The 72,089-nt window shown below is 41.3% G+C and overlaps 1 protein-coding gene across 1 annotated transcript; it reads right to left on the minus strand.

The window, feature by feature from the left end:
• Positions 1-6,042: 6,042 nt before the first annotated feature.
• Positions 6,043-38,837, minus strand: SLAMF1 (signaling lymphocytic activation molecule family member 1; the record flags this gene model as incomplete). The annotated part of the gene is made up of 7 exons (XM_079728498.1): positions 38,744-38,837; positions 30,268-30,609; positions 28,038-28,322; positions 17,185-17,283; positions 12,389-12,462; positions 7,494-7,586; positions 6,043-6,093 (listed from the first exon to the last, which is right to left on the minus strand). The coding sequence occupies exons 1-7, from the start codon at positions 38,817-38,819 to the stop codon at positions 6,043-6,045; spliced, it is 1,020 nt and encodes a 339-aa protein (XP_079584624.1). The 5' UTR covers positions 38,820-38,837.
• Between the last annotated feature and the right edge of the window lie 33,252 nt (positions 38,838-72,089).

The raw sequence follows: 72,089 nt of genomic DNA on the forward strand, positions 1-72,089 counted from the left end.
CAATTCATAAAAGTGGAAACTAGATCAGCAAACAAGTATATGGAGAGATGCAATACCCCTCAATAGGGATCAGAGGAGTGAAAGTTAAAACAACTATGCTATATCACATACTTGAGTGGCCAAAACAAACAAACAAACAAAACAGATAATATCAAGTGCTGTTGAGGAAGGGGGAAAGGAGAAACTCTAATGAACTCTCAGCGAGAGTATAAATTTTGCAGAACAATTGCACATATCTAGAGAGCTGAGTATTTGCATAATTTATTACCCAGCAATTCCATCCCTGTTACTACCCAGAAAATCACTTATATGGGTGGCAAAAGAGATATAAAATGATGGATATATGGTCGTTCATCATAGCATGGTTTGAAATAATAAAGAGTTAGAAAAACTTCAATGTCTATCAATAGGGAAATGGATAGATGAAAATGTAGCATGTCTGGAGGATGTAATACTATATAGTATTGAAAAAGGTTGATGTAAAGCTACATGTTTCAGCCTAGAAAGATCTAAAAATCACAACATTGAGCAACAAAACCAAAATGAAGCTGAGAAGCAGAATGAGGTGTCTATATACATAACTTGAAAACAATTCTAGATATTCACTTATACTTATAAACACACACATAAATAAATATATAGATAATGAACTAAAAGGTCACACATTAGATAAATTCTATTCAAGGACATGGAGGAGGGAAAGAGAACAGAGATGTGGTATGAAGGGGGAAAATAAGGATAAAATTAAAATGAGATAAAAGAGGTGCGGTACATGGGCCAGTGATGATCATATACCATGAATTGAGGAATATGCTTAAATGTATTCATCCATTTCTGTAGACCTGAGTCCAACTTAAAAACCAAAATGACTGTATATTGCTCATATCATGGAAGATAACAGTTCCATTCTTGTCTGCATTGGTACATCTGAAACAGGGTTCAGTCTTGAGCAGTAAATTTTAAGAGGCATTGACGAGCTGGACTGTGTTCAGAGGAGAGTAGTCAGGACAGGAGGGAAATGTAAGGGGCGTGTGTCATGTAACAGATAATTGAAGAAAAAAGAGACTTAGACACAATAGAATCTTAGTAGAAGGAGGTCTTCATTTCCACTGTTACTTAAAACATTTTAACTTTAATAAGCTTACTCTTCTCACTCTTGAAGTCTGAATTTTGTGCACCTCCTCTGTGCTTACTGAATATCCCTTACCCTCTATGTCATTAGGGGGACTACACATTCTGATTTGCCCAGCCATTGCCACAGTATAATTATTAACAGCACCTCCTTTTACTTTCAAGCAGTCCCAGTAGAGCATATGGTTGTCTACCTACTGTAGTATTTTATTTATTTATTTATTTTAATTTTACTGGAGTATAGTTGATTTACAATGTTGTGTTAGTTTCAGGTGTACAGCAAAGTGATTCAGTTATACATATATTCATTCTTTTTTTAGATTCTTTTCTTATATAGGTTATCACAGAATATTGAGTAGAGCTCACTGTGCTATACAGTAGGTCCTTGTTGGTTATCTATCTTATATATAGTAGTGTGTGTGTGTTCATCCCAAGCTTCCGATTTATCCCTCCCCCCACATTTCCCATTTAGTAACCATAGTTTGCTTTTGATATCTTTAAGTCTGTTTCTATTTTGTAAATAAGTTCATTTGTATCTTTTTTAAAATTAGATTCTACATATGAGTGATATCATATGACATTTGTCATTCTCTGTCTGACTTACTTCACTTAGTATGATAATCTCTAGGTCCATCCATGTTTCTGTAAATGACAGTATTTTGTTCATTTTTATGGTTGAGTAGTATTCCATTGTATATATGTGCCACATCTTCTTTATCCATTCCTCTGTTGCTGGACATTTAGTTGCTTCCCTGTCCTGGCTATTGTAAATAGTGCTGCAATGAACATTGGGATGCATGTATCTTTTTGGATTATGGTTTCCTCCAGATATTGGATATTGTAGTATTTTAATTGCCTGTATTTTTTGTATCTCCTACTGGATGACAACCCCTAATGCTTAGTGGGAACTTAATAACTATTTGTTAAAGGAGTGAAGCACTGAGCAGAATTAGGAGTCTTCTGTGAAAGAAACTTATTGCAGTTAACTTTGATTACAGTCTGTTATCAACTCACATTGGGCCTCCTTATCTCTAGGGGGAGGGGTCAACGCTCCTTCCAGCCTGTAAGTCCTGTGAACTAGTGAGAATCCAGCCACCATTTCAGCAAGTCTATGACTAAGTCCACATCCTTCAGATGCAAGCGAAGTGGTGTTGGAGATGCTGGTGTGGGGTGGACTATATTGCTACATCTCCCTCTTGTGGTTGTTGTGTGGAACTCTTCACAAAATCCTCTGGTTACAACCATAGCCTCTAAGTTGGTGGTTCTATAGATCGGGGTCCACAACCCCCGGTCCACCTACTGGTTCTGGTCCGCAGCCTGTTAGGAACTAGGTCGCACAGCAGGCAGTGAGCAGCAGGCCAGTGAGTGAAGCTTCATCTGCCGCTCCCCATCGCTCGCATTACCACCTGAACCCCTCCCCCCTCCTACCTCCCACCCCTCCCACCCCGGGACCACAAAAATGGTCCCTGGTGCCAAAAACGTTGGGGACTGCTGCTGTAGATCTTCACCCAGATTTTATTTGTGTTTGAGGTAGGGTTTGGGCAGGGAGCTCTAATATTTAGATAACCTTGGTAATATTGGCAGATGTGGGTCATGCTTAAGTGACTAGGTGACCACTTTCAAAGTATGATTTTTGATAGATCTACTACTTGGTATATTGACGTATATTTAGTCTATGCAAAGATGACTAGGGAGCCAGTATGTTTCTAGATCAGCAGCTCTCAATTTAGGGGTTCTCAATCAGTGGGAAGATTTTGCCCAGTAAGGAATATCCGTCAATGCCAGGAAGCATTTTTGATTGTACTGACCAGGGACAGGGGGTGTGCTACTGGCATCTAGTGGGCAGAGGCCAGGGATGCTGATAAACATCATATGATGTACAGAACAGCCCCCATGTCAAACAATTATCTGGACCAAAATGTCAATAGTGCTGCAGTTGAGAAACGCAGTCTAGATTTGCTCCACAAGGGGAATTTGGAGAAATTCAGGGAAGACAATTACCCTGGCAGTGACAAAAATTAAACAATCCTTTAAAAACAAGTTATCTTCTCCATGTGGAGTATGACTTCTGACCTTCCCCCTAAGATAAGGACAACTTCATACTTCATCAAATCAAATCAGCCACCTTCAGTGCTTCACACCATAGCTATAGAGATACAAGGTCATGAAAAATGTTTTGCCACACTGCTATGCTATGCATTCTCTGGGCAACACAAAGACAAAAGTGCAATTTCTTGGATGGACTGTCCATATTTTACTCATTTACAGGAGGTAGAAAGAAAATCTTGAGGAAGAGAAGTAACTTACTGTAATCAATGGTTTCTTGGTCAGCGTATGGACTCTTTACCAATCACATCTTGGTCGTGTAACTAGAGTTAGTGTCCTAAGGAAGCTCAAGGTTATGCCCAGCTGTATTTCAGAACCCCAGCCACTTAAAACTGAGAATGGGCCTGTTCCTCCTGAGTTCTCCAGAGTTCAGATATGCTCAGTCAAAAGAAAACATTAGAGAAGAAACACGGGGAAACCAGAAATTGAAGTATCAGTTTTATTTTAAGCCCGAGGAAGAAGAAAACTTCAGCTCATGCCTTAGGGGAAAATTGGAGAATGGTAAGAGAATAATCTGAGGGGTTCTCTGCTTTCCCACTTGAACCTGGGACCTGGTGATGCAGGACATACTCAAATATTGTTTGAAGAATGGCTCCAAAGACTCCTAATCACAGCCATCCTCCCAGTGAGCTATTGAGTTTTGTCAGGGAATTTTGAGGGGATAGCCTCTTCTTTCCCCCTTTGTTTCTGCCCTTCCATCAGGTAGAATTCAGCCACAGGAAAAACCCAAATGTTGGGAACTGAGCTGTTAAAACAATCTGAGTTATAGTAAAAGAATGATTGCTCATAACCCCAGGGTTTACAAATCCTGGTTAGTAGCTCCTTGGTTTTTTAGTATAGACAGCTAATGAGCCTAAGATTATACAAGGGTGGTATAGTGGACATTGTGTGTGTGTGTGTGTGTGTGTGTGTGTGTGTGTGTGTGTGTGACTGTCCAGCATGGAATCTCACTGCTTGTGTTTGGGGAATTCCCTAATTCATAAGAGACAGATCCCACCACCACCGCTATGAACATGGAAATTGTCAGGTATTCAATTCCCAACCTCCCTTGGAGGTAGAACATGGATGTGTGACCTAGGTTTGGCCGCTTGGTCCTGGACTCTGATTTAGAAACTAGAGATGAAAAGCTGAAGAATGGACCCTGGAGAAGTCACTTTGGTACAGATAGTACAACAGCAATTTGGAGTTTTCAAGTCCAGCTGAGGCAGGGAGGGAATGATGGGGTCTGGGTCTAGTGCTGGGAGGACAATAGCAAAACAACTGGTGCCCAGCATTGTCATCCCTGGGCTGTTTTTTTAATTTGGGCTGTGGCCCTAGTCACAGTCCAAGTCTCCCCTTGCTTGCTCATTTTCAAACCATCATTTTACAGAACCTCCTAGCAGTTATCTGAACCAACCAGTATCTTTTCCATAGATTCCTTTTATACATAGAAGAATGCAGAGTCAGTTTCTGTTCTTCACAAAAAAGAATACTACTGCATTGGTTCCAGGAAGTGGGATGCTCCAAACACCAGAGCTAAAATGTGAATTGATTGAACAGAGGGGATAAAATACAAGGCTATAAGGAACTCAGAGTTTTGAGCTGGAAAGTTGATGACTCTTATTATATGGGTGTAAGACAGTTGGTGATTTCTTAAAGTGCTCACTAGGGTCATACAAGACCCTATCAGAAAGAAGTGCTTAAATTGAAGAAGGCCTATCTGAAAGCGAGAATAGAAGGGAAATAGGACTTTAATGGAAGAGGCTCTTTCTGTCTGCAGCCAATAACTTAAGTTATTAAGCATTCAATTACTTGAAACTATTGGGCCAATATATATTATTGTCTACTTCAGGATAAATTTAGTGATGGGGAGAGGTATGCAAGGATTAAGAAGTGTCTGGTAGAGACCTTGAGGATGTGAGGCCATGGATGTAAAATGGACTCAGAATCAGTTTGAAGAGTCTTAGTTGAGGCTCCAGGTTTGTTGTTCAATGGAGTAAGCAGAGAACTAGGATTTAAAGATCATTTTGTGGAGTGAAAAATCACTCTGAGACAAGTTCTGATTATCCCAAGTTCCTTTGTAACAGCATCACCAAACACTTACCACTTTTCTTTAAATCTGAACATCATTTGCACAGAACTATACTTTTAAGAATCTTAGATTTTTTTTCATTCCATTATTCAAAGCTCAGAGACCTCAAAGTCATATTTTCAGTTTATTGACTCTTAGCTTCCAGGTTTTACAAATAAAATACATTATTAGCTTCTTTTATGGAATAATCTCAGAGTGTTTATTAATCTCATTGAGACAATAATCTCATTGTCTATTCAGAGAGAGAAACTGAGGCCCGGAGCCTTGATCAAGTCTGCATGGTGATTGGGAGCAGCTCCCAGACTGAGGACAGGCAGCCCAAGTGTAAGCTGTTCCAGATTTTGTGGCTGGTGGTCAGCTGTCTGAGATAGGTACTAGATATCCTGTCCTGGCTTTCTGCCTTTGGCTTTTATTACCCAATTGCACCAAAGAGCGAGACACCTCACTGGACCGGCATTATCCATTTTATCTGCTACACCACAGAGATGGAAAGCTATTCCAAGCAGCTCTCTGTTCTGAGCCTGTGCCTCCCACAGAGCAGGCTAAGTGCTTGGGAAGCCTCACTTCCTTATCCATGTCGCAGGTAGATGTGGGAGAAACATCACCAGGGAGTCGATCCGAGAAGAGTACAGATGTGTAGATGTCACAAGAAACTTGGGACTTGGGACCAAGTTCAGTGTTTATTTTGGCTCCTCCGTATTCCTTCAGAAAGTCCCTTCACTGGATCTGTGGTGTCAGCTCTCTGGAAGTGTCACACTGGCATATACTGTGATGGAGCTTGATTCCTGGGGGCAAAACAGAACAAGTCTGTAGGTGGAGGGACCAGCACTAGGTTCACAGGATACAAATGGAAACAGTGATGCTTAGAAAAAGGAAAGGGTCTCAAGAATCAGGTAACATTGCAGCTTGCTCAGGGTCTGCCACAGCTGGGTATTGCTAGATGTAGCACTCAGCTTCCCAGACTGCCTGCTCGCCCACAGCTCCCTTCAAGCATACGTATGTCATCAGGGAGACTAGGAGACCTGTCCCAGTCATCTGAGGACCTGCACTCAGTTTAGAGAAGCCAAAAGAGTTCTAAATTACTGAGCTTTAAAAAGGGGGGGATTAGTGAGACCCAAAGAGAGAAGAAAGAAGTGGTTCCGGCAAGAGAGGGATGGGGAAGAGATGAAGGTTGTGGGCAAAGACCTCTCACAGGGAGAGGAGATTCAAGAGTCTGAGACAGAAAGAGACAGGAATGAGGGAATTTAGGTGGTTTTGCTGTAAAATGTGAAATATACCGAGTGTTGTGTTTCTTCCCCAAGAAAACATCATTAAAAATCTACATTATTTAAAGCTTTTAAAGTCAGATTTATGTTTTTACTTCCCTTTGGATAGGAGAGTGGTCTGTGAATACACCTCAAGATGAAGACGAGGCATCCTCCCAAGCATTGCTGAGTATGTGTACAGTAGGAGCTTTGAGGAAAATGGGTAAATGTAGGCATTTCTGTGGCCTTTTGATCCTCCATTGTCTCCTAAAATGCTTTATTTAATAGGGTCCAACTAAAGCCAAGATTTTAGCCCAGAATTTACTTCTGTTCGTTTAGTAAAAGGAAAGATTCCTGTCAAGTAAACTTAATCCATGCTGGTCTTGCAATGGGGTAGAACAGGTGGGCCATGTGTCATACTCTCTTCTAGGCTTTACACCTGTGCAGAGTTCTACTCCTAAGTGTTCTGATTAAACAGGGCTGAGTGGAGACTAGGCAAATTTCCCCTGACAATTCTGTTACGCAGCTGGACTTGAGAACTCCTGGATTCAAGGTGTGATTCCTGAACTTAACTGTGCATCAGGATCACCAGGAGGATGCTGTTTTTTAACATGTAGATGCCTGGTTACCCACCATAGACATTCTGATAGAACAGAATCCTGGGTAGAAGGTCCCGGTAACCTTTATTTTTTAACAAATATGCCAGTTGATTCTGATGTGACAGCTCTCAGAGAAAGCCTGGTGAGCAGAGAGTGAGCAGAGACCCCATGTAAGCAGCCATGAGGGGTTTCCCGGAAGCCCTGCAATTGAGGCTGCAGATGCTCCTTGCTACCTGCTTGCAAGGGCCTACGTCCTCCATTTCAGCTCTACACAGGTTCCACCCTTTCCTCTCCTCCACCTATTCCCTCTCTACAGAGAGGAGGCACAGAGCGATGCCTCACCTGGACGGGCTCTGGAACAGGCTCTGTGGCAGCAACGTAAATAGTGGTGCAGGGGTCCTGAGCTGGCAGAGAGTCAGGTTTCTCCTGAACAGACTACAAGGGGAGAAAAGAAAGCAGGAGATTAGCTGAGCAGCAAGTTATTTCCCATTCAACTTTCCCCATGGAGAAGTGTAGCATCAAGAAGTCTTGAGTTAGAAAGCTCCTTGGAGTCATTTGGTCCAGCCTCCTTCCCAGGTGAAAATTCTCCCCCAAATTCCCTGGAACTCAATTCTCTGGGCTTTGCTCAGACTCCCCGAGTGACATCTTGGAGCTCACAGCCTTGTGAGGCAGCCTGCTTCATCATTACCACTTCCCAGATGTTTTAAACATCTTCCTCACAGTGAACTGAAATTGGTGTGGTTCTTACATGGGCAGCTGAAGGGAATAGGATTTTTATAGTATTTTCGTCTCACTCATATCACCCACAACATGAAGTCTTGCTATTCCTCACTCTAATATGGTTTCTCATCAATTCTCTTTCCTGTCCAAATATTGAACTTAATAATAACCACACATGTGCAAGTGTGTTAAAGTTTACCAAGTTCTTCACATATATCTTCCCATTTGTCTCACAACCACTCTATATGTTAAATACTGTTACTCACATTTTACAGATGAAGAGGCTAAAGCCCAGAAAGATTTAGTACTTTCTTGATGTGCACATGCAAGAAGTATCAAAGCCAGGATTTTAACTTAAAATATCTTTTAAATTAAAGCGCATGTATTTTCCATTATACTGTTCTTCTTTGGTTACCCCAACTTATAATGACCTCTCCTTTACCTAAATCCTCAGGTACCTAAAGTCTAATTCACACATTACAGCACTTAACTGTATACTGTATTTAAGACACTCTGATATATTTACACATCACTTCTCCAAACAGACCATCGATTCCTTGAGAAATAGCCTATTTTTTCTTTTCATTCCCCACGAAACAGTGCCAGGCACATAAGAACCTTCCGCTGATGTTTGTTAATGTTACTTAGAATGAATTAAAATCCACAATACCAGGACAAAGTCAGTGTAGGCATAAATTGAGACCCCGTCCCTCTAAGATGGAGACGACATATCTTATGCCTGGAAAGTCACCTTTTCAACATACTTGGGGGCACTGGTGTAGGATAATGCTATTCTCTGCCTTTCCTGGACATAGAACAAGCCTTAAAACTGAAGCACATGGGAGAGAACTTGGAATCTTGTCATCTGATGGAAGAGATAAGGAATTGGAAAACTTTACTGGAGGAAAGAAGATTCAAGGTGGGACATGATCTTTCTCTTCATATATCTGATGGGTTGCCATGTAGAAGAGGAATTACATTTGTTCTGTACAGTCTGTCAGCTTTAAACCAAGGTTGGAATTTTTAGGGTAATATTTTGGTTCAATATAATGAAGAACTTTCTAATAGTAAGAAGTGCTCAAATGTGGGATGAATTACCTTGAGAGGCAGTGAATTTCCCATAACTGGAAGTGCTTGGAGTAGAGCAGGGCTTCTCACACTTCAATGTGAATATGAATTACCTGGAAATCTTGTTAGAAGTCTGGTTCTATTTCAGAAGATCTGGGGTGGCACCTGACTTTTTGCATTTCTAATTAAGTCCCAGGTAATGCTTTTAGTAAAAGGTCCTTTTAGTAAAAAGGCCCTTTTGGTAAAAAGGTCCTTTTAGTAAAAAGGAGCTAGCCAGCACTTTGGAAGTAATGTTGCAGAAGATAATTCAAGGAGTGATTGGGTAAAATTAAAGAAGATCTAAATAAAGGAAAGGATATATCATTTTGTGAATTGAAAGACTCAATAGGAAAACATATATGGTCTTCTGAAATTGATGAATGTAGTTCTAATTAAAATTCCAGCAGGATTTTAAGGAGGATTTTTACAAGCTGAATCTAAAATATATAGATGAAAATGCAAAGGACCAAAAATGGCCAAGAACTTAGAACAAGAACAAGTAAAAAGATTTGTTTTACCAGATATCAAACTTGTAATAAAGCTGCAATCACAGATTTGTTAAGACAGTATGGTTCTGGTGCAATTGCAAAGAAATAAACCAATGGAGCAGAATAGAGAACTTCAAACTGGATCCACACACAGATGGACCCTTGATTTTTTTTTTTTTTTTTTTTTTGCGGTACGTGGGCCTCTCAGTGTTGTGGCCTCTCCCGTTGTGGAGCACAGGCTCTGAACACGCAGGCTCAGCGGCCATGGCTCACGGACCCAGCCGCTCCGCGGCATGTGAGATCTTCCCGTACCAGGGCATGAACCCATGTCCCCTGCATTGGCAGGTGGACTCTCAACCACTGCGCCACCTGGGAAGCCCCTGGACCCTTGATTTATAATGAGGTGGCACTGCAGTGGGGCAAGGAGAGTTTTTAAATATAAATAGTCAATAGGATATCCATATGGAAAAAAATAAAACTTGACCCATCTCACATCACACTCAAAAAATCATTTTCAGGTGCATAGCAGATATAAGTTGAAAAGATAAACCATACAGTTTTTAGAAGATGATAGAAGAATATCTTCATACCTGGGAGTAGAGAAAGATTTCTTAACTGGAATACAAAAAGTGTTATCTTTTTATAACACAAAGGAAGAGATGATGAAATTGTTCTACACTAAAATTGAGAACTTTCCTTTATCAAAATGTATCTTTGAGAAATTGCAAAGGCAGACCACAAGATGGGTGAAGGTATTTGCTAAAATATAACTGCTAAAAATATTTAAAGGCCTTATAATAATCCCACCCAAAACAGACTGAAACACAAGGGAAAATTGGCAAGAGATTTAACAGTCACTTTAAGAAAGAGGATATTCATACAGCCAATAAACATATGAAAAATTGTTCAACTTTCTTAATAATTAGAGGAATGCAAAATAGAACTATAAAAAGACACATCCAAAAGAATGACTAAAATTTAAAAGACCAATAACACCAAGTTTTGATTAGAATGTGTAGCAACTGAAACTCTTGTATGTAGTTGCAAAAAAGTAAATTGGTACACCCACTTTGAAAAACAGTTTGGCCTTATCTAATCAATTTGAGGATATGCATACTCTATGACTTAACAATTCTACCTTTAGATATATCCCCAACTAAAATGTGTGCACATATCTACCAAGAAGCACACATATGAATATGAATAACTGCAATTTTCATAATAGCTTCAGACTGGAAATAACACAAATGTCCATAAGTAGTCAACTGGAAAAATAAACTCTTGTATATGTATACATTGATATTCCGTAAAGCAATGAATATGAATGCATTATATCTAAGCTCAAAGACATACATGAATCCCCTAAAAGGTAATATTGAGCAAAAGAAACCATACACAGGAGGAAAAATGCTAGAAGATTCCATTTTTATAAAGTCCAAAGGAAAAAAAAAAGAGTAAACTATATTTTCAGAAAGTCAGGATAGGGAATCTTTGGGGAGGAGAGAGAAGATAGTGATTATGAGGCACACAAGGAGGTCTTCTGGGGGTGGGGCAATGTTCTGTTCCTTGATCTGGGTGGTAGTTTTATGGTCTTGGAAGACTCAATACTGAAATATATAATTTCTCCTCAAATAGATCTGCAGATTCAATGTAATCCTAATAGGATTTTTCCCCTTTCTGTGATACTTGAGAAGCTGATTCGAAAATACATATGAAAGTACAAAGGGACAAAAATAGCCAAAAACTCTTGAAAAAAAACAAGCTGGGGAGACTTACTTTACTAGGTATCAAGATGAGGTAATTCATTGAGCTGACATTTATACATTGTGCACTTTTTGGTATGGATGTCATACTTTACAGTAAAAAGAGGGATGCCAGCAACATGGGATAGAATAGATAGGGAAGGCACCATGGTTAAGTTGAACCTGATTACCTAAATGTGTATATGCAAAAGAGGTTGCTCTTGGGACTCATATATTTAAATGGAGTTTGGTTCTCAACGGTGGTCATGGCCTGTCTAATAAACCCTCCCGGCCACTAGGGGACAGCAGAAAGAAGGGCTTTGTCCAAGAGTTTATCCCTGGTTATCAGAAATGCATTTACTGTCATCTGATGCAATTTTCCAAGGTGCTAATCAAAGCTGTCTTTACCTTCACATCTTTTACTCAAGAATTTGCCTTCCCCTACACCCTGAATGGCCATATTCTGGCCTATACATCACCTAGAATTGCCTTCATGTCTGAAAAACTATAATATCTTCATATCTAGCCATCATTCTTTAGCCTCCCTCTTACTTCTAACTTATCTGCTCCTCAACTTCATCATGACTCTAGTTTTTTTAAATCCATCTCTTCTGTTTCAGCCCAACCACCACTCTGTCACAGTTTTGCTTTCATCTGCTGCCTACATACCATCTTCCATCTCACCAACCACGCTCTAGACAGAATCCTCAAGATCTTCCTTCCTTGTGCCTTTGATGTTTGCAAACTCTTAAGCTTGGATCAGACCAACATGCCACACAATAGTCTTTCTCAATCTTCCCCTCTCTCCTCAAGCTGGCACCCTTTTCCATAGAGAAGGAAAGAGTTTGATAACAGAGAACCGTAGACTCCTAGAATGCCAGAGCTGGAAGGAGTCATACATCACGTGTTTCTAGCTTCCTTAATTTTTCCTACGAAGAAACAGATGACCAGAAAATTACCCAGTGTTTCCCATTATTTCAAATAATAAATAGTCCCATCTAACACCAAAGTTAATGTCCTTTTAGAGAGCTCTTGTTCTTGACTTCTGCTTTCTTAATTTCCTCTGCTTCAGAACCCATGTAGAACCATGAATGCCAGACATGCAAAGTGAACTGAATGACCAGGGATTCCACGGGAAACAAGAAAGGTCCACCCCAGACAAAGACAGTATAGGACTTACACCTGATTTCTGGACTTGGGCATAGATAGTAAGGCTTTTTGCTTCCATTGTTGGCTGGTAATTGTCTGTTTTACCTGGGGAAAAGAAACCATAGTGGTTATCTTCCTCTGGTCCCCAGCATGAACTCTCTGCTCAGACCCGTCTGGTCTTTACCCTCCATTGCACACCCACCTTCCCCAGAAGTACCACAGGAACAAAGCACTGAGTCCCAAACCCCGTGCACATTTGTCATATGACACCAGGTTAGTTACTTAATCTCTCTTGGCCTATTTCCCTATCTGTAAAATGGGATTGAAATACCTGCCTCACAGGGCTGTTGTGATGATTACATGAGATATTACTTGTAAAGTGTATAGAACAGTGCCTGGCACATAGTGTTAGGTGTAATTGTTAGGTGTAATTGATATGCCATTCAATTATTTTGATCTCTATTGTTTGATGTGCATATCTGATCTCCTAATAGAATTCTAAGTTCTTTAGGGGCAGGGCAAGTTATTTATACCTCTTTTGAATTCTTCAGCTCATAGCATGTTGTTTCATTCACAGCTTTCTCACCTCCCTGTTTCTGGGGGACTTGGTGTATGTGTAGGTGGAAGAGGTGTAAGAGGGATGATCTTCCTGGGACTATTTGGAATAAAGCTGCAATGTCAGTCTAGTGCCTACCATCTTTTTTTGCTCAGAGCCTAGGGTCTCTGGAAATTAATATGTTGTAGAACATTTAAATTTTTAACCAGTTTTTAAATTTTTTCTTTTTAAATTATAGGAATAATTCATTCTTGTTACAAAAATTTAAATAATAGAGAGTAAAAAGTATGTCCTCCTTCCCCCATTAACCAGTACAATTTCATTCTTAGAAATAATTGCTTTTAACAGGTTGATGTATATCCTTCCAGATCAGCTCTGTACAATAGAACATCACCTTTGATGATGGAAATGTTCCATATTTGCAGTCTACTATGGTAGCTGCAAGCCACAAGTCACTACTGAGCACTTGAACTGTGGCTAATGCAACCGAGAAACTGAATTTTAAATTGTTTTTAACTCTATGAAGAAGAATGTATATATATGTATAACTGAATCACTTTGCTGTACAGCAGAAATTAACACATGTTAAATCAACTAAATTTCAATAAAAATTTTTAAAATTGTGTTTAATTCTAATTAATTTAAATTTAAACAGCCACATGTGGCTGATGACTGCCATATTAGATGGTACAGTTCTGGACACTTGCTATACTTATACAGATATTTCTTCTGCAAATACAGTCATTCCATACACTTCTCTGTAACTTGACCCTTTCACTTAAAATGTGTTGAGGACATTTTTCATGCTAGTGCAGTAGACCTATCTCATTCTTTCTAATGTTTTGTGGTATTCTTTGGATATATCATGTAGCAGTGAGAAGGATGGAGGGTAAAAAACAGACGGGAGCAGGGAGGCCTGTTTTGGGACTATTGCAAAGTCCAGGCAAAAGCAATGGAGACTTGATTCAGAGGAAATCACATGAAGCCTTTAGGGTAGACTTATTTTAACACCAATTAATTTATTCTCTTAAAAACCTAGGAGCATGTCTCTGAGGGAATAGCACTTAGGAGAGGTATATTTTTATTTGGAAGGGAAAGGCCTTGTATGTATGTACGTGATGAAGGTGGTGGAAGGTGCTGCATGAGGGTGTGACACTTAGGAAGGAAATGATGGGCAGCCGCTGGGAAGCTTAAAGAATTCAAAGCCAACATATGGTTTTCATGTGCCTGTGTGGGCATGGAGTACCTGCCTGGTGGTTCCTACTTCACTTTTTTGGTCAGGGTTGATAACTGGCTGAGGATGCATGTGTGGGGGGTGTATAGGGAGGGAGGATAGGGTTTGGGGTGATCAGAGGAGATAACAGAGGGGGCACAAGTTAGTTCTGTGAAATACATCCTTCGGTTCAAAGCCATGAAAGTTTGCACAGTTAGAAACCCCCACTCAGCACTGTCTTAGGTGTTGTAGGGGAACAAATAGTGTAGAGAACAGACCTCGGTCCTTAAGGACTTTCAGTCTTTCAGGTCAGCTCAGGCTGAAAATTACAATTGAGGGGACAGTCCTAAATGGTCAGAGAGATGGAAAAGTCAAGGCTGAATGTTGCTTCTCAAAAAGACCGCTGGATCAAGATAATTCAGTCTCATGTTTTTTTCCCCAATGCAGGAACAGGTTTTCAGGAGCCAGCTCAGCTCTAGTCACTGAGGCCTTAGGATCTAATGAAAAAGGTCTTGACCTTAGAATTGGGGTATCCACCTTCTAGCCCTCATTAGCTGTGTGGCATTGGACAACATGTCATCTCAATGAGTCTCTTCTCTTACCATAACTGTAAAATGAAGGCATAGTCGGTCTAATATCCTTTTCAGCTCTCATCTGAGGCATAAAGTTGTCTTATGTTACCCTATCCTCAAGTACTTTAAATCTGTTCTAGGTGCTCTTCCCAGATCCTTCCAGTGCTGCCCTCTGCTGGCAATAGGGATTAAATATTGATGCCTACATTAAGAGATCAGTCTTTCTGTGTGTGTGTGTGTGTGTGTGTGTGTGTGTGTGTATCTATCCATCTATTTATCCATCTCTCATCCATCATCTATCCATGGAAGCCATCGTGTTCAGTGCTTTCAGTGTATTGACTTACGGATCCCCACAACAATACCATGATGTACATATTATCCCCATTTTGCAAATTTGTTTGCATTTCGTTTGATCACAGAGCTTGTCAGTGGCAAAGTCTGCATTTGAATGCTAAAAATCTATGTTCTTATCTAGTGTATCCTGGACACGAAATTTCCAGAGAGTCCATTTGAAAACCTTCAGAGTCAGGCTGCATTCTGGCGGTGGCACCATTAGAAGTTGGCAACAGAATCTCTTGAGCAAAGTCTTATGGGGGTACAGCAATTAAGTATAAGCTTTTCCCACAGACTTAAGGCAGGGTTTTGTATGTTCCTGGCTTACAAGGAATACACGGTGATTAGAAACAAGGATGGGGACATGTGCTGGGAAAAGTAGTAGAGAATTGTAGTGGGGCGGGAAACACTATTCCCTTCAGAGACAACCATGTGATGAGCAGGATGTAGTCGAGAAAAGAGCGGGGGTTAGGATCCCAGGACCTTCACTAGCTGGGTTAATGCAGGTATGTTAATCTCAGTTTTCTCATCACTGGTATTTCACTGATTCCTTATTGTCTAAGACAAATGTGGTTGCCCTGGCCTATCCCCATAGACTATCATCATGATTTCTGTCTGCATTGCTGCACTCCCCCCACTCCTCCCCAGCTACCTCTTAGATGGAGGAAATGAGACAAAGTAGGTGGCTTGCTATGACCTAGATTTTTTTACATAAGCAAAACCAACATCAGAGTGCTGAGACAGGGCTTTTCCAAGAAGGTTATATGTGGAGAACACTGATCTACTTGAGAATGAGATTGGCCATCAGATCTGTGGTGTGAGGATCAAGTTCTATTCTCCCCATGGGAAGACCAGCCCAGGAATCTGTCCTGATCATGGGGCAGGACCTTCTGATGCTAATGTGGGTGGGTGGTGGGTAGTGTGGCTGAGGGGAGCACACTGCCCAGGATATTAAATCATAGGACAACTTGGAGGGGAGGCCAGGAGACACTAACTCTAGGCATTGAAACTGCAAGGGAGTAATTGGGCCCTAATGGTTTCAGTCTACCCTGGTTAACTTTCCATAACTATTTAGTTTGGCTTTAAGTGACCTCATGAATTGCACACTTGTCCAAGGTGAATCAGAATTTGTGCTAAAAAGGTAGTAAAGTGTGTTCTTTCTGCTGTCTTCTGATAACCTGTGGGCCTTCCTAGAGGAACATGCCTTGGTAGTTGGGACACATAGCTGCAGTTCTGATTCCCTCACCAATCAGCTGGGTGACTTTGCAGGAGTCAGTCTCTCTGTGCCTTGGTTACCCCATTGCTAAGTCACATAGAAACAACTATACCCTCCTTTTCTCAGAGGGATATTGTAAGCATAAAAAGAAATTATAGAGACTTCCCTGGTGGCACAGTGGTTAAGAATCCACCCGCCAAGGCAGGGGACATGGGTTCGAGCCCTGATCTGGGAAGATCCCACATGCCGTGGAGCAACTAAGCCTGCGTGCCACAACTACTGAGCCTGCACTCTAGAGACCGTGAGCCACACTGCTGAAGCCCGCACGCCTAGAGCCTGTGCTCCGCAAGAAGAAAAGCCACTGCAATGAGAAGCCCGCACATCGCAACGAAGAGTAACCCTCGCTCGCCGCAACTAGAGAAAGCCCGTGCACCGCAACGAAGACCCAACGGAGCCAAACATAAATAAAATAATTAATTTTAAAAAAAAGAAATTATAGAAAGGTTTCAACCCTTGGGTAAAAGCATCCTTTTTATTATTAGTCAGTAGTTATAACTTTTCTGTTGAACAATATTCAAGGGTCCTCTGTATTCTGCTCCTAGTGAATATTTTAAGCTTCTTATCTGGATCCCTTCAGCATCCTGTACACACCTCTGCTGCAGTGTTAGTCATGCATACTGAATTTAAATTATCTGGGTCATGTCTCCCATGTTAAATACCTGTGGTTCATCTATCTTTTTATCCTCACAGACTAGTGTGCTGGGATCAAGCAAGACGTTGAATGAAACTGAATTGAACAAGATCCCAGAATATGTTTATGTAAGTGTTTTTGCAAAGGCGTTCCCTGCAGAAAAGCCACAGTGGTGAGAGCAAGTGCTTGTGGGGAGAGGTCACCTGCTTACCACAGGGAGTCTGATAAGAATCTATTGCCACCTACCTCTTCTTCTCAACAGTAGTATTACCACTTGCAGAATCATGATGACACCAACGATGGCCCCTAAGAAGAGCCCAGCATACAGTGCCCATTGTCTTGATTCTGAAAAAAAAGTCAAAGGGCAGTCTCAAAAGTGCTGTGAGTTTAAAAACATCCCATGCAGAAGTGGGGAGACCTAGCCTCATGTTTTCTGTCTACGTTCTTTCTCAAGGGAGACATTCGATCTTATGGTTTTGGAGATCAGCTTTAGACCACTGAAGAGTTCCAGATCTGTTTTCTTATCCCGATTTCTCTCACTACTATTGACTTTCATACTCCTAATTTCTTTAAAGATTCTTCTATTCAAATGTTTTATTTTTCACTTCACTTTAGTCAGTTTACCACATGACTAAAATTAAACTTATCTTTGCTTTTTCTAAGTCAACTTTTCTGCTCAGTTTCTCTGTTTTTAAATTTCTAATGTGTCCTGTATCCATTTTGGTAGAAAGTGCATGATGGCTGCATGTGCTGTCCCCATACTCTCACACCATTCTCATGAGACACTGGGAGGAGGGAGGATCTACTTATGTTTTTTTAAAAATAAACATAATAGTGCTATTATTGTCCTTCCATGCAAATAACTGTATTGAACCCACTAGACCAGAACTGAAAGAAAGGCATGTAGTTTTCCTCTGAATCAGTCCTGTGTTTAATATTAGCACTAGAGTACATCACCCAGGCTAAAAATCAGAGAGTCAATTTTCATTGTTTTTTCTTCTTTGCTCCTTTTACCAAATCCTTCTGAATCAGGAGCAGCACTTTGGAAGACAGTGGACGAGACCCCTTACCCCAGTAAATAAGACGTTTAGCTCAATAAGATAATAACAGACAACTATTGAGCATTTACAACGGGCCAGGCATTTTTTTTTAGTGTATCTTGTTTAGTGGTGTATTTAATCCTCACAAAAATCCTGTGAGGTAGATACTCTTATTACTCCCATTTTATGGATAAGGAAGCTGGCACAGAGATCCTCAAGAACTAGAGGTTGGTCTAGGAGTAGAAACATGGCTGAATACTGAAGACAGACTTCTTGGAGAGTCAGGGAGACTTATGGGCTTGGGGTAAGTTACACCAGGATAATTAACGGTGGGGGACAACCTGAAGCACCACTAGGGTTCTAAGTAATAGCATGTACGTTCTAAATAGAATAATACCAGGAGGTAACATTAATGTGTAAGGGTAACTTATAAGGATGGTTGTGGAATCAGCCTGCTTGTTGTTGAACTTATGATGGATTTGTTGGGAAGAAACTGAAAGGAAGAAATAGGTAGGGTACAAAGGGGTAGAGTGCTTGCAGACACAATTCAGATGTTTACAGAGTTGACCAAAGATACAGACTGAAGTCTCAACAACTTGATGAAATGCACCCCACCAAGATCCAAGTGGGCCTTCAGCCTGATAGATAACCAGAAGTTGCCTCCTGGGTTTGAAAATATTCTCTTTTTCTTTCTAGGTGTTTCACATATCGTCATCCCAGGGAGTCTCACTGAACTGGTTTTGTAAAGATCTTGACGATAGAGTCTCTTCCCAGAATTAAACATGTTTTAACGCTGTCAGATACCAACTTTGGCAGTCTTTTGACCCCTGATCAAAAAAGCTAGGGGGCCAGCAGAGAGTTGTAGTAAGACTCCTGAATTTATATAAAGCATGAAATATGACCACAAAATCACTGCTGAGGCTGGAATTGCCCTGTGAGCAGCTGTACCCTGAGTAACCACTCTGAATGGCTTATGGTTGCTGAGAACTCACTTCACAGGGCTGTGTGTGTGTGTGTGTGTGTGTGTGTGTGTGTGTGTGTGTTTTGTCCAAGAAACAGTGAGAGACTGATTATTCAGATTGGTGTTGCCAACACCAGAAACCCATGGAGAAAGCTTTCAGATCCTAAGATAAAGAAGCAGAGCCAGAAGCCTAAGTACCACCAGGTTTCATCAGCCCATGGAACTGACCCAGCAAATAGTTATAGTAGCACTTAGTATTTCAAGACTATTTCCTCTTTTTTCTTCCTTCATGTATTTTGAGACCTTCTAAAACAACGGTTAATTTAAGAACAAACACTGCAACTATTTAAGTCATTTAAAAAAATACTAGTTCTCTCAAATTTCATTCAGATAAAAATAAAATAAAACCAACAAGGTGGTGCATCTAAAACTAGAAAACAGCAAAATAAATAAATACATAGATACATCCATAAAATAAAATTAGGAAATAGCAGATGACATAGTGCATCTGTAACACTTCTGCCAAGTGAAACTTTTTCCTGTTGCTGACAGCTCAGCTGCCCACCTACTCACATAAACTAAAAACAATGGGGACATATTACTAACCCAGAGGACACAATAACACCAGCCCTCTCTTTCTTTTCAGGGTCTCAGGGGGATGAAAGCTATCTGTTCCACTTGTCCTATGACATACATGTCCAGCTTCGGCCAGTCCAGCCAGACCTGAGAGGCAACCTGGCCACAGTCCTGAAAGATATTTCAGAAGTCCAAGTTTTCTCCTAGTGTTTGGATACAAAGTAATATGAATCTACTGGAGGATTTAAGTTACAGGACCATAGACTTTTGTAACCTTAGAGGAACTGTAGTGCTTATCTCACCCAGCTCACTAATTTTATGTTGAGGAAACTGAGACTCAGACAAGTGTACCTAGAGTCACAGAAGAAGGTGATGGTCAAGCCAGGTGACATAAGACCTGCAGAATTTATAGTTTGTGTTTTAGACTGTGGTGGTGAGGCCTCCACATGGAAAGCAGCAGAAGGCTGGGATGCCTGGGAGACCTCGTGAGTCAAAAGCCCTCTGAGGTGCCAACTAGTCCCTTAACCATCTTCTATCCAACACCTGTGCATGTGCTCGGTCCTCTATTCTCCCTCCTGCTACACCTTCAGCGGTCCACCCCCCCCAACCCTACTGCCGAGTCCTGACCCCCCAGGCCAATCTTACATCCTCTGTGTTACTTTTCCTGACCATTCCAGCTCCCATTCTTCCCTCCCCCTTGGACTCTGAAGCACCTTGGTTTATGTCCTACATCTTTGAATTATGTCTGCTGTGGAGACTATTTTCAGTGAGGGCATTTGGAGCCAAACAGATGGATTCAAATTCTGGGTCTACCACTTGATAGCTCTGTGACCTCAGATAGGCTGCTCCTACTCTCCGGGGCCCCTGTTTCCTCATCTGCAAAATGAACATAAAAATAGTCAGTTCACAGAGTTGTTCTGATGAACCAATGAAATAATGTATGGAAAGTGCTCAGAGCAATGTCTGAAATCCAGCATGTGGTGAATAAATGTCAACTCCACTTGCCTCAATTCTCTAACTAGCTGCTAGGGTCTTGGAGGCCAGAGACCACCTCTTTACTTCTTTTGCATCTCTCTTACTACTTGACACATAGAGGTCCTTGGTAAATTCTTGCTGGTTGATTATAAGGACAAGGAGATAGGTTTGATCTCAAGTCCAGAGTGGTCCCTGAACATCAGTGAAGGATGGATGCTTCAGCACCATCATGCCATTTGCTTATGACTTAATTTCTCTATCTGTCTACCAGGTCCAAATATTTCTACACTTGGTGCTCATCTTTTTGGTGCTCTTATTCAATTATGATATGTATATGGAAACTAAATGTCAGAGACTCTAGGCTGTCAGGAATTTGGGTAAATATGGACAAAATGCTACTTTTTCAGCTTGGTGGGGTCAGGCTGCCCATGATTTCTGTAATTTCTAGGAATAATTTCCTCATGGTTCTCTAAGTTTTCTCTCCTGCAGCTCTACTTGTTCTAGTCTCTGCTGTCCTGGGTGCAAGGTTCAGTGCCTTCATCAGTTTCTACAAAAAACAAAACAAAACAAAACAAAAAAGCCTACACTAAGAATTTTGTGGGTTCAAATCCTCTAGTGTAGATTTGAAAGGTCACAAGGAGCAGATTCCATCATGAACCAGGCAGCTTCCCACCATCTGACAGGCTCAGACCCTCTCTCTCTCTTCCTATATCTGCACAAGCAACATCTTCTGCCATTATAATACAGAACTATCTAAACTACAGCTGGATTCGTTGGGGAAGGGGTCTCACCTTCTGCAGTCTAGCATTTATGAAGCTACTATCCTAAACAAACTCTGTTCCCTTCCAAAGAGGAATTCTAGTAGTAATTTCCTTAATATGATCATATTTTTCTACCTAGTAGCTTCTGAGTCCTATCTAGATTGTAAACTCCTTGAAGGTAGATGCTGTACCTTATGCTTCATATGCATTACCCTTCCCACATGACACAGTGTAGGGCAGGAGGGCACTCAGTATACCGGTGATGGACTAAGTTAATTTAGAGGCAATAGAATGAAGCTTAGAGAATTCTGTCATGTACGTTTTGTTAAGAATTATCAGAGCACTAGGTATGAGAAAGTCTGGGAAGGAATGCAGAGTCACCTTCTGAATGGCCCAAGGCAGGAGTAGAAGGGAACAAGCAATGACCTACTTGGCATGTGCATTATTATAACAAAATGGAACCAGGAAGAAGGTGTGCATCTGTGCTCTCAGCAGCATCTGTGTTCCTATTTCAAACCACCATTTCCTGTGGCAGAATCTCCAGCTCTCCTTCTTTTTGCTCAGTCATGTAGTGAGGCCCCTCAGGATGGCAATGCTCAAAAATCAGGCCAATATTGTTCTGGGGTCCACAGGTCCCATTTTTCATCCACAAAAAATGTTATCTTAACATTCTTAAACAGGAGGTTTGGGACTTTTTCTCCTGTGGAGCCTCTTAGAGGTAGCTGAACAGGCTGGTTGAGAACTCCAGTACATTTTATGAAGAGTTCTTTGCACAAGTCTCCACCCCTGGTCTTCTATTAGATTGGCTGTGGCTTAAACCTGATAACTTGGCATGTAGACATGCCTCCAAGGAAAATGCTGAAGGGCCTTTTTTATCTCTGAAAGTCTGCTGCCACAGAAGCACAAAAGCTCCTCTCTCTCAAGTCCCCAAACCTTTATTCTTTAAGGCAGGTAAAGAAGAAAATAAAAAGAATCTGAGAAACAAATGTAGCTCACCCCAGGAGATACTGAGATGCTAATGTAACCGTCTGAGAGTGCCAGATCTCTTTCCTGCCTTTCATGTGGTTCTGTCAGAAAGGCCGCCTGCCTGGAGCACATCAACTTGAAGAAGTCAACCATCTTCAAGAGACATCTTTTTGTTGGTGGAAGTTTCCTCTCAGAATTGTTAGTGGGGGAAGGGTGGTCTTAAACCATACCATACACTAATTTAAGATCTGGGACCAACCAGGTAAAAATTATTACAGAGTTCACAGCTTCCAAAAAAATCCCTTACAACTGCCTATCCCACCCAGCACTGTGTTGCAGGGGCTACTAGGTGTGCCTCCAGGGGCATTTTAATTCTCCCACGACAATGCAAGTCTTGTCCAGTCACATGGCTGCCCAGCTAAGGATTACATTTCTCAGCAACCTGTGTAGCAGGTGTGGCCATGTGACAAGGCTCTGGTCCAAGGGAAGTGTCCAAGTTCCATCCTTCCAAGATTGTTGCCATGCTTCCTGGATTGGGAGTACCAGGGAGAGGGACCTGCTCTGTGCATGGAACAGCTAGGTGACTCTGTAACAATGGGAGCTCCCTTTTGATGAAATGGCCTTGTTAGAAAGGGGGAGCCCCCAGAACACACTGGCAGGTGTCAGCTTTTCCTTCCACTGAGCTAACCCAGACGTGCTGAGCCAACTTTTTGCTAATCTGCAGAAAGGGGTCCTCTTTTCAAGATGAGCTTCCAGGGGTATTCCCTTTGAGTTGGGCTATTTAAGGTTTAGTATTACTCATTCTTGCACAGAGAGAACTATTTCAGAACATGGTCATGAAGGACAGCAGCATGTCACACACTGTCAAGTGCTGACCCACATCGACATGCGCTGCATGACCTAGGAGAATGCTTGGTAGCACCCTTGGAAATGGACTTTGCAGTAAAGAGGCATCATAACAATAGACATGAAGGTGTTTCTTGCTGTAAAACACTGAGATAGCAGTTGGAATAACGATTTATATATGATGGAGAGCCTAGACAGTTGTTAGAAAGAAAAGATTTTGAGGAACAGGGAACTCCCTGGCAGTCCAGTTGTTAAGGTTCCACGCTTCCACTGCAGGGGGCCCTAGTTCCATCCCTGGTTGGAGAACTAGGATCCCACAAGCCACGCAGTGTGGCCAAAAAAATGAATGAATAAATAAATAAAATAAAAATAGATTTACCTTTAAAAAGAAAGAAAAGATTTTGAGGAAGAAATATGTTCTTTTGCGGTTTAGTTTGAGTCCTGATGAGAAGCAGTGCTGACATCATGTCTCATTTGCTCTCATCACATCATTAACCACTTTGAGTTTTTCATTAACGAAATTGAAAAATCTTAAAATCACTGTCCTCATTATAGATGGTGAAGTGACCTCTCATAAACCCTCACACTCCACCACTTCAGCCCAAGGCTGGGGTTTCCCTTGAATGGAGTCTTTGTTAAACAAACAGCCACTGCTCTGGTTCAGGCCTCATCATCTCTTGATGGGTGTCTGAAATAATGGGCCCTCCTCATAACTAGTTTCTCTTTATTCTGTTTCTTCCCCACCCCAATTTATTCTCCACACCACTGAATTTTCTCTCTGAAAGGCAAAGCTGATCTTGTTACTCCTCTACCTAAAACTATCTATTAGTTCCCATCAGGATTCTATAGGATAATACAGAACAAGTCCCAGTTATATCTACCTTTTCCTTTTCCTGGAATGTCTTTCTTTTATCTGCTTGGGTAATTTCTACTTGTTCTTCAAAACTTTGTTTATGTCACATCCTCTGTGATGTTCTTTCTGATTCCCTGAGATAGTGTCAATCATTCCCTCCTCTTGGTTAACTTGCACATACTTCTGTTTTGCACCTGTTGCACTACCAGACCTGAGATAGTTATTTATAGAACTATTCCTTCCTTAAGGGCAAGGACTGTGTCTTTTTTTGTCTTTGTGTTCTCAGCACCTAACACAATGTTGGAACATAGTAGAACTCAGTAAACTCAGTAAACTCAGTAAACTCAGAACATAGAACTCAGTAAATGTTTTGTCAAACTAAGCACAGTATTTTAAAAATTAGTGACATTCATTTGCAAACACAAATCAATGAACTAACAAAACTCTGTTTTTCATATTTAGGCAACCTGGTATACTGCAAACGGCATGCCACAAACTAGCTGTGTGATTTGTTTCTGACATGCTGTGGTTCCCCATCCCTGGAGGCAGGGGAGGGGATCTTTACTTGTGTTACGGGTTGAATGTGTTTCCCCAAAAATTCATATGTTGAAGTCCTTAGAATGTGACCTTATTTGGAGACTGGGCCTTTACAGAGGTAATCAAGTTAAAATGAGGTCATTAGGGTGAACCCAAATCTAGTCTTACTGGTGTCCTTATAAGAAGAAGAAACCTGGACACGCTAAGAGACATTACGGATGAGCATGCCCAGAGGAAAGACTGTGTGAAGACACAACAAGAAGGTAGACATCTATAAGCCAAGGAGAGAGCCCTCAGGAAAAATTCAACCCTGCCAGCACTTTGATCTTGGACTTCTAGCCTCCAGAACTTGTGAAAATAAATTTCTGTTATTTAAGCCACTTCGTCTGTGGTGTTTTGTTATGGCAACCCTAGCAAACTAAGTACAGGTGGGTCCTAATCCAACATGACTGGTGTCATTATAATAAGGGGAAATTTGGACAGATATACACATAGAGGGAAGACAACGTGAAAAGACAAAATGAGAAGACAGCTATCTACAAGACAAGGAGAGAGGCCTGGAACAGATCTTTCCCTCACAGCCCTCATAAGGAACCAACCCTGCCGACACCTTAATTTTGGACTTCTAGCCTCCAGAACTGTGAGACAATAAATTTTGGTTATATAAGCCACTCAGTTTATGGCATCTTTTTACAACACCCCTAGCAAACTAATATACCTTGGTAACGCTTTATTAGCATTTCTTATTCAGGTACATACAAACTGAATCATAGAATATTTACTCTGGAAAGAATGTCACTAGTTCACCATTTTCATTTCACATATAATGAAACAGAGGCCCAAGAAAGTGCAGTGGCTGCTGGGTATTTCTCTTAATGCCTGAGCTGAGGTCCTGACAGGCTTCCCCATGGTGCCATGCTTCCGCTTCTTCTTGTCCTTCCCCATCTCACAAAAGCTTGCTCCATAGCCAGTAAATCTGGTCACACTAGGGCATACTTGGTCCTCAAAGTGACTTAGATGGGTAACAGCATCTTTACATGTTTTTTTTTTTAAGAGTACTTTAAAAAAATTTTTTTTTTTTAGTTTTTGGCTGCACTGCATGGCATGCGGGATCTTAGTTCCCTGATCAGGGATCAAACTTGCACCTCCAGCGGTGGAAGCACAGAGTCTTAACCACTGGACCACCAGGGAAGTACCTTTACATGTTTCTTTCTTTTTAAAAAAAATTAATTAATTAATTAATTAATTTTTGACTGCGTTGGGTCTTCGTTGCTGTGCGCAGGTTTTCTCTAGTTGTGGTGAGCGGGGGCTACTCTTTGTTGCGGTGCGCGGGCTTCTCATTGCGGTGGCTTCTCTTGTTGCGGAGCACAGGCTCTAGAGCACAGGCTCAGTAGTTGTGGAGCATGGGCTTAGTTGCTCCACAGCATGTGGGATCTTCCCGGACCAGGGCTTGAACCCATATCACCTGCGTTAGCAGGCAGATTCTTAACAACTGCACCACCAGGGAGTCCCTATATGTTTCTTAAGAATGTCCTGAGCTAAGTGCCCCTAGCCGAAGCTTTATGGCCAAGACTTTGGAAAACATTGATTAAATTCTCATTAAACTATATTGAGGAGCATGAAGAAAATTATTCCTCTTTTCTGAGGTGGGTCAGGGTAAAACATTTGGCTCCCTGTCTTTACTCTAAGAGGGTTGCTACGACCAGAGAAGGCTGTGCAGGGGTAAGGGCTACTACTTCCTCAGCACTGAGGGAAAAACACACATTTTTATTATGATTTATAAGGCGTTTAAAAAGTGTATTATCTGTTCCACTAGTACCTATGAGGATTTCAGAATCAGACAACTCAGCTCTGCCCCTTGCTCTGTGTATGACATTTCCATATCTTTCTTTCCTCATCTGTAAGGTGGGGATACTAATACTATTTGGTTGCTGGGAGGATTAAATGAGATGCCACATATTGACACATAGTAAACAATTAAGACCTTTTAGCCGTTATTATTTTAGATAAAGAATCTAAGTCTTAGACAGGTTAAGTGGCTTATCCTTGTGAGTAAAAAGGGTAATATTGGATCTAGGACAACTGGGGCCACATTCTGTAAACTCCGCACTCATGCAAGACTGCTTTCTTGATCCCACCAGCACGTTCTGAATAGCTGTGGTCAGAGAGAGAGGTCTGAACTGGAGGAGGAGCCTGTGAATGTGCCTTGTGTGCAAGGTGGGCAAGCAGGCAGACACACTGAGTGGGTGGACAGGTGGCCAACTCTGCCATGAATGGCTGGGGGAGGAAACAGGCAGTTGGTTAGGCTCACCAACGAACTCTCAGATGCAGAGACCAGGTAGATTTTCCCAGCATTCCCTCTGGAATACCTCAGGGGAGTCGCTGACTGGACATGCTATGCTGAAGGGCATGACCTGGCTGCATTCCCCTGTCCCTGGATCCTTGGTCATCTGGAAAAGCCCTCCACATATACACCAAGTCTACTGTGGGCAGGAGTCTCCTTGGAATGACTCTTGTTTCCTCCCAGTGGATGCAGAGGGAAGAATGTCAGAGCACAGGTAATACCTTGCAGGGCCAGCACCCTGGTTCTTCTGTCCCTGAACCTACCTGAGGCATGGACACAAGATCGATTAATGAAAAGGCTCAGTGGTCTATCCTGTTTCCAATCTCAAGTGGTTAGATGAGCTTACTTAATCAGCCCTTCATTCATTTTGATAACAGAATAATGATGCTTTATCTTTCCAGAGAAAGATCAGTCAGAAGATCTAGGTTTAGGTACTGACTCTACCATTTATAAGCTGAAGAAACTTGAGGAGAGTACTTACATGCTATGAGCTTAAACTTCCTAATTTGTGAAATGAAGATGATGACAACACTTACCTGATAAGACCATTGTGAGGATCAAAAGAGATCATACAGTTGAAAGTGCTTTGCCAATAATAAAGTGCTCTATGATTTACCATTTTCCCAAACTTCACAGTCTAGGTCTTAGTCAGAGAACTGACTACCCTGGCCCTCTGACCTGCTATGGGATTCACAGTACATTTCATGAAATGTGGCCCTTTATTACCTCCTGCTTTTCATTATTGAGCACATGTTTCATGTCTTATTTTATAACATGTTGATGGAGAGCAGAGGTCATTTATCATATCTATTCCCAATTTCCTACAGAATAGGTGATTGATAAATTCTTATTGATGGTGTAGAACCATCCCACCATTAGTAGAGCATGGGCTTGGGAGTCAGGACCTGCCACATGCACTCCCTCACCCGACCAGCCTCTCAGGTTGGTGCCATGGCAGGAGAGGAGAGGAAGGATCACAACTTGAGACCTGGGCTCTGGGTCTGGCTCCATCGTTTCTCATTGGTCTCCTCAACTGTGAACTGAGCATAATGCCACCCTGGTCATTATGAAGAGTAACCACTCACTGAATGCACATGGGAGGCTTTTACAAACTATAGAGAAAATATAAAGTGTTGTTCCCAAGGTGAAGACCATGGCTATGGAAGAAGAGCAAATGGTCCAGGTGGGGACTGAGCCCATATCATTAATGTGTCACACTAGCCGCCACAAGGGCACTCACCTGAGGAACCGAGGCTGCATCTGGACCATGGGATGAAGGTCTGAGAGCCATTGCTGACGGGGTTGCTCACGGTGCAGATGTAGATGTTGTTAGCATCCTGAGGGCCAAGGGTGAGATACAGGAGGTGGGAGTTCTTGGTGGGGCTCAGCAGGGGGGCACCCGCCTCCTCACTCCAGTTGTAAACTACATGGTCCCCCTTCTCCACCATGCAGGCCAGCATCAGGCTACAGTTCCCGTTCTCCTGGCTGGAGTTCAACACCTTAATTTCCGGAGTGGAGACCTGCTCTGTCAGGAGGAGGAGGAAGGGAGCCATCACTGAAATGAATCCTCTGGAATGCTGACTTAACCTTCTTGTTAGAAGAAAATGCAACCTAATGGCATCTTTCCCTCCCTGTGGATCTGCACTGTGATTTATTTCTGTGGGGACCTACAGCTTCGCACCATCCCTCTCTCATATGCCCCTCCCCCATACTCCTTTCCAGGATCACCTTGGGATAAAATAGAGAATAAAAAATTGTCTTTTAGTTCCCCCCAACCAGTACTGTTAGGGTTCCCCTTGCCTTTCTGTTGTTCCTCATCTAGGTTGCTCTCCTGTATTCTACCTGTGGAGTTTGCTGTCACCTAACTCCCCCATGGGTTTTAACTGTCCTTGGCTAAAGTATTACCTTCCAGATCTAAAAGAATGACTTTTTACTGGTGAGATTTCATCTATACTCTGTGTGTGTGTGTGTGTGTGTGTGTGTGTGTGTGTGTGTTATAGGAAGTGCTTTAGGGTGTCTGAAATTGGGATAGCCACAGGCCTCACCAACTTATCTCACTCTAATGTTGTGAAATAGACAAGGTAAAAGGGAAAGTCTTATTTATTTAGTACATACTATAGGATAGGCATAATACTAGAATTTCACATTCATAATATTTTTTAATCTTTTCAACAACTTTCTCAACAATTATGAACCTAGTTATAATTATTCCTATTTTATCGATGAGGAAACTGAGACCCAGAGAGGTGGAGTGTATTACATAATGTCACTCAGCTTCTAACAGCCAAACTGAGATCTGAAACTACATCTTTCTGACTCCAAGATCCAGACTCTTTGACTTGAGAAGAACACCATGGTTGCAGGAACCATATTTTCTAAGTTAAGAATTTGATCATAAAAGACAAGATGTGACAAAGGCAATGAACTGTTCTAGAAAATGCATGTGTAATCTTTGTGCTCATGGCAGTCTTGCCCCAGGAACACTATTGGAATGATCAGGACACCCTGATACCTGGTGGAGGGCTGTGGGAATTCTGCATACACTGTTTGGAGGGAAGGGAATGCTAGGGCCAGGGGAAGGGCAAGGAGGGTATTTCTGTCTCTCCTGTCAGTACCTGAGGATTTTAAAGAAATGTTGGCTGTTTGGGGCTCCCTGTCCCATCCTCAGAGATAAGAAACTCACTGTGAAGAAGCAGTGTAGCCCACATGGCTGCCAGGATCCCTGGGAATTCAAGGGAGCCTTGGAACTTAAGAGACAAACTCTGGGTGTGTTCAAGAGGAGCTGGCAGTTAAAGAAGTTCAAAAATGCACTGGCCTTAGATTTAGATGGACCTATGTTCTAGTTAAGTTCTGCAGCTAAACAATTTTATAATCAGAGCATTTGTTTAAATGAGAAAAATATGCCTCTTCCACCAGGTAGATGCAATCCTCTGCCAGGATGCGGGGCTTGGTGAGTGGTGTGTGGGCTGAATTTCAGCCCTCCTTCTCCCAGGACTCCTAGTGCAGTGAACCCACCTACGCAGATGTGGGTAGGAACGTGCAAACCACTTATCTCTAGATTTCAGTGTCCTCATCTATGAAAGCGAGGTTGAGCTTGATCAGTGGTATTTTTTAAATTAAAAAAAAACACCTTTTTTCAAATAAAATCTTATTTGTAAATTGAGACTCTTGGGGCTCCAGGCCCTCTTGCCCACAGGCAGCGGGACTGTAGGCAAGAGGGCCTGGAGCCCCAAGAAAATGGGGTTAAAGGTAACTTGTGCTAATCAGCTATCACTAACATGCAATTTGGACAGAAAAAAGATTTGTGGACTTCTAAAACTTCTTCCTGAAGGACGGTTTACCCCTGGACTGAGATGTCTTTCAAGTTGCTTCCAGCTCTGAATACCCATTGCTTCTGAGAGAGGCCTAAATTCTTAGGCAAGGAACTATCTCATCCCTCCAGTGGGGACTGGGGAAGCCACCATCATTACCATAGAGCTTCAGCTGCAGGCAAAATTGCTGGACTGAAACATTTTCCTCCAGGCTCATAAAGTACCAGCCCTCATCCTCCTTCCTGCTTTTCAGGATCCTCAGGCTCAGGTTTTCTGGATGAAACTCATAGCCATTCTCCAGATGATGTGGAGAGTCACCTTTCCGCAGATCCAGAGACACTATTTTCTTCTTGATGGTGTCTATGGGTGATTCTGCCATTGTGACAAGGATGTGGATACTCTTATTCATGCTCTTACTTATCCCATCAGATGTCAGGGGCAGCAGCACACTGCTTCCCAGCTGCCCAAGGATCATCACTGGGCAATTCATTGAGCCCTCACCTGCAGGAGGAAGGAGAATGAAGTCCCTTATTATGGAAGCCTTTGAGACTCACATCCTGTCTGTGGATCAGGAATAATAGACTGGACAATCTCCCTCTTCCTCTTGGCCAATCCCTGGGGTTGCCAGGTCCTTAGTAGTTTATAAGAACTGTCACGAGGATCCCACTATATTCTCAGTATTTCCCACTATATTCTCAGTATTCAAAAACTCCAGTGGAAATCTTAAAATCACTTATTATAGAGCTGTATAGACTAATTAGGACACTGGGTTTCTTCGATCTAGGAGGGAATTCTATCAACTCAGATTTATAGTTAAGGCACCTAAGGCATAGAGAAGTTAAATGACTTTGTTAAAGTCATATAACTAGTAACTGGATTAATTCCTCAGCCAGACTTCCCACCACCATTGGATATATAGCATGAAGCATGGAGAGTAACTGAAACTAATTCTGAGCTTGTGAGCCCAAGAGACCAAGATTACAGAAGCATCATTTCAGATGAGGAGGAAAGAGAAAAGTCTGAGGGATGTGGAGTCCAGGAGGAGATGAGCCTCATATTCAAACTGTGGAATCCTAACTCCCCCAAAAGCTAAGATATTTAACAATGTCAAGGGAAAGAAATTATTTTACTTCTCTTTTTCAAAAAAGCTGAGCCAACAACCAAAAAAAAAAAAAAAAACCCACAACCTCAGTTAATGACCCTGCTTCTCATTTCACTGAAAAAGGAGATGAAACAAAAGAGGACTTCCATTTGTTTCCACCACCAAGTCAACCTAACTACTTGGATGGATGGTCTCTGCTCCCAGATAAGGCTAGCCTCTTCCTTCATGGAGCACTCACTCACTTCAAGGCTTTCCTCCTGCAACTTCCCCCACCCCTTGTGTCATCAACTTTGTTATTGTTATGGTATGTTGTGGGTTATTTCTATTAACACACTACATACCAACATGTAATTTCCCTCATCTTAAAAACCCCTCCCCTGGGGCTGCCCTGGTGGCGCAGTGGTTGAGAGTCTGCCTGCCGATGCAGAGGACACGGGTTCGTGCCCCGGTCCGGGAAGATCCCACATGCCATGGAGCGGCTGGGCCCGTGAGCCATGGCCGCTGAGCCTGCGTGTCCAGAGCCTGTGCTTCTCAACGGGAGAGGCCACAATAGTGAAAGGCCCGCGTACCGCAAAAAACAAAACAAAACAAAAAAACCCTCCCCTGGTCCCAGGTCCATCCCCAGCCACCTCCCCATTTCTCTGTTTTCTTTTATCCCAAAGTCCCTTAATGTGTGTTTATACCTTCTGTCCCCATTTCCTGACTTATTTTTCCTTGTACCCACTCCAGACAGGCCTTCTCCTTACTACTCCTTGGAACCACTCTTGTCAAGGTCACTGTATATTCCATGATACTAAGTCACTTCTCCATCTTCATCCTTGCTTTCTCATCTTGCTTTCACTTGGCCTAGTTCACATTCCCCCTTTGAAACACTGCCTTCATTTGGCCTGGGGAACAACACACTCTCCTGGTTTTCTTCCTATTTCACTGGCTGCCCTTTCTCAGTCTCCTTGCCTGAAACCTTCTGCTCTTAAAGACCTCTAAGACTGGAGCATCCCAGGACTCAGTACTCAGACCTCTTCTCTTTCTCAGCCACACTTATCTAGTTGCATAGTTTGACATGTTTCTGGAATGCTTACAGAGATATATCTCTTACCCAAACCCTTCACAGTACTGCAAATTGCCTACACCGATTGGTATTGGTATTTGGAGGCCTAAAGGGCATCTCAAACTTAGCAAACGAACACTTGATTCTATAGCCCCTTCTATAAACAACATTACAATTCCTAGGCCAAAACACTGGAATCATCTTTGACTCCCTTCTTCCTCTGATACTCCACATTCAATCTATCAGCAATCCTGTTGACTCTGCCTTAAAAATATATCTGGCATCTCAGGACTTTCAACCACCATCATCACCAGCCTGGCCCTGTCATTGTCTTCCAACTTATCTCCCTGCGTCCATGCAATGGACAGCGTAACCTTTTAAAACTATATCAGATTTTGTCTCTCTCCTGCTTTTAATTTTCCAGGGCTTTCTAAGCACCCATAGAATAAAATCTATAGTCCCTATTATTGCTTCAAAGACTGAATAACCCAATTCCTGGTACCTCTCCAACTCCATCTCCTGTCCTCACTGCACTATGGCCACACTGGCTTTGGCTGGTCTGTAACTCATCCAGAACATTCTCATCTCAGAGCTTTTGCATTTGCTGTTCTCTCTCTCTCTTTCTGGCAATCTCTTCCCTTACATATCTAAAGAGCTCATTCCCTCATTTTATTTTAGATTTCTGCTCAAAAAATCATCTTCTCTGAGAGACCTGCTCTGACTATCCTATCTATCCTATCCTATCCTATCCCTTCTTGTTGTGCTTATCACTGTCTGATGTTATACTGTATATATTATTCATTTTATTTTTTAACACTAGAATGCCAACTTCTCAAGAGGAAGAATTTGATTTTGTTCACTGTTTTGTTCCTAGGACTCACAACTGTGGTTGGCACATAGTAGGCTTTAAATAAATATCTGTTCAATTTATGAATGCTGAAAGCCATGTTACCTGACTAAACCTCTCTTATTTAGCTCTGCCCAATAGGTGACTGAACTTAATAATTGAACTTAACCATAAGCTAATGTTCATAAAAGAAGGAGCGCATGAGTCAGAGAGAGCACAAATTGTTCTAGTTGATACGAAAGTCAGAAGAGTACAATAAAACTGTCTGCCTAAGTAATGCAGCCACCTAGAAAAGACACAATAACTAGTGGTTAAGATGGTTGTTGGAAATTTGGGCAAACTGATTCAAATGTTCTTGATACCAACATGCTCTGAGATCCTGTAAAGGGCCCAGCTGATATCAGACTAGAGATTCAGAGGTTAGGAAAAAAGAAAAATCAGGATTTGAGTGGTTGACACATAGTATTTTTTTTCTTTTGCCATGCATGCCACGTAGCTTGCAGGATCTTAGTTCCCCAACCAGGGATTGAACCCTGGGCCCCGGTAATGAAAGCCCCGAGTTCTAACCACTGGACTGCCAAGGAATTCCTGACACTTATAATTATTAAGGAATAGTGAGAAAGACAATTAGGCATTTGCTCTTTTACATATTGCCAGTACATCAACTCTTGAAACAGAGTGCTCTCCCTTGTTGCTTAATTGATTCGATAAGGACTGCTGTTCATGGTGCTGGTGTTGCTGTTTTTATAAAGATAAACTGGAGGGCATGTTGGAATTCCTTCCAGCCACACTTATGGATGCCTGACTGTCCAGATAATGTGGTACGTACAGTACCCAAGAGAGTAACCTCTTGAATCCTGAACTTAAACTTCTACCAATAAAGGGATGACAGAAAACTAGAACCATCCATGCAAGGAGAAACGTCATGTGGTACATGGGCCCCCTGAAATTGTGTACAAAAGTGGTATAAATAAGCATATGTACATTTTTCTGGGAGCATAGCCATAAATGTCATCTCTCAAAGGAGTCTGGGCTTCAAATCAAGGTTGAGAATTGCCATCATACTGTTGATTTTTTTGGATCAATTTTAATATGGAGAAAAAAGAAATGGAAATTATACCCATTCCTAGACCATAAGTCTCCACCCTGCTGTGTCTCCTGTGTGCCCCTTCCTTCCGCCCATGTAACCCAACAAACTCTTTACACCATGGTTGTTTTCAAAACTTGGAATTGGAAGGGAGTCAGGGGGAAGAGGAAATAGAGGATGGGGCAGGGAGTAGCCAAAAAAAAAAAAAAAAAAGAAATCAAAGAAAAAAATTTTTTGAAAAAAGAAAAGAAGAGGGTAAAGAGGGAAAGAAAGAGAGGGCAGATGAGAAGAAAAGCCTGAGTGGTTTAGGCAGACTCAGTCACGGGGAGTGGAATCAAAACTTCATCAGGAAGAGACCCTCACACGCTACAACCCACATAAAGAATGATGATGTGACAACTAAGCGTGTGAGTGGCCAGGTCTGCAGTGGGTAAGTGAACTCATTGCCACCTAAGCAAGAGTGGAAAAATAAGTGGGGACTTTAAAGTGGTTCATAAAACCATTCAAGTAGAGTCCCAGCTCCTGAAACATCCTACTGCTTGATGAGTGTTTTCCAACAGGTCTGTGATTCAGTCAGCCCCTGGTTACTAAGAGAGTCTGGAGGAAACATTTGTAGCTGTTAACACCAACTCACTTTCCTTCCAGGGCAATTCTACTTAGAAAGTAGAGTGATTCACATGGGCCCGTGGATATTTTCCTGAAATCAGTAGCATTTAGCCAAACCTTTCACAAAATGGGATTCTACCTAATGATAACATTATTTTTTGCCCAGCCCTGATACTGGGCATCTTGCTACAGCATTTCTTTCAGGTAGGATTCAGAGCGCTCACAGTTCTTATGGAAAATCTAGGCTTACAAAGAAAAGATAATGTGTCTTTAATAAGTCTCCTTTTAAAACTGAAGTCCTATCAGCTGTTCTCCTAGTCCCATTCCTTGACGCTGCTGGGTCTTTCTATCTTAGAATATTTGCCCTCACCATTCCCCAGCCTGAAAGCCTGTTACTGCACTTTATTTGCCGGGTTAACTCCTTCTGTCCTTCAGGCCTCTGCCCTTGACCTTGGCTTAGATTCGGTTTCTCTGCCATGTGCTTCCAGTGCACTTTGCATCTCTCCTTTCATATCACTCAACACACTTTTAACTCTGGTTCAATGCTTGTCATCCTTATTCAGTTATAAGTTTCCAAGAGTAGGGACTGTGTCTGTTTTGTTCACTGCTGTAATCTTAATACCCACCTGGGACATGGTAGGAACTCAATAAATCCTTTTTGCCTGAGAGAATGAAAAAACTGAATGAGATGAATGAATGAATGAACAAATGACAAAACAGAGTCTAATTTCTTCTCTCTCCAAAATCTGAATGTACTCTCCTTTATCTTTATACCATCCATAAGAGTTGTTTATGTAGGGAGATGAAGGAGACACCTATCCCTATTTGCCAGGTGAGGAGCTAGAAGCAAATGCCTTAGCTATGAAACCTCTGTTTCAGGTACAACAGGCCACTTACAGTTCCCCCTGCAAACTCACAGCACTTTACCTCTGCTTCTGTGCCTTCATCTAGAGTACTCTTTTCAAGTTATATAAAAATCCAACCTACCTGATGTATATATTTAAAAAGACATGCAAGAAACTGGTAACAGTAGGGAGGGGTATAGAAGGGAGATTTGTCTCCATTCTGTACCCTTTTACACTGTTGAAGTTTTATAGACATACATGTGATACTCTTCCAATAAACAAACTAGTTAACAAAAAATTAAATGAAAGCTACATGATGAAAGATGTTTCTATCCACTTTTCAAATTCCAGATCAAATAGCTCCATATGCCTTGTACTTCCTTCTTTGATTTTGTCAACTTCTCTCACCTTTTGAAAATTCTTATACTTCATTTCAGTTCAATTAAAATCAACTCATATGCTTCAATTATAGACAGCATATTCTAAGTTTTACCATGGGACCTGGAAACAAATTTTAGGATTCTCCTCCTCCCTAAACATAAGCTTATCGAGTTTCATTCATTCAGGCCTCTGGAGTCAGGCTGGGTGATTAAAGAGAAATTGCTAACTACTCTATGCCTCTTTTTCCTCTTTTATAAAATCATAAAGTAACAATAACTACACATATCTCATAGGGTTGGTATGATAATTAAATTAATAATACACATAAAGCACTTACAACAGTGTTTGGTATACAGCAAGGATTCTGTACATACTATCATTATTCATTCAACAAACATTCATGGAAGGGCTCTCATGTACCAGATACTGTGTCAAGTGCTAGGCAGAGGCTGTGGTTGTTCATTTTAATTCCCCCACACCTCACATAGTGCTAGCCACATCGTGTGTCCTTAGTAGACCGTTGCTGAATGGGATTGTTCAAAGGCAATCTACGGATAAAACCAAATAGCCTTGAGGTTCTGATTTCCAGTCCAACACTGGAGACAGTGAAGGTAGTGGCATTATATCACAGTATTAAAGCTTTTGAGAGATGAAAGTGCCTAGATCTGCATCTCGGGGTACAACGGGCCAGTGAACAACAAGGTTGGGCCAAGTCTAGGTTGCCCCCACTTGTCCCTCACCTCTCCCCTCATGTGTGTGAAGGAGGTGAGGAAGACCTGAATGAAGGGATAAAAAGTCCCACTGGGGTAGATTCATCAGTTGTAAGAGATGCACCACTCAGGTGGGGGATGTTGATAATGGAGGAGGCTGTGCATGTGTGGAGGTAGTTGGAAATCTCTGTACCTTCTGCTCAGTTTTGCTGTGAACCCAAAACAGCTCTAAAAAAATGTAGTCTATTAAAAATGTATCATTGGGGGAAATGGAAAATTCACTTTATTGGGTGGAGGGACATGTGGACTTTTTGATTTTTACAGTTTTGACTGGGAATTGTAAGTCGAGCTGAGTAGAGATGGGAAAGGGAGTGGGTACTGATTTTACAAGAATGGGGTTTCTTGGTTGGGTGAATCTGTCATGAATGACCTGTCCCATTTGCAAAGCATTTCCATCTGGGTTTCATTGGGGTTTCACAAAAGGGTGCCTATTTTAAAATAAAAACACTAAAATTTTTGTACATATTTCAGAGAAGACAAAGGCAAGGAAGGGAGACACTACCGATTGGGTAGACATGTCTGTGGGGCTGGGCTGTTTCTTACTGACCAGTGACCTCCAAAGCTTTCTGTGCAACAGCTGTCAGCAGAACCCGAAATACCAGGGCCAGACTGGCCAGGAGGCAAGCCAGCACAGAGATAGAAAATTCCAGCTCACTGTTCAAACCCATCACGCCTGATAGTCACTAAGAAAATTCCAAAATTGGTGGAGTCACAAATGGGGTGCACCTAGGAAAGTTTGACTCTCCCTGTGATGGCTTAAAGTGGTTCCGTTTGGCTTTCTGAGCCCTCAGTTCAATTATTGCTCTCTGAGACCTTGGGTAGCAAGAGCCATGGGTCTGCCTGATTCTGAGGAAAAGTGGGGCCAAGGAAGTGCTATTCATCTGGGAATCTGGCAAAAGACAGATCCCAAGTGCAGCCCCTCTGACAATCGTAGCATATCTCTGGGCTTCTCCTGGAAAAGTCCATAATGGATTTGTGGTCTTGAAAACCCCAAGAACAGAACATCCGGAGCCTCAGGAAGTCCCCCCTTCCTTAATGACACTTCCACTCCAGACTGCTTCCCACAGTCCCAAGGCATTTAAGCAGAAAGGAGATTCTCACCCACTCCATAGTGAGCCCAAAGTCTGCCCCTTGCTTGGCTTTTTCTTTCTCAAACACCTTTTCTCATAGCTCAGCTATTACTAAACAGAGAATACCAGCAAACCAGAAAGACAGGAGCAGAGCCCAGCTCCAAACACTTTGTCTTGTGTCTGGCCCTACACTGGAGCTGTCCTGACCCTGAGCATTTCCAATTTGCATTTCTCACTTACTGTAACCAGCCCTGGGTTCCCAAAATCCTGGCCTCTCCCCCTCTTGCTGCCTTGGAGCCTTCTCTTCCAGGAAAGTAGCCACCAGTATGACCACACTGTGGCCACTATCTGTTCTCAACCAGTGCCTGGGGTTTTCACTTCTACCCTCTCTTCCCACTACAGCCCTTTCATGTAGGTGGAGCATGTTTTTCGTTTGTCTGCTTGCGTATGTGAGGATCCCATCCAGGACAGGGTTGTAGGAGTAATATTCTCCCAGAGCTCCATCCCTACAGCTCATTCCCTTAGCCTGGGTCTCTGCCAGAAGGATACTCATACAAAACCAACCACTCAGCCAGGGCTTTGACTGGAGCCTCTCACCCAGAGAGGCTGGTCTAGAATGTGACCAGTGCCTTTGGCTCAGAGCTCCTGGTTTCCTTGGAAACTAGGACTGGTGGGACTTAGCCTCAGAAGCCAGGAGCCCAGTAACTCACAATGTTCCTTCCTCTTTAAAAGAGGCAGGAAGAACTCAGAGTCAGTCTCTGAGGAAGAGGCAGCCGAAAAACAACCCGTCACCCCTGCATCTTCTCTCCATCCATGGGTTACAGCTGATTCCTGGCAGGTAATCATGCGACCCAAGCCCTCAGACAGATGAGCACTCACCTGTTCTGCAGCTCAGCTCAAAAGCTAGGGAGAAAAACAGCAGGACGTTCAAGGAGAGGAGCCCCTTGGGATCCATCAGCCAGTGAGGAGAGGGAAGGGAGCCTGGTAAGGAGCCCGGCAGCTGCTCGCAGACGCCACGGCAGAGTGAGCTCTTTGTCAGACAAGTGCTGCCTCTACTGTCTAGTTTATGCATCAGGAACCAGTAGGCTTCCTGTCTCACTGGGACTTTTTCTGCCTGTGCCTCGAGGATTGCTCATCTCCTTTCAGGCTTTAAGTCACTCTGCTGTTCCCAAGAAGTCAAAGTCAGGTGCTTAGACTGCAAGAGCTGAGAAGGGAGCTGTGTAGTCACCTCGGTCAAACCCCAGCCTTGGGCAGAAATGTGCTCCCCCCTCCCTTTCTTAGCTGTCTTCTGGAAAGGGATGTCAAGACTCTCTGGGCGGTTCTGTCTGGTAAATCTTTTTTTTTTTTTTTTTTTTTTACATCTTTATTGGAGTAAAATTTCTTTACAATGGTGTATTAGTTTCTGCTTTATAACAAAGTGAATCAGTTATACATATACATATGTTCCATATCTCTTTGCTCTTGCGTCTCCCTCCCTCCCACCCTCCCTATCCCACCCCTGTAGGTGGTCACAAAGCACCGAGCTGATCTCCCTGTGCTATGTGGCTGCTTCCCACTAGCTATCTATTTTACGTTTGGTAGTGTATATATGTCCATGCCACTCTCTCACTTTGTCACAGCTTACCCTTCCCCCTCCCCATATCCTCAAGTCCATTCTCTAGTAGGCCTGTGTCTTTATTCCTGTCTTACCCTTAGGTTCTTCATGACATTGTTTTCCCTTAAATTCCATATATATGTGTTAGCATACGGTATTTGTCTTTCTCTTTCTGACTTAACTTCACTCTGTATGAAAGACTCTAGGTCCATCCACCTCATTACAAATAGCTCAATTTCGTTTTTTTTATGGCTGAGTAATATTCCATTGTATATATGTGCCACATCTTCTTTATCCATTCATCCGATGATGGACACTTAGGTTGTTTCCATCTCCTGGCTATTGTAAGTAGAGCTGCAATGAACATTTTGGTACATTACTCTTATTATACAAATAAAAAGATGTAGTCGTGTCAGGCCACCCCAAATTTGGATGTGTTAGTTCAAAGTTGAACTTGGATGACTGACCTTTAATGAGCTGATGGACCTTTTACTTCTGATTTGTTCCATAATTTCAGAGAACACTTCTCCATGCAGTCAGGTCCTGGTGCCAAAGTCACAGAGAGATGGGGGTGGGCAAGGGTGGGTCAGCTGACAGAAACCCAATTTCTCTGCTGGGTACTTGTGGTAGAATTTAGTGAGCCCTGTGCTGTGTTTGGAGGGGCCACCTTATTTTAGAATTTGTAACTAATTTTTTGTTGAGGAGAAGGGACTAGAGTTGACAGAAGAAAGATCTTGTGCTTTTCCATAAGTTAAGCTATAAATATGAAACATGGGAAAGATGCTATTATTGGCTCACAAGGAAACTGAAAGGCCATTTTAACAGGTATTTTTAAAGTCCATTTTAACAGGTCAAAGGCACTTTCCAATGGGCCTCCCTAAGAGGACAAGGGTAATAAGAACTGGTGATATATGTGAAAGTGCTCTTTATTCTCGTCACCCCACCACACACAAACACCTGACATCCAACTTTCCTCCCCACAGCACTACCCAGTGGTGTGCTGGAGCCAGCATGTACCAACTCATGAGAGCCAATTGTTAAATTATCAGAAATCTTATGAGCTGGTTATTGATAAACATTACATTATTAAAAACTGAATTATATAAACTTACAATTAAATAACTTATATCAAAAACTAAGGGAATAAAAACTCATTACTTCTTATATTTTTACATTTTACTATTCCCTATGCTCTTGAGAACATTTACATCTATTGTATCTCTGTGGTGGAAATAAAACATCATATCACTGTGAAATGCATAAAAAATTGAGGAAATATTCTCTAGTACTTAAAAACTATCATCTTATTCAGCATAAAGTCAGTAGTGTCGCTGAAGAGCAAGTGAGGTCACAATATATGTCTTCAAAATGGTTCCACATTTATTTAACTTTAAAAAATGAACTGCAAGCAAGAATTGAGAGTGGAGTAAAATATTTAAAGTGTTGAGGAAAATACCACCAACCTATAATTTTCTGTACCCTGTGAAATTACCCTTCAAAAGTGAAAGAGACATAAAGACTTTTTCAGACAAAAATGGAGGGAATTTGTTGCCAGTAGTTCTGACTTGTAAGAAATGTTAAAAGAAGTTCTTTATAGAGAAGGAAAATAATAAAGGTTAGAAACTCAGATCTACCAACATCAAAGCAAGGAAAGTTATCAGGATAAAGAAGGATGTTACATAATGACAAAGAGGTCAATTCTCCAAGAAGACATAACAACCCTTAACATGTACGTGCCTAACAACAGAGCTTCAAATATGTGCGACAAAACTGTTTGAACTACAAGGAGGAAGAGATAAATCCTCTGTCATAATTGGAGACTTCAACACCCCTCTATCAGAACTAGATGAATCCAACAGGCAGAAAATCAGTAAGGACATCATTGAACTCAATTCCACCACCAATCAACTGTATAAATGTACATCTATAGACTACTTCATTCAACGACAGAAGAACACACATTCTTCTCAAGCGCACATGGAACAGTCACCAACATAGACCACCTTTTGGGCCATAAAACACACCTTAACAAATTTAAAAGAATACAAGTCATACAATGCCTGCTCTTAGACCACAATGGAGTAAAACTGGAAATCAACAGAAAAAATGGAAAACTTCAATATATGTGGAGATTAGACAGCACACTTCTAAATAAGATAGGTTAAAGAAGAAATCCCAAGAGAAATTTTTGAATATTTTGAACAAAATGAAAATGAAAGCACTACTTATCAAAATGTGTGGGATAGCAATAGTAGTGCTTAGAAAGAAATTTATAGCATTGAATGCATGTATTAGAAAAGAATAAAGGACTAAAATCAGTCATTGAAGCTTCCACCTCATCAAACTAAAAAAAGAAGAGCATATTAAATCCAAAGTTAGCAGAAGAAAAGAAATAATAAAATTAGAACAGTAAGAAATGAAATTGAAAACAGGAAATCAATAGAGAAAATCAATGAAACCAAAATGTGGTTCTCTGAAAAAGTCAGCAAAATCGATAAAACTGTAGCCAGGCTAAATAAGGAAAAAAAAGATGATGCAAATTACTAGTATTAGAAATGAAAGAGGGGACATCACTACCAACCTCATAAACATTAAAAGGATAATAAAGAAATGCTATGAACATCTCCATGCCCACAAATTTGAAAATCTAAATGAAATGGACCAACTCCTTGAAAGACACAACCTACCAAAACTCACACAGGATGAAATAGACAATCTGAATAGGCCTACATCTATTAAATAAATTGAATCAATAATTAATTACCTTCCAAAGTAGAAAGCATCAGTTCCAGTTGGGCTTACTGGTGAATTCTACCAAACATTTAATGGAAGAAATCATACCAGTTCTCTAGAATCTCTTTCAGAAGATAGATGTAAAGGGATTTCTTCTGAACTCGTTATTTTCCATATTCTAACTCACTCTAATAACAAAACCAGACAAAGACTATACAAGGAAAGAAACCCCATGGACAAATAACTCTCATGTGCATAGGCAGAAAAATCCTCAACAAAATATTAGCAACTCCAATCCAACAATGTACAAAAAGAATTATATACTACAACAAAGTGGGATTTATCCCAGGTATGCAAGACTTGTTTAACATTTGAAAAACAATTAATCCATCATACCAACAGGATAAAGAAGAAGAATCACATGACCACATTAATAGACACAGAAAAATTATTTTTACAAAACTGAACAGTTTTTGTCTTCCCTCTGCAAAAATCTTTTATTTTTTTAACATCTTTATTGGAGTATAATTGCTTTACATTCTTGTGTTAGTTTCTGTGGTATAACAAAGTGAATCAGCTATACGAATACATATATCCCCATATCCCCTCCCTCTTGCGTCTCCCTCCCACTCTCCCTATCCCACCTCTCTAGGTGGACACAAAGCACCGAGCTGATCTCCCTGTGTTATGCAGCTGCTTCCCACTAGCTATCTATTTTTTATTTGGTAGTGTATATATGTCCATTCTACTCTCTCACTTTGTCCCAGCATACCCTTCCCCCACCCCATATCCTCAAGTCCATTCTCTATGTTTGCATCTTTATTCCTGTCCTGCCCCTAGGTTCCTCAGAACCATTTATTTTTATTCCATATATATGTGTTAGCATATAGTATTTGCTTTTCTCTTTCTGACTTACTTCACTCTGTATGACAGTCTCTAGGTCCATCCACCTCACTACAAATAACTCAATTTCGTTTCTTTTTATGGCTGAGTAATATTCCATTGTATATATGTGCCACATCTTCTTTATCCATTCATCTGTCAATGGACACTTAGGTTGCTTCCATGTCCTGGCTATTGTAAATAGTGCTGCAATGAACATTGTGGTACATGACTCTTTTAGAATTATGGTTTTCTCAGGCTTTATGCCCATTAGTGGGATTGCTGGGTCATATGGGAGTTCTAACTTTACTTTTTTACTTTTTTAAGGAACCTCCATACTGTTCTCTATAGTGGCTGTATCAATTTACATTCCCACCAACAGTGCAAGAGTGTTCCCTTTTCTCCACATTCTCTCCAGCATTTATTGTTTGTAATTTTTATGATATGGCCATTCTGACCACTGTGAGGTGATACCTCATTGTACATTTGATTTGCATTTCTCTAACGATTAGTGAAGTTGAGCATACTTTCATGTATTTGTTGGCAATCTTTATATTTTCTCTGGAGAAATGTCTATTTAAGTCTTCTGGCCATTTTTGGATTGGGTTGTTTGTTTTTTTTGATATTGAGCTGCATGAACTGCTTGTAAATTTTGGAGATTAATACTTTGTCAGTTGCTTCATTTGCAAATATTTCTCCCATTCTGAGGGTTGTCTTTTCATCCTATTTATGGTTTCCTTTGCAGTGCAAAAGCTTTTAAGTTTCATTAGGTCCCATTTGTTTATTTTTGTTTTTATTTCCATTTCTCTAGGAAGTGGGTCAACAAGGATCTTGCTGTGATTTATGTCATAGAGTGTTCTTCCTATGTTTTCCTCTAAGAGTTTTATAGTGTCTAGCCTTACATTTAGGTATTTAATCCATTTTGAGTTTATTTTTGTGTATGGTGTTAGGAAGTGTTCTAATTTCATTCTTTTACATGTAGCTGTCCAGTTTTCCCAGCATCACTTATTGAAGAGGCTGTCTTTGCTGCATTCTATATTCTTGCCTCTTTTATCAAAGATAAGGTGACCATATGTGTGTGGGTTTATCTCTGGGCTTTCTTTCCTGTTCCATTAATCTATATTTCTGTTTTTGTGCCAGTACCACACTGTCTTGATTACCATAGCTTTGTAGTATAGTCTGGATCAGGGAGCCTGATTCCTCTGGCTCCGTTTTTCTTTTCTCAAGATTGCTTTGACTATTCGGGGTCTTTTGTGTTTCCATACAAATTGTGAAATTTTTTTGTTCTAGGTCTGTGAAAAATGCCATAGGTAGTTTGATAGGGATTGCATTGAATCTGTAGATTGCTTTGAGTAGTAGAGTCATTTTCACAATGTTGATTCTTCCAATCCAAGAACATGGTATATCTCTTCATCTGTTTGTATCATATTTAATTTCTTTCATCAGTGTCTTATAGTTTTCTGCATACAGGTCTTTTGTCTCCTTAGGTAGGTTTATGCCTAGATATTCTTTCCATTACAATGGTAAATGGGAGTGTTTCCTTAATTTCTCTTTCAGGTCTTTCATCATTAGTGTATAGGAATGCAAGAGATTTCTGTGCATTAATTTTGTATCCTGCTACCTTACCAAATTCATTGATTAGCTCTAGTAGTTTTCTGGTAGCATCTTTAGGATTCTCTATGTATAGTATCATGTCATCTGCAAACAGTGACAGCTTTACTTCTTGTTTTCTGATTTGGACTCCTTTTATTTCTTTTTTATCTCTGATTGCTGTGGCTAAAGCTTCCAAAACTATGTTGAATAATACTGGTGAGAGTGGACATCCTTGTCTTGTTCCTGATCTTAGTGGAAATGGTTTCAGTTTTTCTCCATTGAAAATGATGTTGGCTGTGGGTTTGTCATATTATGTTGAGGTAAGTTCCCTCTATGCCTACTTTCTGGAGAGTTTTTATCGTTGTTGAATTCTGCCAAAAGCTTTTTATGCATCTACTGAGATTATCATATGGTTTTTATCCTTCAATTTTTTTAATATGGTGTATCACATTGATTGGTTGATTTGCATATACTGAGGAATCCTTGCTTTGCTGGGATAACCCCCCTTTGATCACGGTGTATGATCCTTTTAATGTGCTGCTGGATTCTGTTAGCTAGTATTTTGTTGAGGAGTTTTGCATCTGTGTTCATCAGTGATATTGGCCTGTAGTTTTCTTTCTTTGAGACATCTTTGTCTGGTTTTGGTATCAGGGTGATGGTGGCCTCGTAGACTGAGTCTGGGAGTATTCCTCCCTCTGTTATATTTTGGAAGAGTTTGAGAAGACAGGTGTTAGCTCTTCTCTAAATGTTTGATAGAATTCGCCTGTGAAGCCATCTGGTCCTGGGCTTTTGTTGTTGGAAGATTTTTAATCACAGCTTCAATTTCAGTGATTGTGATTGGTCTGTTTATATTTTCTATTTCTTCCTGGTTCAGTGCCTGAAGGTTGTGCTTTTCTAAAAATTTGTCCATTTCTTCCAGGTTGTCCATATTATTGGTATATAGTTTCTTGTAGTAATCTCTCATGATCCTTTGTATTTGTACAGTGTCAGTTGTTACTTCTTTTTCATTTCTAATTCTGTTGATTTGAGTCTTCTCCCTTTTTTCCTGATGAGTCTGGCTAACGGTTTCTCAATTTTGTTTATCTTTCAAAGAACCAGCTTTTAGTTTTATTGATCTTTGCTACTGTTTCCTTCATTTCTTTTTCATTTATTTCTGATCTGATCTTTATGATTTCTTTCCTTCTGCTAACTTTGGGGTTTTTTTTTTTGTTCTTCTTTCTCTAAATGCTTTAGGTGTAAGGTTAGGTTGTTTATTTGAGATGTTTCTTATTTCTTGAGGTAGGATTGTATTGCTATAAACTTCCCTCTTAGAACTGTTTTTGCTGGATCCCATAGGTTTTGGGCCATCGTGTTTTCATTGTCTTTTGTTTCTAGGTACTTTTTGATTTCCTCTTTGATTTCTTCAGTGATGTCTTGGTTATTTATTAGTTATTGTTTAGCCTCCATGCATTTGTATTTTTTACAGTTTTCTTTTCCTCTGATTGATACCTAGTCTCATAGCATTGTGGTCAGAAAAGATACTTGATATACTTTCAATTTTCTTAAGTTTGTCAAGGCTTGATTTGTGACCCATGATATCTATCCTGGAGAATGTTTCATGAGCACTTGAGAAGAAAGTGTATTCTGTTGTTTTTGGATGACATGTCCTATAAATATCAATTAAGTCCATCTTGTTTAATGTATCATTTAAAGTTTGTGGTTCCTTATTTATTTTTATTTTGTTTGATCTGTCCATTGGTGAAAGTGGGGTGTTAAAGTCCCCTATTATGATTGTGTTACTATTGATTTCCCCTCTTATGGCTGTTAGCAGTTGCCTTATGTATTGAGGTGCCCCTACGTTGGTTGCATAAATATTTACAATTGTTATACCTCCTTGGATTGATCCCTTGATCATTATGTAGTGTCCTTCTTTGTCTCTTGTAATAGTCTTTATTTAAAGTCTGTTTTGTCTGATATGAGAGTTGCTACCCCAGCTTTCTTTTGATTTCCATTTGCATGGAATATCTTTTTCCATCCCCTCACTTTCAGTCTGTATGTGTCCCTAGGTCTGAAGTGGGTCTCTTGTAGACAGCATATATATGGGTCTTGTTATTGTACCATTCAGCCATTCTATGTCTTTTGGTTGAAGAATTTAATTCATTTACATTTAAGGTAATTATCAATATGTATGTTCCTATTATCAGTTTCTTGTTTGAGGTTTGTTTTTGTAGGTCTTTCCCTTCTCTTGTGTTTCTTGCCTAGAGAAGTTCCTTTAACATTTGTTGTAAATCTGGTTTGGTGGTGCTGAGTTCTCTTAGCTTTTGCTTCTCTGTAAAGATTTTAATATATCTGTCAAATCTGAGTGAGATCCTTGCTGGGTAGAGTAGTCTTGGTTGTAGGTTTTTCCCTTTCATCAGTTTAAGTATGTCCTGCCAGTCCCTTCTGGTTTGCAGAGTTTCTGCTGAAAGATCAGCTGTTAACCTTATGGATATTCCCTTGTATATTATTTGTTGTTTTTCCCTTGCTGCTTTTAATATTTTTTCTCTGTACTTAATTTTTTATAGTTTGATTAATTTGTGTCTTGGCATGTTTCTCCTTGGATTTATCCTGTATGGGACTCTCTGTGCTTCCTTGACTTGATTGACTATTTCTTTTCCCATAATAGGGAAGTTTTCAACTACAGTCTCTTCAAATACTTTCTCAATCCCTTTCTTTTTCTCTTCTACTTCTGGGCCCCGTATAATTCGTATATTGGTGCATTTAATGTTGTCCCAGAAGTCTCTGAGACTGTTCTCAATTCTTTTCATTCTTTTTTCTGCTCTGTGGTAGTTATTTCCACTATTTTATCTTCCAGGTCACTTCTCCGTTCTTTTGCCTCAATTTTTCCTCTATTTTTTTCGTTCTAGAGAATTTTTAATTTCATTTGCTGTGTTGTTCATCATTGTTTGTTTGCTATTTAGTTCTTCTGGGTCCTTGTTAAACGTTTCTTGTATTTTCTGCATTTTATTTCCAAGATTTTGCATCATCTTTACTACCATTACTCTGAATTCTTTTTCAGGTAGACTTCCTACTTCCTCTTCATTTGTTTGGTCTGGTGGGTTTTTACGTTGCTCCTTCACCTGCTGCATTTTTCTGTGTCTTCTCATTTTGCTTAACTTACTGTGTTTGGGGTCTCCTTTTCACAGGCTGCTGGTTCATAGTTCCCGTTGTTTTTTGTGTCTGCCCCCAGTGGCTAAGTTTGGTTCAGTGGACTGTATAGGCTTCCTGGTGGAGGGGACTGGTGCCTGTGTTCTGGTGGATGAGGCTGGATCTTGTCTTTCTGGTGGGCCGGACTGCATCCGGTGGTGTGTTTTGGGGTGCCTGTGACCTTGTTATGATTTTCGGCAGCCTCTCTGCTAATGGGTGTGGTTGTGTTCATGTCTTGCTAGTTGTTTGACATGGGGTGTCCAGCACTGTAGCTTGCTGGTCATTGAGTGAAGCTGGGTCTTAGCATTGAGATGGAGATTTCTGGGAGACCTCTCACCAATTGATATTACATGCGGCCCGGAGGTCTCTGGTGAACCAATGTCCTTAACTCAGCTCTCCCACCTCTGAGGCTCAGGCCTCACACCCGGCTGGAGCACCAAGACCCTGTCAGCCACGTGGCCAGGTACGTGGGCCATTTCTTTCCTTTTGGGAATTCTGAGGTCTTCTGCCAGTGTTCAGTAGGTGTTCTGCAGGAGTTGTTCCACATGTAGATGTATTTTTGTTGTATTTGTGGAGAGGAAGGTGATCTCCTCATCTTACGCCTCCACCATCTTGAAGGTCCTCCTGCACAAATCTATAAGCTCTTTTTTCTCCTTTACTCTTAGAGGTCACAGAAGATTAAAGTTCCAGAGTACCTAGGTAGATCATTTACCAACTGAAGAGTTTTTCATGATAAAAACTCTTGGCCAGCTAGAAATAGTGGGGAACTTCTCAATTTGGTAAAGAATATCCACAAAATCCTACAGTTAAGCCATCAAGTTTGTGGTAATTTGTTATAGCAGCCCCAGGGAAGAGTTACAGGACTTAAGAGGCAAGGTGACTTACCTGAGGTTTGCAGTTATCATACTTGGTGCACCAAGCTGCTTCATCAGCTATAAAGAAGATACTTTGGGGCTTCCCTAGTGGCGCCGTGGTTGAGAGTCCGCCTGCCAATGCAGGGGACACGGGTTCGTGCCCTGGTCCAGGAAGATCCCACATACCGCAGAGTGGCTGGGCCTGTGAGCCATGGCCGCTGAGCCTGCGTGTCCGGAACCTGTGCTCTGCAGCGGGAGAGGCCACAACAGTGAGAGGCCCGCGTACTGCAAAAAAATAAATAAAAATAAAAGTTTAAGAACATACTTTGGCAGACCAACAACAAAAGATACACAGGTGACAATGCCTTGTATTTACAAAGCCATTTTCAAAGGCCTTCACATTCACTGCCTTATTTCATCTTTACAACAGCCCTATGAAGGAGGCAGTGCTGGTTGTGGTGTAAGGCATGCTCTGAACCAAACTTGGGAATCCTGACTCTGGGTCAAGACCTCTTTCTCTTCCCCTGGAATGTACTCATTTTCCCCATGAATATTCAAGAGGGTAGGAAGAGGAAAATTCTGCTAACTCAACTCCCTAAATGTCCAGGGCCTCCACATACATTATTCCATTAATCTTTGTGATAGTAAAAAGCAGCCATATTTATCACTGTTTTACAGATTGAGGAAAAGAGCTGCTAAATAACTTGTCTAATGGCTCATAGCAAAAAAAATGGGAGGATTGGATTCAATACTAATTTGACTCCAGACATTGAGCTCTATCCACTCACCATACCACTTATTACACTGACAAGAACCTTAACCAATCTTCAAGCTTGTGTTGGTCAATAGCCCATTATCCATGGAACATTCCATCTAGCACAGAGAAATGTATAGGCAACAAGAGCATGCTGGGTGAGCACCATTTCCTGCCCCACACCTTCATCATTTGTGACAAAGCACCACTTCCTTCCTTTGGCTATGTGGAACCCCTCCCTGAGAGCAAAGAGGACCATGTGTCTGTGGGAAAAACCCCTCCCTAAAAAATCTCAGGTGGGCTGCACAATGAGGTCACCTCCTGTTCTTAATCAAGAGAGTCTAAATATTCCCCTGAGACTTGCTGCTCTCTCTTCTGACACTTTAAGGCCTAGGATGGCAAAGTGACCTGCTTGAAGATACCTGGGTCTGGACTGCCCCTGAGCATCCCATCTTCCCAGCCAATGACGGTTCTCATCACGGTCTCTGACTAGAGGTCCCTATAATATAAGCCAGCCCCACAGTGAAGGGTCACTGAGAAGCAGTCCAGACCACCTGGCCACTTGGAGCCCATGATGAGTACATTTATCTGGATAAGTAAAAGAAAATCAAAAAACAAAAACCCCACAAAAACAAAATGAAAGTATAAAATTCCCCCAAACTCTGAAACATCTCCTAGGAGATCTGATTGCAGAGTCTAAAACTGGCCTGGGGAAAGCACTGGGAAAAATACCCTGGGGTCAGCCCTGCTAGATGAGATGAGGAAGCCCATGGGGACAGGTGTCTGATATGGAGGCTGAGCAGACCAGTGTACCAAACAGCCCTGCCGTGGGCTGGGGTTGTAAGGTTGAGCGGAGATGGGGGCAAAAATGAGACTATGAGGTGGCTCTCTCTCAGATCTAGGCCCAGGTTTTATCCAGCATCTTTCCCCTGAGAATTCAGGAAGTCACCTTCCTGAGCAGATAGATGTGCCCAGGCTCAAGGAGGGGAACTGGGGACATAGCCCAATATGGTCTGTGATGATGCCCACTGGCAGTGCCTTCTGGACCTTACCCAATCTGTTCTACTCAGAAAGCCCACTCCAAGGCTTTTACCAGTTTTCCCACATCAGTGCCTCCTCCAGGGTTCAGATCTGGTTCAGAGCACTGGTGTCTGGAGGTTGAGGAAAGAGATTCATGAGCATCTGTAATCTGACTATTTTCTCCCCGAATGCTTGTCACTTTCCTGATGCTCCTGCCATCCTTCCAGACCCCAGACCCAATATGTGGAATCTCTCCCCTTCTTGGGCCTTCCTGGGACTTGACCCTGAATTTCTCACGTCCCCGCAGTCTCCACAGCTCTTTGAGAAACATTCTTGGTAGGGTTGGGGGTACTTTTTAATGTCCCTCAAATTACCCTACATGGCAAGCCACGTAGTTTGCTAGCTTGCTTTCTGCTGCCATAAGCCACTTGAGAGAGGGAAATGTCTTTACCATTCCACAACTTCTAGGAAGGAATAGCGTTTAGGGACCAGTAACCGTGGCTGTTGAGTCACCAACCTCAAACCTTTTCTGTGCACCAAAAACTGCCTCCCATAACTCTGATCTACCTTCTTAGACAAGAGTGGTAAATATTACAATAATTTGTGAAGTACCCTAGAAACCCTGATTAACCACATTCAGCCTTGTTCTTCCCTCTGTACAAAGCTCAAACCAAGGCTGCATCTTTGGCCATTCTAGAAGACTCTTTGGTATATCCACTGAGCATTCTTCCTGCAAAGGCTGGCACAGAGCTGGATTCTCTTTGTCCCTAAATAGTTCCAGTCCCCAACCAACCAAGGCTTCCCTGGGAGACAGAGACAGCTGGGGAATGAGGGCTGCATGCTCCATGAAGTCATTCAATGATCCTCTGAGATGCTCATGGGTCATGTATGCAGCCCAGAACAGGGATTCCTGTGCTGTCATGTCAAAGAAGTGGGCTGACTTGAAGTGAGTCCAGGGAAGAGGGAGAAGTTAGGATACTGAGTTCAGAGAAATTCAGACTCCTTCCTCTTAACCCCCAGAAATACAGATTTTGGCTGGCCCACCTATTTGACTCTGTATTTATTTCCCAATAAAAGAAGGGCTCTTAAAGGAAAAAAAAAAAAAACCAAACAGAACCAAAAAACAAACAATACCAAAACAACAAGCTATAGACTAATAAGCTTCAGTGAAGAACTCTAGCTGGGATCACTGGAGAATGCAATGAATTGTGGGGACAGCCCCAGATGAAGCATGGTAGAGGAAGTCCAGTAGCTTCCTTTTCTCCATCCACTTGCCTGCCCCAACACTACCCTGAGAAAACCATTCCATTGGCTTAAAACATAATGACTCCAAACATCCTTTAATGATGTAATCATACAAGGACTAGCACATTTAATTATCCACCACTCAAATTACTTTATCAGATATCATTTCCAGTTAAGAGCAGGACATTTAGGATATGGGATTTTTTTTTTTTTTTTTTTTTTTGCGGTAAGTGGCCCTCTCACTGCTGTGGTCTCTCCCGTTGCGGAGCACAGGCTCCAGACGCGCAGGCCCAGCAGCCATAGCTCACGGGACCAGCCGCTCCGCGGCATGTGGGATCTTCCCGGACCGGGGCACGAACCCGTGTCCCCTGCATCGGCAGGCGGACTCTCAACCACTGCGCCATTAGGGAAGCCCACCACTGCGCCATTAGGGAAGCCCAGGATATGGGATTTTTAAATATTAGGGTTCTGTCTCCTATTTTAAAAATTACAAATGTAATACAGCAGTGAAGAAAATTTTAAAAGAAAGGAAATAAAATCTTCCATAGTTTTCTAATCTTGTCACAACTGTTTTCAAGTTTACAAATCTCATGTAAATCTTTGTTTATAAGGTACTAGCGTGACTGGTTCAGAACTTCAGCTCTGTGGTCAGGGAGAACTGGGGTTAAGTCCTCAGTCTGTTATTTATAGATCATGTGACCTTGGCAAGTTATTTAATCTCTCTAAGCCTTTCTTTCTTCAGCAGTAACAGAGTTAAGATGAACCATCTCATAGGGTTGTTGGGATAATTAAATGACGCTAATGCAAGTAAGGTGTTCAGTGCAGTTTCTGGAGTATGGTGGCCATAGTGCATTTGGCATCTGTCATTTTCATTATTTCTGTAAAGTAGGCATATGTGATTAAATGACAAACCTCATGTAGCTGCAGCAGGTGATGCACAGGAAGTACTACCTGTGGTCAAGATCAAGGGCAATACTGAGATACCTGGAACAGAATGCCTCAGGCACCCCAGAAAGGGATGTCATTCCTGGGTTTCTTCATAAGACCACTGGTAAATCTGCAGCATAAGTTAGAGACAAAGCACATCATGGACCATTAAAAACTTTTAGCAATTGAAGATGGAAAGGGAGATCTTCTGCAATCAGTATTTAAAAGCCCTGTTATAAAACAATTGAAAATTCTCAGCACAGACCATCACATTTGATAAAGAAAAATATCAGTGTATAAAACAGAATAAGAACAATAAAATAAAATATGAATCAGAACTGAAAATGTAAAACAGAATGAAAATATGAACTGAACCCTTAGCCACACCTGATTCAGTTTTTCAAAATTCATGTGTGGGAGGATTTGAAGTCAGTATCAAAACCACACAGTATGGGCTTCCCTGGTGGCGCAGTGGTTAAGAGTCCACCTGCCGATGCAGGGGACATGGGTTCGTGCCCCGGTCCGGGAAGATCCCACATGCCGCGGAGCAGCTAGGCCCGTGAGCCATGGCTGCTAAGCCTGTGCGTCCGGAGCCTGTGCTCCGCAGCGGGAGAGGCCACAACAGTGAGAGGCCCGTGTACCGCAAAAAAACAAACAAACAAACAAAAACCACACAGTATAATAATTGCATTTATTTTTTATTTTAACTGTAACTGTATAAAATACCTATAGGGTTCTCATTGTAGTGTGGGTTGGTCACCTCAATTTATTCTTTTGCTGTATTAAGAAATTTCAAGTCAAAAATGCCTTTAAGTATCATCATAAGTAAACGTCTGATAGTTGGGCTACTTCCAAATAATTACAATCAAGACAGGGTGGAGACAGTGGGAGCGATACTCCTTACTGTGCAGTGGCTTAAGTTAAGTACTTTCTTGCCTCAGTGGACTACTTATTCTCTAAGCACATATGTAACTAAAACGACTGGTGTGCAAACAGTTTTGTGTTTTTTTTAATTTAACATAACACATAAAATGTATTGTTATATGTGTTGCTTAGTTTATGAACAGAGACTTCTTAAAAAATTTCATGTTTATTATCTTGCCTTGAAAAGAGAGCAAAGTAAGAGCAAAGGATTGTTTAAATTGTTAGGTTTTAGAAGACATTCTATGGGGTAAAAGAAGTACAGACTGTACCCCAAGACAGAGATTGCCTTCTTTAGTTTTGCTGTTTCTAAACTTTGTGCTGTTAAGCAAGATAACAGAGTTAAAATAGTAAGGAGCAGTTCCCATCCTATGATATTTTTCTGGGCATGAATAAGTCAATTAAGAGGAGGCCTCTAAAAAAAAAAAAAAGAGGAGGCCTCTATCTATGTTGTCTTATCTTTAGGAAGGATGGCTCATAGCTCCCAGTTCTGATGACAGAGCAGGAAAACAGACATTAAAATGTTGAATCTTGGTCTCACTGGGCCTCAAGTGGCTGAGATATTAGGTCCTACTTGCTCAGATGGCAACCTGAGCTCCAGCTGTCCTTCTCAAATTTCCCACCAGCTAGAGCCAACAGCAGGAACTTCTGCAGATGTTCCCCCCTGAATCCCAAAGTGTCCACTCTTCCCCCTTGGGGAGACTCCCACACTGGGACAGAGGGTTGGGAGAAAGACAGGCAATCATATTGCTTCCTGTGTTGTTTACTGAACTCTTTAAAATACAAGAATCTACTTTAAGAGCCTGGGTTCTAAAGTTGGTTTGTCCACACAGGTGTGTTAGGTCATGGGCGTGGAAGAATATGAAAATTCTAAAATAGAAACAGCTTATTTCTCCCATGACTTCTGCACCAGGCCTAGACATTACAATTATTATCCCCAATTGACAGATGAGGAAATTGAAGCTTAGAGAGTTAAATAACTTGCTTGAGGTCACACAGTAAATAAGTAGCAAGTACAGCACTTGAATATAAGTTCTACCACCTCCTGCCACACTGGCTTGGAATACATGCTTCCTAGAAAAGCCATTATCAAAGCCCTTAATGTCTAGGGACAAGAAGGCCACATAAGAAGAGATCAGGGGAAGAGAATGGTTATGACCCTATGCCCTCATTCTATCACATTCTTTCTGGGCCCTGTACCCTGTATTCTATATATTTATCCATAAGTGTCTATGACTCTTGACTTCTTTAGTACTTCCTGTCCTCTTCTTAGGAACTGCCTCCATTTTGACGTTAGGCTCCCTCTTTCTCCCCCTCCCTCTGTCCCACTCCCATTAGCCCTTTGAGCTCTCTAGCTCCCAGGACATTTCTGGCCACTGGTCCAGGTCTGTGATTGCTGCCTTGCTAGCATTTTCAGCTGCCAGTTTTCTACAAAGACTCATTCTGGGCATGCCATAAGCATGGTTCTGCTTTCCTTGTCCTCAATTTCACATCGAGTCTCCACAGGTCCTGATTCTTACTCTGTCTTTTCTCAGAAATCTCTATCTAGGACTTTCTTTTTTTTCAATTGAATTTTTATTTTATATTGGGGTATAGTTGATTTACAATGTTGTGTTAGTTTCAGGTGCACAGCTAAGTGATTCAATTATACATATACATATATCCATTCTTTTTCAGATTCTTTTCCCATGTAGGTTTTTACAGAATATTGAGTAGAGTTCCCTGTGCTATACAGTATGTCCCTGTTGATTATTTTATATATAGTAGTGTATATATGTTAATCCCAAACTCGTAATTTATTCCTCTACCCCAAGTTTCCCCTTTGGTAAACATACATTTGTTTTCGAAGCCTGTGAGTCTGTTTCTGTTTTGTAAATAAGTTCATTTGTATCATTTTTTTAGACTCCACATGTAAGTGATATTGTATGATATTTGTATCTAGGACTTTCAATACTTGACCTCACTATTGCTCAAATTCTTCCTCAAAGGATTAATGTGTATGACAGCTTATACTGCCACCCAAGCACCTGAGGGTTCGAGTTCGGCTTTACGCTAGTGGAAATTTTTTTCCAAATTGCAAAGGTGTATGTAGTCAAAGGGGGATGGAATCAGAAAAATATGAATTTGAACCACAGAGTTTTCACTCACTACTTGTATAAACTCTAGGATAAGTCACCTTGTTGGTGGAACGCAGCTTTTCTACCTATAAAATAGTGCACTACAAGTTACCTAGTATATACTGTGATGTGCTGCTCAGACCTCCTCAGAACAAAAGCAATCATTCCCCAGTTGCTGGAAGCATTGGTGACTGACAGCTCTCAGCTGAGTCCCACTTCTGGAGCTGCCCTCAGCCAGTCCCTTCCCTGAGGGCCACCCACAACTAACAACTGGTCAGTTGGTCAATGAAAGGATATAGAAGTCCAGTCCCTCTGCCTCAGTTTAGAGCAGCCCTTCAGGAGCATCCCAGGTCAAGAGTTCCTCATGGAGCCAGCTGAGGTTTTTGCTGTAACTGCATTCAGTGTTCAACTCCTTTGTCTGCTCAGTCCTACACCCTTTGCTTCCCACAGGCGTTGATTCCACAAGTACTCCCCAGTAAATTTCCTGCACACACATCTCCATCTCAGTCTATGTCAGGAAGAACTGACCTAAGATATAGCATATATTTTTTGAATGTTAAAACAACATAGGGTATATAAAGCACAGTATTTGATATAGCATGGACACTCAATATTTGCTACTTCCCTCCCCTTCCCATTGTTCTTTTCTCTCACTGATTCCTAATGATACTTGACCTAGTGAACCTAGGCCTTCTGACAGGAGGCAATGTCCCTCCTCCCACCTGATCAAAGCTCCTTTTCACATACTAAGAGTTAAAAACATTCTTGGAAAGTCTTTCATCCTCTTGATGGGAGCCACCAAAAGTTTTAAGTTGGTCAATGACCAGGTCATATTTCTGTTTAGAAAGCTTACTTTGGCCATAGTATGGGAGAAATTTAGGTAAAACTAGAGGCTGGGAAATGATTAACAGAAATAATGGTCTCCACTAAGAAGTGGCAATGAGGTGGGAGAGAAGGAGGTCCACTGGAGACATTTTATAGTTGGGTTTGGTAACTTTTGGTGAGTGTTAGGATATGAGGTCTAAAGGAGAAGGACCTCTAAAGTGACGTTTAGACTTATGGTGTAGTTTCCAGGCATATAGCAATGTCATTCTCTAAGATAGGAAGTATAGGAGATGGAGATAACTTTGGATCAAAATTGGGAGCAAGTGCATAAGATTACTTTTTTGACTTGGGATATGTACAGTTGAAGTGGTTTTGGTTCACCCAGATGGAGATTTCCAGGGAGTACTTGAATACATAGAGCTGAATTTCAGAGGAGAGGTATAATCTGGAGAAAAACAGAAACAACAAAACCAAAAAAAACCTTAGAAGCCACTTTTCAAACTTCCTCATCTCACCCTCAGAAAGCTGAGGTTTAGAGGTTACCACCTCTGAGGGATTTGCCAGAAGCCACGTGGCCAGTTTTTGTAAAACCATGACCAGAAATCAGGTCTCTTGGGTCAGTGTACCCATTCCCTGAGTTTCATTTTGCTCTATTTATATTTATGTTTCCCCAATCTAACAATGCCTACTATACAGTAGGTGTTAAAAGTGTTTGTGGAATGAACATACTAATTGCAACCATTCTTTGAGGTAGGGCTGGCCTCTCCTCTCCATGTCATCACTGAAACTATACCTCAGTGGCATCTTGGAAATCATCAGACCCAGAGAAGTCCTATTTAGCCACCAAATTTGCATTTCCTCAGGTACCTCCTGACCCATCTTCACTTTCTCTGAGAGCCAAATCTCTGTTGTGCAGGTCACACCAATGGGCAGGGTTTCTGTGGAGTCCACAGACCCGAATGGGAAAATTGATAAAAGCAAGAAGAATAGAAAGAAGGTATTATTTGGAGGCACAGAGATCATGTAATCAATTCCTTTTTATTCTACATTTGGAAAAACTTAGGCTAAGACCTTGTTCTGGATGATTTATTGAGGTTATCTTATTTAATCCTGGTGAAAAAATCATCCACTATTTTTACATGAGGAAACTGAGACTAGAAAGTTTACTTTTCCTGAAGTTCTAAAACTGGTGGATTTGGAACTCAAGCCCAAGGCTGTCTGGCTCCAAATGCTCTTTCCCTTATACCATGCAGCCTTCCAGAGGCTCCCATCGTGTGTGGTTCCAGGTCTTAAGTATAAGCATGGATACCAACCATGTCCATTCCAGTGCTTTCTCTAGGTACCAATAGGCCCTTCAATTTTGCCATCTTAGCAGACCCTGCAGAATTCAGTGCTCTTGGGTCTGGGAGAATCCAGGAGACCCTTATGAACATAAAATAGGTAATGGGTCGAGCCGAAGGGAGTCCCTAGTGGGCATCAGCAAATCTCAAAGGAAGGAGAGAACATTTTTGACTTCCAGCCTCAACTCTGCTGGTAACTTATTACGTGGCCTTGGGCATATCACTTCCCTCTCTTGGTCTTCTAACATTGAAGAAAATATGGGGAAATGCAAATTTTATGGACTTCCCTGCTGATGATTTCCAAGTCTTCTCTGTAATAATCATCTCCATCACACAGGGTATGGAAAGAGGTTATGTATGGGGAAAGAGAGAAACTCATCCTTAAGAAGTGGTTTGGGGGCTTTGGAGAAGCAACAATTAGTTTGAATCTTAACGAATGAGTAGGAGTTTGTTAGGCAAACAAGGAGGGGGAGGGGAGATTCCAGGAAGTACAAAAGATTGAGCAAAGGTGCTGAGTGAGTTTGGAGAACTGCAAGTAGTTCAGGAAGGTTACAGCACTTGCTGTAAGGGAGGAGCCAGGTTAGAAATTAGACAAGAGACATCCACAGAAGCCAAGTCATGTAGACATTAATTAGTAACCTTGACGCCCTCTAAACAGTTTACCCTTGAAGATTGTAAGCATGGAGATGTCACAGTCAAACTTGTGTTTTAAAAAGACCCTTCTGCTCTGATTTCTGCCCTCTACCAGAGAATAGCACAGCAAAGAAAGGAGCTGCTCCTATTTCCTGGGAACTGGAATGGAAAGACATTTCTGGGACAGACCATCCAGAGCCACAGCCAACCTGTAGCCCCTACTTATCTGTTACTCATGACAGCCCTCTTCTCTTCTTGATTGATTTGACAGAAAAATGGTAAGAAGAACACTGTTATCCACACCTCATAGAGCTGCAGAATTAATTAATTACCTCTATTGTTTTTGACAAACACCTCCAGGGGAAAGATTTTCACCCTGTGTGATTTTCCAGCCAGGTTTAATAAAGACAGCCTTGGGGCTTCCCTGGTGGCGCAGTGGTTGAGAGTCCACCTGCCGATGCAGGGGACACGGGTTCGTGCCCTGGTCCGGGAAGATCCCACATGCCGCGGAGCAGCTAGGCCCATGAGCCATGGCCGCTGAGCCTGCGCGTCCGGAGCCTGTGCTCTGCAACGGGAGCGGCCACAACAGTGAGAGGCCCATGTACCAAAAAAATAAAAAATAAAAAAAAAATAAAGACAGCCTTGCAGGTGGGGTCTTTCAAGAAACCACCAGACAGATCAAATAATGACAGTTCTCTGGGAATGAGGTTTTGAAAGAGTTCCAATCCCTTTCTACCCCTCCAGTGGCTTCCAGGCTGTTAGTTTTCACCATGATTGTGGGCTTTTGGTTTTAAAGGCAAGAGAGAGGCTAGAGAGAGTGGAGTGGGAGCAGGGCAGGTTAAAATGCCAGAAAGCTCACTGTTCTTACTGGGATTCAGCCATTTTTCTTGAATAAACATTCCTTGAATTGTTGTAAGCCTTTGGTTAATTTCTAGAATTCTGAAAAAGTTGATTCTGATCATTCCCCCCCACCCCACCCCCAGTTTTCTCACTGCTTTTACAGATGAGAGAGTTTTCGGAGGTCCATACTCTGCCATTTTTGCTCACATCTACTATTTAGGGGTGTGTGAAATTCTCTTTCTATTAAAGGGATTCTCATCTACTAGGTTGATTTTTTAAATTGTCATAAAATTTTTACATCTTTTCTTTGTTTATTGAAGTGATTGTATGCTTTTTCCCCTTTAATGAGCCATTGTGATTAACTGCATAAATAGATTGTTCAAAGTGAAACCATCTTTGCATTCCTGAGATAAACCTATGGTATATCTTATTGGGTTAAGGAATTCCATTTGTTAATATTTTATTTAGAATTTCTATCCACAAGTGAGATCGGCCTATAATACAGAGAACTAAAAGAAGAATAACTATCATTTGGACAATTGAACTCAGAAAAGTCAGTAACCATGACGTGACTTCTGTGTACAAGTTGGCTGTAACTTTTAGTTGGTTCCTCTTGGGAAGTAGGTAAATCCATTTGAGGCTACACATGGCGAATCAGTTAGCGTTAGGATTAGATGAGTTGAAGAAGGCTGAAAAAGAGTGCTTTAAGCGAGATACATGTTTATTATTTCCTCAACTAAACTAAAAGAAGACAAGGGGTAGGCAGTTTATTTTAGTATGGTGGTTCTTTGGATATCTCTAGAATATCTGGGATAGCTCTAGGATATGGTGGTTCTACTATCCCTATGTTGTAACCCTTGTTCTCATGGTCCAAGTTGGCTATTGAAGCTCCATCCATTCATTTTTGTCCCAGGCAGCAGGATGAAGGAAGAAATGAAAAATACCTTCCCATTCATTCTCAGAAATCCCACACAATTTCTGCTTATATAGCAATGGCTAAAACTTAGCTATGTGTAAAGGAGTTGGGAAATGCACCCTTTAGATGAATGGAACACATCCAACTAAACATCAGGGTTTGTTAATTTGAGAAAAAAAAGGAAGATAAATATGTATTTAATAAGCAATTAGGAGTCTCTGCCACCCAGAGAATGGCTTGATCATGGAAGAGAGGACATATTTGTAATCAGATGTATGGGAAGAAGGTGAAAGTGTATGTGCTTACCTGAACATTTGCTTGGCAGTCAAGGAGAATGGGAAGGACATCTACCAACATTACGTGCTCATCTTATTTTCTCTGAGAACAGTGTCACAATAGAATTTATCCCTCACATTTATTAAAAGTTAAACTCAAGTTTCTTGGTCTGGGTGCTAATTTTACAGGTATGTTTACTTTGTAGAAATTTACCAAACACTTTTCAGAACATATGTAATATTCCAATAAAGAAAGATAATGAGAAATAGTGACTGGGAGAAAGTACTGACTTTTAAAGTTTTGTTTCAAATCCTTCCCTAATTTTATCCATTTGAGCCACAACACTTTGAACCTATTTTCTCTCCCCTTTCTATAGAAATATACTATTATTTAGCATATAAATATATTTATATTATTTTATTATCATATATAAATGCATAATAAGTTTATATAAGTATATATGTTTATCAGGATCATTTGTGAGGCCCACAGGTCTACCTATAAAACCTTGGTATTGCATTACATTAATTATCCCATATCTAGAAAAAATTTATAAAATAAAACCAAATTAATATTCAGAATTTTTCAATGAAATATTTCAAATTTCACAATTTTCTAACTTTCCAACTCACCCTGCAGAAAGTTCACATAGAAACACTTCTATCAATACCTGTAACATCCTTGAAATTTCCCGTACATCAGCGAGAGCAACCTATCAAAGCACGAATCTGGCTGTGCAACTTTCCTGCTCAAAGCCAAGCAATGGCTTGCTAATGTTTTTAGGATAAAATTCCCAAGACCCTGCATGATATGGTCCCTGTTACCCCAACAGTCTTGTCTCCTGCTACGCTTTCTCTAGCTTTCCCAGACACACTGGTCTTCTCTCAATCTGAATCTCAGGAGTGGCAAGCTTCTCATGAATTATGGTTTCCTGAAGTCAGTTTTGTATCTTTGGTGCTGATACAAGGCAGGAGGAGGTGGGAATTAGAGCAGTGTCTCTATAGGTGCTGGTCTATGGATCTGTCCAATGGTACCAATAACTATCTCCAACTCTACTTGGAAATTCATAAGAGGATGGGGCTGATTCTCCTTCAGCCTCACCTCTCCAGAGCCCTCACAAGAGATTGGAGAAGGATCACTGGCTCTTTTCAGAGTACCTCCTGTCTTTCCAGTTTTTCTCATAAAAAGAACACCCTAGCCTACTATAAATGTATATAAATTTCTTTACTGAATTGTCCACGGGATCTCAAAAGCCCAGGGAACTTTAGCAAAAACAGCAGTCATAGGAATTTACATATAAAGCAGAATGTCACAAGTCTGCAAGCGAAGCTGATTCACCTTGGTGGGGAACCCTAAAAATTTGCCCATTAAATCTTGCCACCTAGATGCCAGTGTTTAGCTTTTCTTTTGATTCTTCAATTTACTCCAAAGCCCTTCAGTGAGATTCTCTCCCACCTTTTTTGTTTGGGTATCTTGCATACAACCAGCTGATACACGAGGCACAGTTTCTGCCCTTTCAATCCTTTCTCATCTTTTGCAAATACAAATGCCCTGGCTTTGCCCTGACATTGCTTGAAATTCTCCTTTGCTCAATCAAAGTTGATTTTGAAGTGGAGAAAAGTAAATTCTAGTCTAAAGGGTGAGGGAGAAAATGGGTCCATTCCATTCTGATTGAGTCGCCTTGTCAGTGAAATTTTGCAGCTGATTTTCTCACTAGTATTCCTAAGAAATAAGCAGACATCAGTCACATTAGGAAAATGAGATTTTTTTTGGGGGGGGAGCTGTGTGGCATATGGAATCTTAGTGCCCCACCAGGGATCGTACCTGAGCCCCCTGCACTGGAAGTGTGGAGTCCCAACCTCTGGACCTCCAGGGAAGTCCCAGGAAAATAAGACTTTTCTTATTGATCTGACCTTGACTTTTGTGAAATTAAAGTCCCAGAATTATTGTGCTAAGGAACATTTGATTCTTTGAGAACTGGTTTATTTTTCAAGAGCCACCGCCCAAGCTGGCTCTCTATTTTCCACCTAGAAATGTGGCAATAGCTTATTTTAGATACTTTTAAATTCAGACCTCTCCAGAAACCAGGTTGGTTTTTTCTTCCAGAGCATCCCTGCTTCATGCTCCTTTCCTCTTTCTTAAAGGCTCCTCCACACACCCGTCCCTGACCTATCTAATGTCTGCTCATTTTTCAGCCTCTGATTCCAAGGGGAAGTTCTCTCTGACCCTCAAAACCAGATCCAGTCTTCCTGGTTTGCATATGCTCAGCTCTCACAAGTTCATCTGTCTAGCAGTTGTCATATCTGACACCTGTCGCATTGTCATAATTGAAATTAAATTACCAATTTTCCTTTGTGCTGTCTTCCAGAGTAGAATGTAATCTGCATGAAGGCAAGAACTGTGTCTGTCTTTCTACATGCTATATCTAGAATGGTTTTTGAATCATAGCAGCTGCTCAATAAATACATATAACCACTTTTTAAAATAGTCTGAACTTGGTTGTTTGGACACTAACATCAAAGAATGTGCTTTTCCCCCCATTTACATCAGGACTATGTCAAACTGCCTTCTGTCACTTAAGGATGTTTTGGGAAAATCCCTCAGTTTCATTTTTATCACTTCTAGTAACTTAACAGTACAGTTCAATGTAAAACTCCCCTTTAACCTCTTCCTGTCACTCCAGCTCAGGCTTGCCTCGTGGTCCAAAAAGTCTATAATAGGGAGGGGGGTATGGTTTAAACTCCCCCACACCCCTCCTATTTTACCTCATCCATTTCCAGCTTCTCAAGTGGTTTTAGGTCAGGGAGGAAAGGACCAAACTCTTTCTTAGTTACTTGGCTTCTGTTGGTTATCTCTGTTTCTCTGGATAATACTAATCCACTATAGATGCTTTCTCTGACAGCTATCTGAATATTGGCTTTTTGGTGGAGCATGGGTTTGAGTGTCTTGGTGGTGGTGGGGGTGACGAGTTCTCCACTGAAGAGTGCTGATGTGAGAGATGTTCTCTGGCTTCGCCTCTTCCTGCACTCCCCCGACTCAACTCCCACTGGTGACGTACCATACAACCTCCTGCTTCTGAGACCTGCCTTCCTGGTGGCCAAGGTGTCAAGACAACTGAAACTTGGTACTTTCTGCAGAGTCCACTGTAGCAACTCATACATGTCAAGGAGTGAGTGTACAGGCTGCTTCTTCTTCTAGCTCCAATGTCGTGTTTCTACCTCAGGGAAGATTAATGGACCTACTGCCCAACTGGAGAGTAAGATGTTAATCTACACTTCCTTTGCACATCTTAAATCTCTCATGTAGTACTTTCAGGGCCCCCTTCATCTGGCATTGTGGAAAGGGGACCACACTCCTGAGGAGGGGAGGAGAAAGTCACAGGTCTCTCCAAACTCCAACAATCTTGATCCTGATGATTTTCTCCTCTCTCCCTAGTCTTCTGCTTATATAGAAGGGGGATGAAGAGTGCTGGGTGATTGCTGGGGAAGCAAATTCAGTTCAGTCACCCCTGACTAAACCTAGACATTGTGCTATCCCTGATTTATTTGAAGCTCTACTTAGAATATGAGGTCTCTTTCTTGTAGCTCTAAATGAGAGGCATTTGGAAAATTCCTGCCAGGAACTCCATTACAAATACCTGTTGAGCCAGCACCCACGGAGGGCAGAGGGGCAGGGGATTGAGCTGCTACAGATGGACAAGGATTTAATCAGTAGTGCCTAATGGAAGCTCCATAAAAACCCTAAATAAAGGGGTTCCAAGAACTTCTGGGTTGGGGAACCCGTCCACAATTTGGGATAGTGGTGGACCCTAAACTCCACGGAGGCAGAAGCTCCTGGACTCAGGACCCTCCCAGACCTCGCCCTCCACCTCTTTCTCTGGCTGTTCATCCTTTTATCATAAATGGAAAGACCTTCAAGATGGCAGAAGAGTAAGGCGTGGAGATCACCTTCGTCCCCACAAATACATCAGAAATACATCTGCATGTGGAACAACTCCTACAAAACACCTACTGAACGCTGGCAGAAGACCTCAGGCTTCCCAAAAGGCAAGAAACTCCCCACTTACCTGGGTAGGGCAAAAGCAAAAAGAAAAAAACAGAGACAAAAGAATAGGGATGGGACCTGCACCTCTGGGAGGGAGCCGTGAAGGAGGAAAGGTTTCCACACACTAGAAGCCCCTTCACTGGCGGAGACGGGGGTGAGGGGGGAAGCTTCTGAGCCACTGAGGACAGCACAGCAACAGGGGTGCGGAGGAGAAAGCGGAGAGATCCCGGCACAGAGGATCGGTGCCGACCAGCACTCACCAGCCCGAGAGGCTTGTCTGCTCAACCACCGGGGCGGGCGGGGGCTGGGAGCTGAGGCTCGGGCTTCGGTCGGAGCGCAGGGAGAGGACTGGGGTTGGCGGCATGAACACAGCCTGAAGGTGGCTAGTGCTCAACACCTAGCCAGGAGGGAGTCCGGGAAAAGGTCTGGACCTGCCAAAGAGGCAAGAGACCATTGTTTCGGGGTGCGCAAGGGGAGGGGATTCATTGTTTCGGGGTGCACCACCTAAATGAGCTCCAGAGACAGGCGCGAGCCACGGCTATCAGCGCGGACACCAGACACGGGCATAAAACGCTAAGGTTGCTGGGGCAGCCACCAAGAAGCCTGTGTGCAAGCAGAGGTAACTACCCACACCTCACCTCCCGGGACCCTGTGCATCCCACCATTGCCAGGGTCCCATGATCCAGGGACAACTTCCCTGGGAGAACACACGGCACGCCTCAGGCTGTTGCAACATCACGCCGGCCTCTGCCGCCTCAGGCTCACCCCGCACTCCGTACCCCTCCCTCCTCCTGGCCTGAGTGAGCCAGAGTCCCCTAAACACCTGCTACTTTAACCCCGTCCTGTCTGGGTGGGAACAGACGTCCTCAGGCGACCTACACTCAGAGGCGGGGCCAAATCCAAAGCTGAACACCAGGAGCTGTGCAAACAAAGAAGAGAAAGAGAAATTACTCCCAGCAGCCTCAGGAGCAGCAGATTAAATCTCCACAATCAACTTGATGTACCCTGAATCTGTGGAATACCTGAATAGACAACGGATCATCCCAAAATTGAGCCGGTGACTTTGGAAGCAACAATATATATATTTTTTCTTTTTCTCCTTTTGTGACCGTGTATGTGTAGGCTTCTTTGTGTGATTTTGTCTGTATAGTTTTCCTTTTACCATTTGTCCTAGGGTTCTGTCTGTCCGTTTTTTTGTTATTGTTTGTGTTTCTTTCTTTCTTTTTTTTTTTTTTTGGATAGTTTTTAGCACTTGTTCTCATTGGTGGATGTGGTTGTTTTTTTTTTTTTTTTTGGTTTGTTGCTCTCCTCTTTCTTTCCTTTCCTATTTCTTTTTTAATTACTTTTTAATTTTTTTATATTTTTAATAATTATTTTTTATTTTAACAACTTTTTTATTTTATTTTCTATATTTCTTTCTTTTTTCTCCCTTTTCTTCTGAGCCATGTGGCTGACAGGGTCTTGGTGCTCTGGGCAGGTGTCAGTCCTGTGCCTCTGAGGTGGGAGAGCTGAGTTCAGGACTTTGATCCACCAGAGACCTGGATCCACATAATATCAAACGGTGAAAGCTCTCCCAGAGATCTCCATGTTTACACTAAGACCCAGTTCCACTCAACGACCAGCAAGTTACAGTGCTGGACACGCCATGCCAAACAACTAGCAAGACAGGAACACAACTCCACCCATTAGCGGAGAAGCTGCCTAAAATCATAATAAGGTCACAGGCACCCCAAAACACACTACCAGACGTGGTCATGCCCACTAGAAAGACAAGATACAGCCTCATCCACCAGAACACAGGCACTAGTATCCTCCACCAGGAAGCCTACACAACCCACTGAACCAACCTTAGCCATTGGGGGAAGACACCAAAAACAATGGGAACTACAAATCTGCAGCCTACGAAAAGGGGACCCCAAACATAATAAGTAAAATGAGAAGACAGAAAAACACACAGCAGAAGAAAGAGCAAGGTAAAAATCCACCACACGAAATAAATGAAGAGGAAATAGTCAGTCTACCTGAAAAAGAATTTGGAGTAATGATAGTAAAGATAATCCAAAATCTTGGAAATAGAATGAAGAAAATACAAGAAATGTTTAACAAGGACCTAGGAGAACTAAAGAGCAAACAAACAATGATAAACAATACAATAAATGAAATTAAAAATTCTCTAGAAGGAATAAATAGCAGAATAATTGAGGCAGAAGAATGGAAAAGTGACCTGGAAGATAAAATAGTGGAAATAACCACTGTAGAGCAGAATAAAGAAAAAAGAATGAAAAGATTAAGGACAGTATCAGAGATTTCTGGGACAAAATTAAATGCACCTACATTTGAATTATAGGGATCACAGAATAAGAAGAGAAAAAGAAAGGGACTGAGAAAATATTTGAAGAGATTATAGTTGAAAACTTCCCTAATATGGGAAAGGAAATAGTTAATCAAGTCCAGGAAGCACACAGAGAGTCCCATACAGGATAAATCCAAGGAGAAACATGCCAAGACACAAATTAATCAATCTATAAAAAATTAAGTACAGAGAAAAAATACTAAAAGCAGCAAGGGAAAAACAACAAATAACATACAAGGGAATATCCATAAAGTTAAGAGCTGATCTTTCAGCAGAAACTCTGCAAGCCAGAAGGGAATGGCAGGACATATTTAAAGTGATGAAAGGGAAATACCTGCAACCAAGAGTCCTCTAACCAGCAAAGATCTCATTCAGATTCTATGGAGAAATTAAAACCTTTACAGAGAAGCAAAAACTAAGAGAATACAGCACCACTAAGCCAGCTTTCCAAACAATTGCTAAAGGAACTTCTCTAGGCAGGAAACACAAGAGAAGGAAAACACCTACAATAACAAACCCAAAACAATTAAGAAAATGGTAATAGGAACATACATATTGATAATTACCTTAAATGTAAATGGGTCAAATCCTCCAACCAAAAGACATAGACTGGCTGAATGGTACAAAAACAAGACACAGGGACTTTCCTGGTGGTGCAGTCATTAAGAATCCACCTGCCAATGCAGAGGACAGTGGTTAGAGCCCTGGTCCAGGAAGATCCCACATGCTGTGGAGCAACTAAGCCTATGTGCCAAAACTACTGAGCCTGCATGCTGCAACTTCTGGAGCCTGTGCACCTAGAGCCCATGATCTGCAACAAGAGAAGCCACCACAATGAGAAGTCCGTGCACTGCAACAAAGAGTAGCTGCTGCTCACCACAGCTAGAGAAACCCTATGCACAGCAATGAAGACTGAACACAGCCAAAATAAATAAATTTATTTTTTCTTAAATGTTAAAAAAAAAGACCCATATATATGCTGTCTACAAGAGACCCACTTCAGAGCTAGGGAAACATACACACTGAAAGTGAGGGGATGGAAAAAATTTCCATGCAAATGGAAATCAAAAGGAAGCTGGAGTAGCAATTCTCATTTCAGAAAACGTAGACTTTAAAACAAAGACTATTACAAGAGACAAAGAAGGACACTACATAATAATCAAGGGATCAATCCAAGAAGAAGATATAACAATTGTAAATATTTATGCACCCAACAGAGGAGCACCTCAATACATAAGGCAAATGCTAACAGCCATAAAAGGGGAAATCGACAGTACCACAATCATCGTAGGGGACATTAACACCCCACTTTCACCAATGGACAGATCACCCAAAATGAAAATAAATAAGGAAACATAAGCTTTAAATGATACATTAAACATGATGGATTTAATTGATATTTATAGGACATTCCAGCCAAAAACAACAGAATACACTTTCTTCTCAAATGCCCATGGAACATTCTCCAGGATAGATCATATCTCTTGGGTCACAAATCAAGCCTTGGTAAATTTAAGAAAATTGAAATCATATCAAGTATCTTTTCCAAACACAGTGCTATGAGACTAGATATCAATTACAGGAAAAAATCTGTAAAAAATACAAACACATGGAGGCTAAACAATAGACTACATAATAACCAAGAGATCACGGAAGAAATCAAAAAATACCTAGAAACAAATGACAATGAAATCACGATGACCTAAAACTATGGGATGCAGCAAAAGTAGTTCTAAGAGGGAAGATTATAGCAGTACAATCCTACCTCAAGAAACAGGAAACATGTCAAATAAACAACCTAACCTTACACCTAAAGTAAATAGAGAAAGAAGTACAAAAAAAACCCCAAAGTTAGCAGAAGGAAAAAAAATCATAAAGATCAGATAAGAAATAAATGAAAATGAAATGAATGAAACAATAACAAAGATCAATAAAATTGAAAGCTGGTTCTTTGAGAAGATAAACAAAATTCATAAACCATTAGCCAGACTCTCATCAAGAAAAAAAAGGAGAAGATTCAAATCAATAGAATTAGAAATGAAAAAGGAGAAGTTACAACTGACACTGCAGAAATACAAAGGATCATGAACCTCAAGGAACTTTAAGCCAATAAAATGGACAACCTGGAAGAAATGGATAAATTCTTAGAAAAGCACAACCTTCTGAGACTGAACCAGGAAGAACTAGAAAATATAAACAGACCAATCACAAGCACTGAAATTGAGACTGTGATTAAAAATCTTCCAACAAACAGAAGCCCAGGACCAGATGGCTTCACAGGTGAATTCTATCAAATATTTAGAGAAGAGCTAACACCTATCATTCTCAAATTCTTCCAAAATATAACAGAGGGAGGAACACTCCCACACTCATTCTACGAGGCCACCATCACCCTGATACCAAAACCAGACAAAGATGTCACAAAGAAAGAAAACTACAGGCCAATATCACTGATGAAGATAGATGCAAAAATCCTCAAAAAATACTAGCAAACAGAATCCAACAGCACATTAAAAGGATCATACACCATGATCAAGTGGGGTTTAGCCCAGGAATGTAAGGATCATTCAATATAGGCAAATCAATCAATGTGATAAACCATATTAACAAATTGAAGGAGAAAAATCATATGATCATCGCAATAGATGCAGAAAAAGCTTTCGACAAAATTCAACACCAACTTATGATAAAAACCCTCCAGAAAGCAGGCATAGAGGGAACTTACCTCAAAATAATAAAGGCCATGTATGACAAACCCACAGCCAACATCGTTATCAATGGTGAAAAACTGAAACCATTTCCACTAAGATCAGGAACAAGACAAGGTTGCCCACTCTCACCACTCTTATTCAACATACTTTTGGAAGTTTTAGCAACAGCAATCAGAGAAGAAAAAGAAATAAAAGGAATCCAAATCGGAAAAGAAGAAGTAAAGCTGTTACTGTTTGCAGATGACATGATACTATACACACAGAATCCTAAAGATGCCACCAGAAAACTACTAGAACTCATCAATGAATTTGGTAAAGTAGCAGGAAACAAAATTAATGCACAGAAATTTCTTGCATTCCTATACACTGATGATGAAAAATCTGAAGGGAAATTAAGGAAACACTCCCATTTACCACTGCAACCAAAAGAATACAATACCTAGGAATAAAGTGACCTAAGGAGACAAAAGACCTGTAGGCAGAAAACTATAAGACACTGATGAAAGAAATTAAAGATGATACAAACAGATGGGGAGATATACCATGTTCTTGGATTGGAAGAATCAACATTGCGAAAATGACTCTACTACACAATGCAATCTACAGATTCAATGCAATCCCTAGCAAACTACCAATGGCATTTTTCACAGACCTAGAACAAAAAATTTCACAATTTGTATGGAAACACAAAAGACCCTGAGTAGCCAAAGCAATATTGAGAAAGAAAAATGGAGATGGAGGAATCAGACTCCCAGACTTCAGACTATACTACAAAGCTACAGTAATCAAGACAGTATGGTACTGGCACAAAAACAGAAATGTAGATCAATGGAACAGGATAGAAAGCACAGAAATAAACCCACGCACATATGGTCACCTTATTTTTGATAAAAGAGGCAAGAATATACAATGGAGAAAAGACAGCCTCTTCAATAAGTGGTGCTGGGAAAACTGGACAGCTTCATGTAAAAGAATGAAATTAGAACACTGTCTAACACCATACACTAAAATAAACTTAAAATTGATTAAAGATCTAAAGGTAAGGCCAGACACTATAAAACTCTTAGAGGAACACATAGGCAGAACACTCTATGGCATACACAGCAAGATCCTTTTTGACCCACCTGCTAGAGAAATGAAAATAAAAACAAAAATAAACAAATGGGACATAATGAAACTTAAAAGCTTTTGCACAGCAAAGGAAACCATAAATAAGATGAAAAGACAACCTCAGAATGGGAGAAAATATTTGCAAATGAAGCAACTGACAAAGGATTAATTTCCAAAATTTACAAGCAGCTCATGCAGCTCAATGTCAAAAAAACAAACAACCCAATCCATAAATGGGCAGAAGACCTAAATAGACATTTCTCCAAAGAAGATATACAGATTGCCAACAAACACATGAAAGTATGCTCAACATCACTAATTATTAGAGAAATGCAAATCAAAACTTCAATGTGGTATCACCTCACACCAGTCAAAATGGCTATCATCAAGAAATCTACAAACAATAAATGCTGGAGTGGGTGTGGAGAAAACAGAACCCTCTTGCACTGTTGGTGGGAATGTAAATTGATACAGCCACTATGGAGAACACTATGGAAGTTCCTTAAAAAACTAAGAATAGAACTACCACACGACCCAGCAATCCCACTACTGGGCATATACCCTGAGAAGACCATAATTCAAAAATAGAGTGAAGTAAGTCAGAAAGAGAAAGACAAATACCGTATGTTAACACATATATATGGAATGTAAGAAAAAAATGTCATGAAGAACCGAGGGGTAAAACAGGAATAAAGACACAGACTTACTTGAGAATGGACTTGAGGATATGGGGAGGGGGAAGGGTAAGCTGTGACAAAGTGAGAGAGAGGCATGGACACATACACACTACCAAACCTAAGGTAGATAGCTAGTGGAAGCAGCCGCAAAGCACAGGGAGATCAGATCGGTGCTTTGTGACCGCCTGGAGGGGTGGGATAGGGAGGGTGGGAGGGAGGGAGACGCAAGAGGGAAGGGATATGGGAACAGATGTATATGTATAACTGATTCACTTTGTTATAAAGCAGAAACAACACACCACTGTGAAGCAATTATCCTCCAATAATGTTGTAAAAAAAAATAGTCTTGTACCCCAATGTTCATTGCAGCTCTATTTACAATAGCCAGGGCATAGAAGCAACCAAGTGTCCATCGACAGATGAATGGATAAAGAAGATGTGGCACATATATACAATGGAATATTATTCAGCCGTAAAAAGAAACGAAATTGAGTTATTTGTAGTGAGGTGGATGGGCCTAGAGTCTGTCATACAGAGTGAAGTAAGTCAGAAAGAGAAAAACAAATACCATATGCTATATATATACATAGAATCTAAAAGAAAAGTTTCTGAAGAACCTGGGCAGGACAGGAATAAAGACGCAGATGTAGAGAATGGACTTGAGGACACGTGGAGGGGGAAGGGTAAGCTGGGAT

Source organism: Hyperoodon ampullatus (genome assembly GCF_949752795.1).
Source record: "Hyperoodon ampullatus genome assembly, chromosome: 2".
In the NCBI taxonomy this organism is placed as follows: domain Eukaryota; kingdom Metazoa; phylum Chordata; class Mammalia; order Artiodactyla; family Ziphiidae; genus Hyperoodon; species Hyperoodon ampullatus.